The following is a 72,089-nucleotide window of genomic DNA, read 5'->3' as shown; positions in this document are numbered from 1 at the left end:
AACATTAAGGGGTCAGGGCGCACCATGATACATTAAAGTTCATGCGTCAATACACGTGATACACCGTCGCAGTCTTAATTCATCACGCGTGCTAGGTATAATGCGTTGTATTTTGAAGATTATGACCGTTGTATGTGATGATGACCGTTGGGGAGGAGTTTTTTGTAAAAAAAAAAAAAAAAAACCTTCTGTTCTATGCTATATATATATATATATATATATATATATATATATATATATATATATATATATATATATATATATATAATCCTCAAACTCAAAAATAAAATACAATCCTTTTAACCAATAAAAATATTATCTTTCCACCTACAAAAATACAATCTTTCAACCCAAAATGAAAGGTTCAAGCAAACGCGGTTCGGGTTCGAAGAAAAAACTCATACGGCCAAAGGTCCGAGCTAATCATATATACATAACCGCACTAGTGATGGGCACTCCTAGTAAACTCAATCACTAGTGATGGGCACCCTTAGTAATTTAGTGTAATTTAGGATTTATTTAATGTAATTTTTATTTAAATGAAATTATTATTGTTAATTTATAATTTAAAAATAGAACATCACTAGTGATTGGCACCCCTACTAAAATCCATCACTAGTGATGGAATCAAACTCAATGACATGGCGGATAATAATTGTGTGTGGCGAGTGATGGAAAGTGAAGCACCCCTACCCCTAATAAAACATCACATTTATGTAAAATCATTAAAATTTTAAAAATGAATGTGTAGCATCGAAAACAAGGTTGTTTTGTACAATTTGTCCGATAACAATTTGTTGACACTAGATAGATTACAAATAGGAATATGATTTATGAATATACGATCACAAAAACCACAAAAATTGGAAGTGGAAATTTGTTAGCTAAAGTTATAGAGTTAATTACTGTTTTCGTCCCTGTGGTTTATCAAAAAATACTATTTCAGACCATTAGTTTAAAAATTGCGATTTCAGTCCCTGTGGTTTCACTTTCGTAACCATTTCAGTCCACCTCATACCCATTTCAGTCCTTGTACATAACAGAATAATGAATTGAAATGGTTACGAAAGTGAAACCACATGGACTGAAATGGTTACGGAAGTGAAACCACATGGACTAAAATTGCAATTTTTAAACTAATGGACTGAAATAGTGATTTTTGACAAACCACATGGACGAAAACAGTTATTAACTCAAAGTTATAACTTCTGTATCTTGATATTTGATAATTACAATTTCTACTTTAACATCTTCAAAAATAAACATAAAAAAGTAGGATACTTCTCAAAAAGCACACACACATAAGTTTATAGCTCTAACTCCAAATAAACGCTATAACTCATGACAGTTCCAACTATATTTACTGAACATACCAAATGCATTGAAATATATACTCTCAAAATTCAAAGTTTGTCTTCAATGCTATCAGATCGTTCGATGTTGACCGCATGGGACAACCTACATTCTGAAGAAGAAAAACTCCGATGAACACGACAACAGATTAAGTAGTAGAAAAAGTTTAGCAAACTCAAGAAACTAAGCAACCAATAGTAGTAATCCACGTGACCCTCGTTGATATCACTCGATAGCCAACTTATGTTGCCTCATTGGCCCGTTACCGAATCCAAAATGTTAGTTAAAAGACTTGCGACAAGCGAACCACCCGCCACGCTCACCTTAAGCACAGCCATTGAAAAACTTGCCATGCTTTTTGGGAGCTCAGAATAATAAAATTCTATCTGTCCAGTATCACTAAACGCCACTGACAACCCTAGTAACACATATTGTGGGACCAGCCACATTGCTGACATGTCAACTAACGTGTTTTGATTTGCCAAATCATGCCTTATGGTTTCTACTATTGCGGATACTACCATAGTTATGACTGACAATATTAACCCGATTCTCATTCGGATTTTTAGGTTAAGCCCATGTGGCTCATTTGTAAATTTTGCTAGAAACTTGACCAAAATACAGTCGTAAAACTGGATCCATATTGTGATTGTCAAAAGTTCAAACAAGATAAAAGACACAGCCGGGATCTCAAGCCATGAGGTGATTTTCGGTTCATTTTCTCGGCTTGAAGTGTCGAAAAATTTTGTACCGTGTTTGTGAATATTAGAATGCCCGATGACCAAATAGGTATTATCCGAATTAGGGTTTTTAGTGATTCCACCTTTTTGACTGTGGGGACACCACACGAGTTCGAGCCAGTAGATCGAATGTTCACATCTCTAACAACACATGCTTTGTTAAGAAACCTAACGTAAAATACACGCAAGAAAGATAATTACGAAAAACCCAGAGGTGACAAAATAGACAAGTTAGATAAAAGGTAAAAGCAAGTTTCTTTTTAACACTTGGCAAAACCGGTTGGATTGTCCCACTATATTGTTATTTTTGACCCATTTAATGTGACCCGTTTAACTTGTTCTAATATAACCCGGATCGATTCGTTTTCACATTGTCGAACCTTAAGCACATCGTCCCACCCTAGATGGTGAGGACGGGCACTAAATGACAAAATTTTTGACCATTTGATCGAGCTCGCGGCAACTCCAGTCACTTTCATTTTTTCTCTGTATCTACTCTTGTCACTTCGCAAGAAAATATAAACCTCGGCCAAGTTGTTCATCGTTCATACCAAGCTCAATTAGGTAAGTTCTTTACACGATTATATTCGTTTACATCCGTCGAACAAATGCCCTAATACAATTTCTGTTAAACTTGCATGTTTCTGTTCAATTCGGGGAATCAAAGGTAGGGCTTGTTTGAGATTTATTTGGGGTAGATGGTATAAATGTACACTCAAATGGAATGGGTTTTTTAAATGTAAATAAATTTGGGGAATCAAAGGTGGGGTAGGCATCCTCTAAGAACTATGACGTGTGGCGCTGAGGTAGAGGGTCATCCTCCAAGGATGAGTCTCACCCATACCGAATAGCCTTATTAGTAGACATGGTTATACTAAAAAGTGTAAAAGTGACTTTCACGTTATTGCCATACACAGGGGCAGACCTAGAGTTATCCGTGGGTGGGCGGGCGCCCTCCTTGATTTTTTTTTAATGTTATGCGTGAATGAAAATCTCAAGCGCACCCCTTGAAATTTTTGTAATCGCACCCCTTGAACTCGGCAAATCTGTAATAAAAGTTAAAAGAGAAGATTTCTGATGTAATTTTTAAGAGTTTTACCACCGGAGGTATCATTGTGCTCCGGTGAGTCTGAAACTTAGAAAGAAAAAATATGGAAGATGATGATGGATAAAGAAAATAATAACCGTCGTGACATGACAACCACATTTCTGACATGACAACCGTCGTGTTTGAGTTTGCTAAATCATGCCTTATGGTTTCCACGATTGCGGATACTACCATGGTTATGATTGACAATATTATCCCAACTCCCATTCGGGTTTTCAGGTTGAGCCCACGTGGTTCGTGTGTAAATTTTGCTAGAAACGAGACCATAACACGGTCATAAAACGGGATCCATATTGTGATTGTCAAAAGCATGAACAAGTTGAAAGATGCTGCCGGATCTCGAACCTTGAAGTGATCTTTCGGTTCATTTTTTCGGCTTCAAGTGTTGGGAACTTTTGCAACACGTTTACAAATAGTAGAATGCCCGATGACCAAATAGGTATTATCCGAATTAGGGATTTGAGGGATTCCACAGTTTCGACTGTGGTGATACCACATGGGTTCGAGCCCGAAGAACCAATGTCCACATCTCTAACAACACACGCTTTGTTAAGAAACCTAAAATACAAATTTAGATAATAACGAAAAAATTAGAGGTGACAAAATAGACAAGTTAGATAACGGTCTTGTTCAAGCCGACCAGATACACTAGCAGGCAACGATGATAATACCATGGAGGGCTTCGCTTGCAGTCTTGTTCAAGCCAGCATGTTCATGAATAAGGAGCAGGTCTTGGATAGAGAAAGCAAAAATTGGACTGATCTTGCACCAACGACTAATCATACACCAAATATTTGAGGAACAATGCACGAGCAAAAGAGATGAGCAGCCGACTCCTCATCGTCTTCGCATAGGGGACATAACGAGTCGCCATTGAAGCAGTTCCTTTTAATAAGGGTGTCGGTCGTCGCGATCCTTCCCATCTCGGCTCTCCAAATTAAGATGTTACACTTCTTTGGCACCCACTTAGACCATTTAAAAATGAAGTTCCCGCTATAATCGATCTCACTTCTATGAAAAGATTTAACATCTTTAACCGAAAAATCCTTGTTCTTACCACCGGTCCATTCCCATTTGTCAAGAGACTCGCATAAGAGCTTGTCGGACAGCAAAGCTTCCTACGAGTGCAGGTCTTCATTCTCGAGCCCAGAAGTGAGTGGTCTCAACCAAGACCAGTTACCGGAAAAAGAATTGGATTCAGCGTTATATCTATCAGCGACCTTGCAGCTTTTCTCAGATATACAGGAGGAATAAAGCAGGGAACTTATCCTTGAGAGTTAAGCTATCGGCCCACCGGTCCAGTGAAAAATTAATGGAAGTTCCATTGCCGATCTTTCCGGTAAAATTCTGTGATAAACTAACATCCCCGATCTTCGTTTTTTCCATCAAAGCAATGACGTTTTTCCAAATGCCGTTTATATTTTTATTGTACGGAATCGAACTCCAACAGTTTCTTCTAGAATGAATAGAAACAATAACTTTCCTTCATAAACCATTAAGGTCGGTTTTGAATCTCCAAAACCATTTGGATAAAAGCGCTAAGTTTACATCCGAGAGATTAGAGATACCGATCCCACCCATCTCGATGGGTAGAGACGACTCCAAGCTTTAAAAGCTTCACTGCTACCACCCCAAAGGAATCTCCTCATTATCTTTTCCAAACCTTTAACCACACCGACCGGGGCTTTGAAAAGCGTGAGGAAATAGTTAGGAATACTTTTGATGACAGACTTAATAAGGGTTAACCTACCACCAATGGAGAGAACCGAGGTTTTCCACAAAGCGAGCCTAGACTTGAAGATATCGAACACTGCTTTCCAACTATCAATTTTATGCATCTTTGCACCTACTAAGGTCCCGAGGTGGGTAAACGACATCTCTCCAGCTTTACAGCAAAAAGAATCCGCCACCCTTTTTACTTCAGAAGATACAACACCAACACCAAAGAGGAGAGATTTGTTCAAGTTGATTCTAAGGCCAGCGCAAAAATAAAAACACCTCAGAAGCTTCAGCGAATCAGCAATGCATTACTGTAATCAGCATCATCATTAGCACCGTAATCAGCATCATCGTCAACACCGTAATCAACACATCATCAACATCAACACGGTAACATCATCGTTAGTACATCCGACGGTAACACCCCACACCACCACCGTCAGCACCTCCTGTAATCAGCATAATACTGTAATCAACACCGTAATAAGCACAATTTCATGTTTTTTAGTTTTGTAAACAATATATATTATTATATAACTAGCACGATTTCATGTTTTTTTATTTTATAAACAAGTTTAGTTACAAATAGGCTCAAAAACAACAATAACAACACAAAAGGAAAAAATGCAGCACATAAAAATGCTTAACTTGTTATCCGACATTAGTTCCTAACGTGTCTGTCTTGTTGGGTATGTATACATCGCTAGTCTACACAAACCATAATATTTAATTTTTTTTATCTGATTATTTAATAATAAATTACTTATCAATAAAAAAAACATAAGACTAAGGATACTTCTATAAAAAAAAAAAAAAAAACACATACAAAAGTTTATAGCTCCAAATAAACGCTATAACTTATCCCTCTATATCAACAGCATGGGACAACCTACGTTCCGATGAAGAAAAGCTCCGATGAATACGACAACAGATCAAGTAGTACAAAAGGTTGAGCAAATTTAAGAAACTAAGCAACCAATAGTAGTAATCCACGTGGCCCGCGTTAATATCACTCGAGAGCCAACTTACGTCACCTCCTTGGCCGGTAACCGAGTCTACGCTATTAGTTAAAAGGCTAGCAATAAGCGAAGCAACCGCCATGCTCACTGTAAACATAACCATCACTAGACTTGCCATACTATTTGGGAGCTCAGAATAATAAAACTCCAATTGTCCAATTCCATTAAACGCTTTGGTTAAACCTAGTAACACAAATTGTGGGACCAACCACGTTGCTGACATATCAACTGGCGTGTTTGAGTTTGCTAAATCACGCCTTATGGTTTCCATGATTGCGGATACTACCATGGCTATGATCGACAATATCATCCCAGCTCCCATTCGGATTTTCGGGTTAAGCCCACGCGGCTCGTGTGTAAATTTTGCTAGAAATGGGACTAAAATACGGTCATAAAATGGGATCCATATAGTGATTGACAAAAGCATGAACAAGGTGAAGGGTGCTTCCGGAAAAATCACAAAGGTTCGAGCTCGAAGAACCAATGTTCACACATGCTTTGTTAAGAAACCTAAAATACAAGATAACACAAGTTAGATAATCAGCTAATTACGGAAAAATCAATAAGAGGTCGCAAAATAGACAAGTAAGATAACATCTCAAAACAAGATTTCTTTTTAAACACTCAGCTAAATGGGTTGGTTTGTACCACTAAGTTATCATTTTTAACCTGATTAATAATCATCATGTCCATATTTTGGACCAGTTTGACTTGTAGTATAAACCTTGGTTTTAAATGTGCGCATCACATGATGCAATGATGAGATCGGATCGCGTGATTTGATTCCATAATGTGCGCATCACATGATGTGTTGTGTTGTGCTGTGCTACGGCGCCTTATGTATTTGAACATATTGGACCGCAATTGCAATGGGTCTGACTTTTTAAATTTATCCGAACAAACATGACCATCGATTGAGTACTAGGTTTGAGTATATGAACAAATTAGACCATCGATTGAACAAATCTAACTAAAGATTATGAAAATATCTTATATATTAGTGTATAAAAGTTAACAATTAGAGATTTTATCTATAAATACGTTTTAGTGTTTTTAAAAAAATAATAATAATAATGAACCCTTTTTAGGGTTTTTAATAATGAACGCGTCGCATACACGATATCATGCAGCGGCTTTTCGGATCATAACGCATTGGATCACCGCACTTTTTAAACAGTAATTGTCAAACCTCAAGCTGTCGGTCAGGTCAGCTCAACTCGATCCATTTCATTGCTATTGCTATGATTATAGCAGTCATCGGGAAGAAGATGGATCTTACGGTTCCTAAACGCGACGATTAAGACTTGAATCAAACCCGAAAATGGGCTCTTGAATGTAGACCACAACAGTAGAAGCAATACCACTGGAAATCGTCGTCGAAACATAGTACCAGTTAAAGTAGCTATGGAACAAGGTCCGATGCAGGCTGACCCGATCGACATTAGACCAAAAGATGCGTAGAGGAAACCGAGTTGGGTTCGTGTTGGCGGGTTGCAACCCGTGTCCGGTTCTTGGCAAGATGAAGGTGTTAGTTGTGGAACAATGGATGTCAACCAGAGAAATGTCACCCCCTGTTGTAAAAAAAAGTTAAAACCGATTTAACCGAATCGAAACCATATATTAACTGTAACTAGTTAAATTTCCGCCCGCGCGTTGTGGCGGGGACCCAATAACTGCAAAACGCGTGTCAGTAACGGCAAGCAGATACCAAATATCAAAACATAAATAAAAAAGTCGTGAAAAGGATAGTCAATCCGTCCTAAAAAAAGCGATTTTAAATAACCTAATATATAATAATAGGACCCACACGTCCTACACGTTGAAAATCCGGTTGTTTTCAGTTCAGTTATTACGGTGCTAACACGTTAAAATATGGATGAGCTCGGTACCTGTAACGACACCGAAAGTGCCAATCCGGAAAATCATCGAAATTAGGTACCGGCACCGAAAATGCTCGGTACAATACGGTATGGTATTTGAAGGTAAAAATCAATAAATATAGGTATGGTGCTAGACCGGTGTCGAACCGAAAGTAACGATTCTGAAAAGGTCAAAAGGTGGGTACCAAATTGGTATCGAAAATGATTTTGTATAGTAAATTTGGTACTGATACGATACCGGTTTGATTACAGAATTTGATACGATTTGCTCATAAATAATCTAAATATCCAAGTTAATTTTACATGCTACAATTCATTCATTACGTAAAAAGACAAAAAAATAAAGCAAAATAAGTTGTTGTGTATATAAAACCTCATTCAAACGAAATACAGTTTACTTACTGTGTGTATGAAAAGTAATCTAAACTGTGCAATTACTTGCATTGGTACGTTGCTACAGGATTTGATGAGCTCGGTACCAACCGGTATCGAAAATATCTTTACCGAAATCCCCAAAAATGGGTACCGGTACCGAATATATCTGGTACAGTACGGCTTGATATGGTCGGTACTGGTACGACACCGGTATTTGAGGGTAAAACCCGATAAATACCGGTGCCGAACGGATACCGAAAATACACCCAGTTTGATAAATTTGATACCGGTACCGATACCCGATACTATTCATCTATTTCTTTTTTTATTACTTTTCATTCAATACTCTTTTAATATTTATTTATAATTACTCTTCATCTACTATTCATCTCATTCAGAAATTAATATATAGGAGAATTACTAATGACTGAACCATACAAAAAAACTAACGGGGTGGTTTGGTATTTTTTTAAACCGAATTTTGTGGTTCAGTCGGGCGGACTGAAGTTATGCCCAAGGTGGGCGGGTGCACCCCCGGGAAAAAAAAAATTTAGTGTTAAGTTCCGTCAAAAATCCCGTCCGCACCCCTTGAAATTTTCCGTCCGCACCCCTTGGAATTTTTTTTGTCCGCACCCCTTAGATAAAAAGTGTTATCTATTTATATTTTAAAATTTTTTTTAGTAAACTCTTATTTTTTAAAAAACACTCCCTAAATTATATAACTTTTAATACCTAAATAACTAACTCAAATACCCAATACCTTTAACTAGCCCACTACTAAGTCTTAGCCCAATAAACAAACCCAACAAATCAACAATATTTCATACTAAAATAAAATAAACAAGCCCAAAACCCTTACATATTCTCTCCCGCTCTCTATCATCCCTGCACGCACGCCAGCGATCAGAACATCAACGACAACAGCAGCCGCATACCGCCGTAATCAGCCATCATACCACCGCCGATCGAACACGGGTAATTTTCTTTGTTATTTTTGATGATTTTTGGTTGATTTTTTGGTGGGGTGGGACGGAACCGGTAGCCACCGGAAGTGATTTTTTGATAGCAGGAGACATGTGCTTCTTGTTAGTGATGATATTTTATTTTGTGGTGGGTTATATATTTATATTTTGTTAGTGATGATGGTGATATTTTGTCTTTTAATGGTGTATATGATGTTTAGATGATTTTTAGTGTGATTTACATTATGATTTCTGGGTAAAGTTCTTGTACAAATAATCTTAACATACTAAACATACAAATTGAAGGAAAACTCAAAAAGACAAGTTGGCATTTTTGTAATTATCAATAACTATCAAAGTTACTCTACAAATATACCTAAAAAAACCTAACCACTCCCCCCACCCCCAAAAAAAACCTAAACCCCCCCCCCACCCCCCAAAAACCTAAAAAAACCTAACCCCCCTCCCCCTCCCCCCCCCTGCCACCCCCCAAAAACCTAAAAAAAAACCTAACCCCCCCCCCACCCCCCACCCAAGCTAAAATGCTAAAAACTAAACCCCCCAAAAAACCTAAAAAAAACCTAACCCCCCCCCCCCAAGCTAAAATGCTAAAAACTAAACCCCCAAAAAACCTAAAAAATCTAAAAAAATAAAAAAAAACACACAAATTATTTTATTTTATTTTTTTAACATTTTTTATTAAAAAATCGCTACTTTTAGTAGCAGCAAAAAAAAAAAAAAAAAAAAAAAATTTGGCTAACGAAATGTAGCGATTTTTTAATAAAAAATGTTAAAAAAAATTGTGTTTTTTTAGGTATTTTTGGTTGTAACTTTGATGGTTGGTGGTAATTACAAAAATGCCACCTTGTCTTTTTGGGTTTTCCTTCAATTTGTATGTTTAGTATGTTAAGATTATTTGTATTTGATCTTTTGCCTATGATTTCTAGTGTTTGAATACTTGATACATTATGTAACATGTTATGGAGCCATGAACTTATAGATCAATTTGTTTGTGATCGCTGATAGGAACCATGAGTAGGGACGTTATGGCGCGATTTCTCAAGAGGAAAGTTGATACATCTTCCGAATTCGTGATGTGGATACTCTTCCTTCGGATGCTTATAATCGCAAGCCGATTGAATCATATAACGTGAATCAACGAGATGAGATTAGAAGGGCATATCTACTAAGAGGACCATATCAACCATTTAGTTTGATGTTCTTTTGTTTTACATGACCCGACCCGACCCGACTCGAACCGACCCGACACGAACCAATTTTTTTACTTATATACCTCGAGGCCTAAAATTTTTAAAAATGTTCCGCACCCCCATGAAAAAAATCCTGGGTCCGCCTTCAGATTCAGTTTTTTATTTTCTAAAAACCAAAAAAAGTAGAATTAAAAACCAACAAAAAAAACATTTATATTTTAATGTTTATTATTGAACTTTGGATTTAAAATTTTTATTTTTAAAAGTTAAGAAGTTAACAAATGGTGTAATAATCAATTAATCATTAACTAACAAAAATGAAAACTCGAATTTTTGGTTTTGTATTCAGTTTGAGCCCAAACCCGACCCATATAGGAATATGGATGATATGGACTTACAACAAGACTAAACAGAGACCCGGTTGCAATGACCCGAAACCGACCCAAATAAGAGTCGGATATGAAACCCCCAACAATGGAGAGACCACTCGAAAGCGAGTTCCAGATGGAGAGTATGATGGCTCCGGTTGCAACTTCCATGTGATAAACTTCCATTAGATAGAAGATCATGTTCGACGTCAATCCTTGACCCGTAATACCCTCAAATGCTTCATTAGCTACAAAATAAAAGACAACGTTAAACCAAAACCAAAAACCAAAGTGATGAACAAATAATGTACTTATGATGAAGGGCATGGTTCTTAGACCACCCTTTTGAACATGATGATCGTCATGGAGTAATTTCGATCGTAATTTGGCTTCAATGCTCGATGTCTCTTGATTCAAGTGTGTTCCCATGGTGGATCGATGGTTTGATTGATTAAAATTTGGATGATATTGTTTTTTTATATGAAATTTGGAGCGAAAGTGACAATGAGAGAGTGAGGATTCCACATAAAGGAGTGATATATGGCCATTGGCCAAAAAAAGGCCTGCACGAATATAATGTGTACACTAATAAAAACGTGTACCACTAAGGCTGAACGGTGTGGGGACAGCAACGGGCCGTCGAGGCTCGGCTAGGGCCGTCCACACCGCCCCCCTTCAGCCCCGTCTTGTCCTCCCCGTCTCTTCCTTGCCGATAGGGACGGAACTCGTTTTCAAAATATAACCATTATTAAACGGCGAGTTTATTAAAAAAAAATTAACTATTATCTATATAAATAACATCAATCTCAACCATATTTAATACAATCTCAACCAAACTCTCTCCTACTTTTATACAATCTCAACCGTTTTTTTTAACCCCTCGAACTTTTATACACTCTCAAACTCTCTTCAAAAAAATACACAACATCTTCATCTTCGTGGTATTCGTCATCTTCTTCGGGTGATTAGTTTTTTGTAAACGCCATAATGCAGGCGGCTCGGATGATCATTGCGGAGGAAGAAGAAGAAACCACGTTACAACCTCGAACTAGGCAAGCGGCCATAAACATAGACCGAGAGTTAGTTTATATTTGTATATTTGTATATTTTTATCGCTATTATATTTTGAATTAATAATTTATTTCTACGCTCAATTGTTATGTCGTTATTGTATTTTTATGTCGTTATTATATTTTTATTTGTAATATACGTGTAGGAGCCTACGATAGATTAGTGGCCGATTACTTTGCCGACGAACCGTTGTACACGGCCGCAATGTCAGTGGCGGTTCTAGACCAAAATTTCAAGGGTAACGTTCAAAATGTTTTTACTATACTTCATACAATGTAAACGAAATAAAATAAAAACACGATAAGAAAAAACTCGAAAACGGGTGCAAACAAGTCCGAGCCGAGCTTAAGCCTAAAATAAACGAGCTCGAGCCTTGCATGTGAAGCTCGTCAGGCTCGTCAAGCCCTAGTGTAATATTAGTTTTTATTAATATTCATAACATTTATCCTTTATTTAAAGTTGTCTAGTAAACGAGTCCAGCCGAGCTTATTTAAACTCGTTTACGAGCCAAGCCCGAACCAAAAAATAAGCTTGTTTAGTAAATGAGTCCGAGCCCGAGTTTCACTTATCGAGCTCGAGAGGCTAAACAAGTCTATTATTAGTACTAAATATATTAATTAACAGATGATAAACGAGCCGAACAACAAAGCTCGAACCGAGCTAAGCTCGAGCTTGAGCTCTCATAAGCCTAGTTGAGCTCGGGCTCGACTCGCCTCGTTTGCACCCCTAATGACAGTGGAGGTGCATGGTCTTGCTTGTTGTGGTTGCTATGTTCACATTTAGTTCCTTTTCCCCATCAAAAATCGATTCTAACTAGTATTTGAGCTTTAATCGATCATTTTAATTGGGCTTTTAACTTATAAATTAAGTAGTGGACTTTTAATAAAACTTTGAGATGATAAGGGTGATGGACTTTTTAAATTTTGAGGAGTAACATAATTTAATTTCCGGGGTAACATAATACAAAAAACGTAAAAAAATGGGAAGAAAACACTTTGCCGGATCTCTATTTAACGCATCACTCCTAGTTATTGGTTCTGAAGTTCTCTCATCTCCTTCCATCTCCAAAATAATTTCCGTCATCTCTCCATCATCGCGCTAACGTTTAAGTTTACAACGTTTTCCTAGACGATGATGAACTCATGGCTACTAACAAAAATTTAACAAGATTATATAAGAAGTTTGTAGAGATATTTATGTAATTTGATGAAGAGGAATGTATGATGTTGGAGAGGGTTGTGAGTTTTAGATTTAAATGTGCGAGTATATAAAGGTTAAAAAATGATTTTTTTTTTTAAATTTATAGCCATTATTCAAACGGTCAAAATGTTTTGAAATTCAAAAAGTTCATCGGGGAACGGGGTATCTCGCCGAGCTCACCGATAATGGGTTGTTGGGGGGGGGGGTAGTGTTCCCCGAGATCACTGATGCCATGTCAGCTTCACCGAACTCACCCCGTTCCTCACACCCTTTAGCCTAATAATTATATATAATCATGGTGAGTTGGCTAAATGAACGTGAAATAAAAGAGAATAAAAATAAAAGAAAATGATAGTGATATGAATGAGGGGTTGTACAATGCTTGTAAGTCGCCCCATAATAAATCCACTTACACCCTGGTCACACCCATTAAATGGACTTAATATGGACAAAGGAGCTAACCATTAAAGATGCTGTTATAAATAGTTGAAACATAACATTAAGAGGTAACACTTAGGCTACTTGGTATGGTTGAGGCTTATATTTGGAGGATGATCCGCCACGTAAGCGTTACGTCATAATCCTTGGAGGGGCAGCGTTACGTCATAGTTCTTGGAGGATGCCCCTCCAAGGATTAAACCAAATAAATAGAGGATAAGCCTACCCCACCAACTTAATTTATTTATTTTTTTTTTATTTTGGCAAATTAAATATGCAATATATATATATATAATATATATATATAACTAAAATTAAAATAAACTCTAAAATAAATATTAATTCCAATATTACATTAAAAAAACCAACATATTCTTAAAAAAAATTATAAAACTACTAGTCTTCATCCGGCATGTAGTCGTTAGGTTCGTTTTGTGCGTTGTTCCAAATGTACTTCACCAAGTCCGCTTGTAGGTTTGATGTGTGTACTCGTTACGTAGCGACAATCCGTTTATATCTTGTTGTTCCAAACTCACTAGAACAGAATTCCCGTTAGACGCGTTTTCATCGTAATCACAAATCGCTCTACCTTCGTCTTCGATGATCATGTTATGCAGCAAGATAAAAGCATACATAATGTATCGCAGCAACCTCTGTGGTGTAAAAGAACGTGCTGGATCTTCAATGATATGCCTTTTTTTTGTAGAACCCCAAAACACCGTTCAATATCTTTTTTTTTTACCAACGGCTAGTGCATCCCAACGGTCAAAAAATTTGTCTTCTTCTGCCCGTCTCGTCCGTCCCACCCTCGACGTTTTGGACGATGCCGTCCTACCCGGTACGGTATTTGGGGCGTCATCGGGCGTCGTCGAGCCTGGACGACCCCCGCCGAGTACCCTTAGAAGAAAAATATGACAGCAATTAATTAAGGAATTTAAATAGTATTACTCTAAGGGGCTGTTTGGCAATATCTGAATGGTTAAGTGCTGAACCAGTAAGAGGTCTGAACCATTAAGTGTTGAACCAGTAAGAGGTCTGAACCATTAAGAGCTTGTATAATGCTTAGCCGTTCAGAGGCAGAGGCAAATGTCTGAGCAATTCAGATTAGAGGTCTTAACCATTCAGAGGCAAAACCATTCAAATATCTGCTCGTGAAACAAACGGTCTGAACCATTAAGTGATGAACCAGTAAGAGGTCTGAACCATTAAGAGCCTCATTAAGAGGTAAACAAACCGCCCCTAAAACAATTATATGTTTATGATGATATGACTGTGTAACAACTCTTTTATAATTGGTAGATTTACAAACGACTAAATGTGTCCTACAACTTTCATTTATCCAATATCAAGCTACAAGTACAACATTATCCTATAATAATTTTTTTTAACAGCAAATTTGGATCACTGACGAACCACTGAAGTATCATAATGTCACCAGCGGAACCACCCGATCATATCAATCTCCACGAGGCATAATGCCTATACACCAATTCAGGAGAAAACCTAATAAATATGGGAAAACCCCCCTTTGTGAGAATCGAACCCAGAACTTATTGGTCCCAAAGTCTTATCTCATCCCCAAGATACCACCAGGCTATAAAGCTAGGGATGAGATTGGTACGATACCGGTACCGGATACCGTAAATACCGTTACCGAAATTGAGGAAATATGGATACCGATTACCGTACCGTATTTATAGATTCGGTACCGGTACGGTATCGGTATTTCGGTACTTTACCACATTGGTACCGCTTTGGTGTCATCCATTGTTTTACCTAAAAAATATCATGTGCAACCCATCCATCTATTATTAACTAAACTAGAGTAATATATAGAGGAATGTAAAAAAAGGCAAACATATTAAACATCCATGGATTCGACTTTTATCCAATTTCGAGTCACCACCAAGTTCGACAAAATGGGTTTCTTCAACAATAGTATCGTCTCCTTACACAAACAACCACAAAGATATTAAAAAATCTAAAAATAAGAAAAGATATATTGATAATTTATAACCAAACCATTAAAAAATTAATTTACTTCAATGGTTTCCATGCTTTTTACCGATGATTATTAATTCGGTATTAATACCGGTATTTACCGAAAAATACCGGTACCGATACCGAATTTAGAAAAATCTATTACCGATACCGATACCGTTTATGATCGGTACGGTACGGTACCGGTATTTCGGTAAAAAATCTTATCCCTATATAAAGCCATGGGCTATCCTCCAATAATTTAACATCACATTCTACATAATCTTAAAGCACAAAGTCGGTGGCTTTTACGTCATCCACCAATTACAATAATGCCATTTTCATATAATTACGATACTGCCATTTTTTCCATAAAAGTCAAATGCCATCGGTATTGAGTGTGTCGCTACAGCTATCTTCTAAATTACAACGTTGTAGCCAAGAGAGAGCCAAAGTTTGGAGCCATGATGGAGAAAAACTGTCGGGATTATGAATAACCGGCGTCAAAGCTAATTTGCTCAAAAGGAAAACATGCATGTTGAAGAGCTTAACCGGATCTAAAGCCTCATTGAGACATTGGTGGCCGGAATGTCAATCCCATAGCTGCAAACCACCATGATCCGGCATTGTGAACAACTGCACGGGGGTGATGGAAATTTGATGAAGATGGTGGTTGTCTCCAGTCACCGGAGAAGGTGGGGGAGGGTGCTGGTAATGTAGAGAGAGAAGAGAAAACGTCGCGGGATGAATAGCAATGGCAGCGGCAGTGGTATGATCGAGGCGATGGTTCAATGTGAAACTTGGGTTGGAAATGGTCGGAAATCCCGAATAATTATGGGGTAAAGTTGTTGTGGTGGTGGTGACGGTGGCATTTTGATATTTTTTTATTGACAGATTTTGTTTACATTATCAAATTTGGTTATCAATATACTTTGACGTCCGTCTTAGAACCATGCATAATTATGGACTGAATTTGCTTTATCGGGCTACCAAATTTCTAATAAATAATACAATTAATTTTTTTTCTTCTTAGGATTTCTAAACTAAAAAATGATTGTACGATATTTAAATTTCCTTTTTGATGTTGATTTTATAATTGTAAGATTTTGGGGCTGTTTGGTAGGCTCTTAATGGTCATTAAGAGGCTACCTCTTAATGGAACCATTAAGAATTTTATCAATGAGAAGGTAGAAGAATGTGACATATGATAATTTACCATTCAGAGGTTACCTCTTAACCATTCAGACTTGCGGTTACCTCTTATTCATTCAGAGGTTTTAAATCATTAAGAGGTAGCATCTGAATGGTCATTAAGAGGCTACCAAACAGCCCCTTTATCTCCTACTTTAACAAAGAGTGAATATTCATGTCTGCAAACAATTGTTGTCATATAAATATAAATGACATGAAGATTAACAACCTGTATTATCTGTATAATTAGGTTTAGCAATATGCAAATTATTAATAGTAATATGTTATAATTATAGGTATAAAGGTTTTATTTTATAAAGTTTCAAGAACACTAATTTTCTAACAATTTAGCACGTTGTATTGTGCGCGAGCTTATTATTAGTATATACTTAAAAACCATGAACGATGAACCATGAACTTTTTTTTGACCCTTAGGTTTATAGACTTTACACATTCAAAGGCAAAATCCTATTCTTCAAAGTAAAGCCAAATAACTAGCAACACATGATATTAGTGATTTTGAGTTTTTGGTACCAATTGTTATTTGGTATCAGATACTAAACCTCGATTAATGTGGTCAGCAAAAAGTTACAATCCAAGGATATGGCTTTTACGCCACCGACTCTTCCATTTTCATTAAAATACAAGGCCACCTCTTCCACTTTTCAATAAAATACAAGGCCACCTCAATATTCAGAAATAATATTTTTAGCCCTTACTCAATACAATATAATAAATCTAACTCCCGACTTTGCAAAAGTTACTGGCACCCCTTATACTTTCAAAGTTTACATTTTTTACTCTTTTCCTCTTAGTTTTACGTTTTTTCCCCAAAGTTTCACCACATTGCAATTTTAGTCCCTTGGCCTTACAAACGTCAATGTTTAATCCCTCAAGTTTCTAATATTATAGCTTTACCCATGTACCATATATAGTATGCGTTTTTAACATGTTATTTTCTTTAATGATTTTCGTTCGCTAATTTCTTTTTGAAGAATTAATTTGTTGTTAATCTCCTTGAATTTCAAAAGTTTCGACTTTACACTTTTTCATTCCTTTACTTAAAAAAAAAGTTTTTAAGTACGGATTTTTATATATGTACGTGTCGGTATAAATTCGAGTTGATCTGCGTTTAGATGTAACTTTTTAATGATTTTTGTTTGCCAATTTTTCTTTAAAGAACTAATTTGTCGTTAACCTCTTTGAGTTTCAAAAGTTTCGACTTTGCCCCTTTTGTTCTTTTACTTGAAAAATTAACTTTTTACATGCGGATTTTTATGTATGTATCATTATAAATTCGAGTTGATCTCTTTTTAGACGAAAACTTATCTTGGGAAATGAGTCAGTGCAAGTATAATACGTTTTTTACATACCATACCGAGTGTCGTTAAATATAATATATTTTCATTCGATGGTATAAATTCGAGTTACTCTTCGTTTCGTGTGTTTTCTATTTTTTAAAGCAAAAATAAGCCCCTTTTGATTGTTGCGCATTGGTTGCGTTACATAGCACTTGCGCTAATTCATTCGATATTTGCAATATATCTGCGCCGCAACGCGCGCGGGTCTATTTACTAGATTTAGACTGAAAGGTAAACATTTTAAATTAGTTTTTTTTATCAATATACTGAAACGTAGACATTTTAAATTAGTTTTTTTATCAATAAAAAGCAATATATTAATATAAAAAGTTATATTACAAGTTAAAATTTGTTATATGTAATTGTAAAATGAATTTATATATCCTTTCAATAATACACAATTCTTTATTTTATTATATTCTTTGTTATCTTTATTCATTTTTCATTACATCTTACAAACTCTAGTGGTTCTATGATTAAAGAGATGATATTTGTGTTTCAGTTGATTGATCTCATGGGGTGATATGAGGATCTCCATTTATGTATTTATGTATATTAACCTCATATTCATTCACAAAAATTATGTTTTTTTATCTGATTATTTGGGGTTTGTTTGGTAAAAGTAGCTGATGGTTGGAAGCTGGTGGCGGGAGGCTAAAAGCTGGTAGCTGTAGCAGGGGCGGATGTATGTGTGAACAAGGGGTAGCCTCCGCTACCGCTTGGTCGGAAAATTTTTAACGTTTTTAGTGTAAATTTTGGAAAATTTGACGTTTTTTCGATTTCGTTACCGCCTATTTATAAAACGTTACCGCTTGGTGGGAATCCTAGATCCGCCACTGAGCTGTAGTTGTAGTCTTTTAGATATATTTAGGTGTTTGGCAAAGTAGCTAGAGCTTTTAATAAAATGCATAAATGACCAAAATAGACATAACTAAAAAGTCCATTATCTTTAGAAGTTAAAATAGTCATTGTTTTCCTAAAAGCTTGTAGCTCCTTTTAAATGCTACTAGTATGTGCGTTCAACCAAAAGCTTTAAGCTCCTAAGCTAAAAGCTTCAAACTCCTTTAACCAAACAAGACTTTATATTGAATAGCAGTTTTTTCTTAAAAGCCTAAAGCTAAAAGCTCCAAAAAGCTCCATGTCAAACATACCCTTGATAAACATCCCAAAAAAATAAACATAAACAACAAAAATTTACAGCTCCAAATAAACGCTATAACTTATAACAATCCCAACTATTATTTACCCAACATACAAATTATATTTAGATATTTATAGTTATAACTCAAGGTATGCCTTCAATGCCATCAAATCTTGCTTTGTCGACGGCATGGGACAACCTACTTTCCGACCAAGAAAAACTTCGATGAACACGACAACCTATGTAGCACAGAAACGGGTACAGGACTGGGGTACGGTGACGATACGGGTACGGGGAATGGCAAAACTCAAAAATCCAAGATACGGGTACGGTGAAGGTACGGCAAAAAAAATATAAAAACAAATTATATTTTTTACACATTTTTATGTAAATTTTACAAGTTTTAGGAATAAATGAAAACTAGTGAAACATAGATGGGCTAAATGTCAAAATACATAAAGTTATATAACCTAAAACATGTTGAAAACTAGTGAAAGATAGAGGGGCTAAATGCCAAAATACATAAAGTTATATAACCGTAAAACCTAAAACATGTTGAAACCTGCCGCTATCTTCATTTTCTTCTTCTATTATCTTCTTCATGTTTTCCGGCAGCAAGCATCACTGGAGTCGGATTTTTTCGCCAGATATAATAGGAAACGTCCCCGAAACGTCATACTGTCGTCCCCACTTTCCCGGAAACATTTGAGGAACGTCCCCATGGCGTTTCCGCCCCCAAAACATCCTCGGGACGGATACTCGATGATACTTGGCGTCCCCGTGCTTCATAGACGACAACAAATTAAGTAGTAGACAAAGTTGAGCAAAGTCAAGAAACTAAGCAACCAATAATAGTAATCCACATGTCCCTCATCAATATCACTCGACAGCCAACTTACGCCACCTCCTTGGCCAGTAACCGAGTCCACAATATTAGTTAAAAGGCTTGCAATAAGCGAAGCAACCGCCATGCTCACCTTAAACATAACCATTGCTAAACTCGGCATGCTATTTGGGAGCTCGGAATAATAAAACTCCAATTGTCCAATTCCATTAAACGCTTCGGTTAAACCTAGTAATACGAACTGTGGGACCAACCACATCGCTGACATGACAACCCTCATGTTTGAGTTTGCTAAATCACGCCTTATGGTTTCCACGATTGCGGATACTACCATGGTTACGATTGACAATATTATCCCAACTCCCATTCGGGTTTTCAGGTTGAGCCCTCGAGGCTCGTGTGTAAATTTTGCTAGAAACGGGACCATAACACGGTCATAAAACGGGATCCATATTGTGATTGTCAAAAGCATAAACAAGTTGAAAGACGCTGCCGGGATCTCGAAACTTGAGGTGATCCTTCGGTTCATTTTTTCGGCTTCAAGTGTTGGGAACTTTTGCAACAAGTTTACGAATACTAGAATGCCCGATGACCAAATAGGTACTATCCGAATTAGGGATTTGAGGGATTCCACATTTTCGACTGTGGGGATACCACACAAGTTTGAGCCCGAAAAACCAATGTCCACATCTCTAACAACACACGCTTTGTTAAGAAACCTAAAATACAAATTTAGATAATAACGAAAAAAATTAGAGGTGACAAAATAGACAAGTTAGATAACAGGTCATGTAATGAGTAATTTTCGAACCTTAAACCGTCGGTTAACTCAACTTGATCCATATCATTGCTATAGTTATAGCAGTCATCAGGAAGAAGACGGATCTTACGGTTCCTAAACGCAACGATTAAGACTTGAATCAAACCCGAAAACGGGCTCTTGTCAACTTTGACTTTGACATAAAGAGGTGACCCGAGTAAAAACATGAGAACAGAACAAAACATTGCCAAAACTGGAACCGCAAACCCGACCCGCCAACCAAACCGGTCTTGAATGTAGACCACAACAGTAGAAGCAATAGCAATGGAAATAGTGGCAGAAGCATAATACCAGTTGAAGTAGCTATCAATAAGCCTTTGGTTTTTATGGTGTTTGAGTTGGTCAGCACCAAAGGCTATGGAACAGGGTCTGATGCAGGCCGACCCGATAGACATTATACCAAAGGATGTGTAAAGGAAACCGAACTGGGCCCGTGTTGGCGGGCTGCAACCTGTGCCGGGTTCTTGGCATGATGAAGGTGTTAATTGTGGAACAATGGATGTCAACCAGAGAAGAGTCACCCCCTGTTGCAACAACAATATGCTATAATGATGAAACTAAAAATCAAGTAGTGGTGAGTTGAAAACCGATTTAACCGAAACGAAAACATATTAACAGAACCATACAAAACGATGGTTCGGTTTCAGTTTTGCATTTTCTAATACCCAAAAAAACACATAAGACCATGTGTAATGAGGCTTGAAGATCAAACACCTCCCTTAGGCGTTATATGACACGTGACGTCCCAGTCAACAAGAGGCATGATGAGACTTAAAGTTAAAAAGTGGCTTAGTGGTATAATGCCCCTTGCAATAATTACCCAAATAACTTAATTATTATTTTTAATTTCTTATTGGCCGGTTCAACAATCTACCAGCGTTTTAATGATCACGCCTTTCATTTATTTGATCACTTCACGTCGGGGGGGGGGGGGGGGGGAGGGTTGGGACTTTACTCCCCAGTACACATGGTCTAACCGAAAAAACCATTTATATAATAATGTTTGTTATTGAATGATTGGATTTTTACTTTTTATTTTTAAGGTTAAGAAATTAATTGATGTTATAAAGGTATAAACTTGAATTCGGAATAAAAATTGGGAAAAATTACAAGTTTTGTCCTTTATCTTAATACCACTTATCAGGCAGTATCCTTTTTAACGAATTTTGACAAGTTTTGCCCTTTACAAGGAATTTTGTTGCACGTTTTGTTCTTTAGGCTTAACTCATTTAGATTTTCTTGTTAAATCTTGTCACCCAAGGGTATTTTAGTCTTTTTACTCATTTATTTCAAGAGTCAATCCTAAAATATTTTGTTTTATTCTTTTAAATGGGTAAAAAGACTGAAATACCCTTGGGTGACAAGATTTAACAAGAAAATCTAACTGGATTAAGCCTAAAGGACAAAACGTGCAACAAAATTCCTTGTAAAGGACAAAACTTGTCAAAATTCGTTAAAAAAGACATTGATATTAAGATTTAAGATAAAGGACAAAACTTGTAATTTTTCAGAAAATACTCCTTTTGATCAAAGCCTTTGATCGACCTTTTTTATTATTATTAAGCTAAAAGCATATACAATAGAATAACTCTAATTATCTATTTATTCTAAACTAGAAAACAAAACTCCTAAACCACCTAAAGAGAAAACTAAATAAAAACTCCATAATTTTACCTAATATACTACTCCATAAATAAAACCTACTAATTAATCCAATAGACTATTAGACTAATGACAAAATTAGTCCAACACGGTAACCCAAAAAAATTTAGGACAAAATGTGTCATAATCAATTAATCATTAACTAACAAAATATTTGGTCCCAAAAAAAATTCAACCCAAAAAATACAAGTCCAAATGACAAAATTTGGTCCCAAAAAAAAAAAAAATTCAACCCAAAAAATACAAGTTCAAATGACAAAACCCATCGTTAAAACCGAAAAACCAACTTTGTGGTTTGAGCCCCAAACCGAACCATGCCCACCCTAAAACTAATGATAAAATATGAAGATGGGATGATTCGGACTTACAATAAGACTAAAGAGAGACCCGATGGCAATGACCCGAAACCGACCCAAATAAGAGTCGGATATCAAACCCCCAAAGATGGAGAGACCATTCGAAAGCGCGGACCAGACATAGAGTACGCTGGTTCCGGTCGCAGCTTCCATGTGATAAACTTCCATTAGATAGAAGATCATGTTCATTGTCAATCCATGACTCGCAATACTCTCAAATGCTTCGTTAACTACAAAATAAAAGACAACGCTAAGTCAAAACCAAAACCGAAACCCAAAGTGATGAATAAATCATGTACCTATGATGAAGGGCATGGTCCTGAGACCACCCTTTTGAACATGATGATCGTCATGAAGTAATTTCGATTGTAACTCGGCATCCATGCTCGATGTCTCTTGATTCAAGTGTGTTTCCATGGTGGATCGATGGTTTGATTGATTGAAATTTGGATACTATTGTTTTCTTTTTTGTAAAAAGTGACAATGAGACTGAGGATTCCACTTGAAGTGACAATAAAATTGGTTGATAAACTAATAGCATATGGCCGAAACGAGGCCTCCAACGTGCACCCTTAATAATTATATAATAATGCATAGAGTGTGAATTTTTTTTAATGAAATTTTTTTTTCATTCAAATGTGAGAAGACGATTACAGAATAATATGGTAGGTAGACGAGTAAAAAGTTGTGCCGCTATCTTCTTCTGAATAGCAAACTCTACCCTGCTAAACACAAAATTCTGCCCCACAACATGCGCGGTGTTACTGCTTACCACATGCTGAACCCGCTTGAGGAACCGCACCGCGTCAGGGGCGAGAGCGCCAAAGGTATCGAAAGCGAACGGGACGAACACGTGTTGATTCTCGATGCAAGCTACTTTGTCCGCCTCTGCCTTGGTTATCGTCTGGCCTGCCACAAACCCGTGGTCCCTTAGCCCAATGAGGGGGACACACCTATCAAATCGACGCACGTGTGTTTCCCTCCATCAAAAAACAAGAATGTCAACGGGTCGTATGGTAGATCTCCCTTCTAATGGATCGGTCAAGAAATTTACCGGATTTCAGGCGGTGTCATTTGTCTTTAAAATTGATGAGTTTTGTACTTAATGTTTTAAAATTCTTCATGCTATGTCCTTTAGCCTTGACACAGTTAGATTTATCTGTTAAATCTGGTCATGTGAGTTACACATGAGGGCATATTTGTCTTTTCATCGTTAGAGGGACTATTGTACATATATTTAAGTGCGTAGCTTATTAAGTGCCCGGGGGTGCACCCGTCCCCACCAATGTTTCGGTTAGAAGTGTATAATTTCCGATTTTTCGTCCGAAAATTTTAAAATTATATAGGATCGCACCTCCAATTATTTTGCCTAAATATTTATACAATATATAAATCAAAATAAAGTTTGTTACCACTTTAAATCTTAAAGGTCGTCGAGCTAAGTTGTAATTTTTCGTCCAGATTTAATTTATCTCGTACCATTATATATATATATATATATAGGTACGGGATCAGGAGAAAACGCCCTAAAGTGTGAGAACGGATCCTGGTTGAACACGTGGCACGCGATATAATTAGGGCGGAGGGGCTTTTTTGTCATTTTATCTTCCGCTTTTCCAATTCGTTGTCACAATACTGCTTCATTTTTAGCGTTTAAGATTTTTTTTGCATTAACCAAATTCAATAATTACCTGGCGTTTTACTGGTCTTTTTTTTAGATCTGTCTCATTGTATTAATCTTTTTGTTTCACATAGATAATATTTTGACGTTTATGGCGTTTCCAAATCGTCGGCCATTGGAACCCCAAGGGCCAGAATATCTCTCTGAATGACTTCATCCAAACTAAGTATGGCCAGGCTTTTTAGGATGAAACGTCTCTCCGACCTCTCAAACCTCCATACAATGTGTGGCGTTTTAGATAATGTGTGGAGTTTTAAGTTTTGTTTACCTCTTCTACTTATATAATGACTTTTTCCCCCGCCATGTAGGATGCAGTCCTATAACGTGACAGTTAATTATGGCGTTTTTGAATAGATAAATAAATTAAAGTACCCCCAGGAGTGGCTTTTTAATATAATAAATTTTAGTAATAAAGTTTCCGTCGTTTCAGTTTTACTGCTTGTAGTTACTGTTTGTTCTTAGATTCAATGGCGTTTAGACAAGATGGCCCATTGTTCCATTATTGTTTATAGATTTTTGGCGTTTGTGGTATCTTGGCGTTTTACAAGCATTTTTTTAAGAGAAATAATGTATTTTTTTCATAGTGGAAAATTATATTACAACCACAGGGAAAAAAATGGAAGCGAAAAAAATAAATTAAAAATCCTAATCGGATCTCTCTTCCCAATCTTCATTGTCATCAGTCTCTTCTTCTTTAAAACTACAAGAATTGTTTTGGTGTGATTTATTGTTTGTTCGTTTTGTTGAAGTGGCTTTGTGGATGTTGGGGACAGATCGATGCCGTGTGAGTGGGTTTTTCGCTTTGCTCTTCATCTTTATCTTCATCTTTATAATCATCCCACTCTTTAGTGTCATTGATCTCTTCTCCTCATCCAAGCCTTCTTCAAGAACAAAGAACACGAAATGACATATGACTGTCATCAGTCTCTTTTTCTTGAAGATTTATCCATCTCATGCAGCAAAGTCTTACTGAGTTACTCCCTTCACCTAACAATCCATTCAGCGAAACTTCACAAAGAACAATACTGAATATCCAAGAAAGCATGTTAGCCATCTTTGATTTTTTTAAAATTTTGGCGTTTTACAGTGTTATTTAGGAACACTGGCGTTTGTTTTTTTGATGTGATCAAATGGAAGTTGCTGATAGGTTTCATTTTATAGGATGTCTTTGGCGCGTAGTTTAGGTTGGGTATTATTATAATAAAGTATTCGTCGTTTCAATTATTGTTTGTTATTGCTGTTTTTTGCTAAACTTTATCTCTGAAGTCTATAACACGTCCCATCTTTCAAGTTTGGCGTTTTATATTTTAATATAGTAAATGTTATTAATAAAGTTTCCATTACTTCAGTTTACTGTTTGTAGTTACAGTTTGCGTCAACTTCATCTGTTTATCCTTTCAGTTTACTCTTTGTAGTTACTGTTTGTATTTACCTTTTCGAGTTTTTGGCGTTTTGTATTTTTAATGAGGTTTAGATAAAGATGGCACTTTGTTCTATTCTCCTGTACCTTGTTTTTATACTTTTTTTTGAGTCTTTTTATAATACTTGTCCAAAGTAATTTTATTATAGTTTGGGAGTTTTGGGCATTTTATGGCATATTGGCGTTTTTCACAAGCATTTGTCTGTGTGGCGTTTTTATTATATAACAACTGAAAAAGAAAGTTAAAAAATAGAAACAATTGATCTTCCAAATCTTCACTGTCACAAGTCTCTTTCTTCTTTTGAAACATCTCCCTGACGGTTTGACTTTGGTATGATTCATTTTGTTTTTTTGTTGTTGAAGTAGCTTTTTTGTCACTGTTTGGAAGCACAAATGTCATGAGTTTTTTGTTTGAAGTTCCTCATTATCTTCATCTTTATCACTTATCAGTGTCATCCGTCTCTTCATGCCATTCAAACATTCATCAAGAACAAAGCAAAGAAAATGACATAAGTTTGACATCATCCTCTTTTTCTTGAAGATTTGTCCATATCATGCAGCAAAATGTTATTGAGTTACACCCCTCAGCTAACAATCCATTCGGCGAAACTTCGTGTAGAACAATATTTGAATATCCAAGGAACGATGTTTGCCATTTTTTATTTTTTAACTTTTTGGCGTTTTACCGAGAAAAAGAACGCCACTAAAAAAGTACTTAAACCTCTAATTTTGGTCATACTAAACTCAATAATGTTTTGCAGTATGAGATGGACAACATTGTTAATCCTCAGTTAAGAAAGATGTCTAACAATTTTGTCCACTCAATTCAGCTAAACTTTTATTGAGAACAAAACTGTATCTCCAAGAAATGACGTTTTTGCAATTTTGTGGTTTTTGTATGTTTTGTCGTTCCTAAATTGGATGGAAGTTGAGGATAAACTCAATAAGATTTTACTCAATGAAATGGACAATATCCTCACTTAAGGATTTTGTCCATCACATTGAGCAAAACCTTACTGACAACCAAGCTGAATTTCAAAGAAACGTTTGTTTTTGAAATCTTTGATGTTTGGGTTTTTTTGGCGTTTCTAAGATGAATGGTATATATGAAATATGACGTTTTGGGTTTGGTATGTTTAATGGAAGGTCTGAGAGGTTGTATATATAGGATGTTTTTGGCGGTTGTTTTAGGCGCGATTTTATTATAATATGCCACGACCCCCGACCCGGTTTTACCCGTTTCCGGAGCCGCGGGACAGAAACCCATGGTATTGTTTATTTTGGCAGCGGAAATTTTAACAGGATCTTTTTAAACTGAAACACTCAATTATTTTATTTCACACTTTTGGGATAAAACCTCATATTTTACAATAAAGGAATTTCACGGGGAAATTCCCTGTTATTACAAAACATGTTTATTTATTTTATTGAGCCACTTCTTCAAGTTTGTAGTGTTACACAACACTTTTCCTTTATTCACAGTAACTCACCTGAAACATGTTTAAAAGATTTATATCAGCGGGGAAATACTGGCGAGTCATTCAAGTTGCACAAAATGACACATTGTTATAATTTACAGCATTAAGGGTGATTACATTGTTACACAGCACTTTTCCTTTATTCACAGTAAGTCACCTGAAACATGTTTAAAAGATTTTTATCAGCGGGGAAATACTGGCGAGTCATTCAAGTTGCACAAAATGACACATTGTTATAATTTACAGCATTAAGGGTGATTACATTGTTTCTATCAACCAATTACCCCAAATCGGTATTTATCACATGACTATGCCTGTGACTATGGTCAGATCACCCATTGGCTAACCCGTTGTCCAATGGTGACGGGTATCAAGTAATGTATACAAAACCCCACATACCGGCAGTAATTGTAGATTACAAATACTTAATCCCTGTAATTATAACTTTGAAACAAATAGGGTTTTGGAAACAATTTGGTAAAAAGAGAATGACTCATATTGCAAATTTAGACGGGCAGAGTTTTGCCTACTGATTTTAGCCTGGTTACCTAGTTAAATAACAATGCACATGAGACTAGGTCAGTAACTTAATACAACATTTACGATAAACTTACGAAATCAAAACCCTCACGACGAATGACAAAGTATAGCCCAAATATGGGCAGCACTTAAACATCCATCGGATTGGTTTCAATCGATCGGACATTGTATCGTAGCAGTGATTGATTTAATACCCTGTACTCGTAGCAGCGTTTCCCTACTTAAAATTTCGAATTTGAGCAGTAAACTTCGTTTTTGAATGAAATTTTCGAACACAGATGAAAGCCCATGCCCTGCTCAATTTATAGCAACTTTTTGGGTTTTACGCGGCCCGCGTAAACCCTTACTTAAACCTTACGCGGCCCGTGAGGGCCCCCTAGTCTACGTGTAGGGCTAGCGTGTCACATGTAGGTCCGCCATGTGTTCGACACGTGGCTTGAATGCTTATCCGGAGAATTTTAAGTTGTCGCGGCCCGCGTAGCCTTACCTTATGGCTTACGCGGCCCGCGTGAAAACCAAATTTCTTAATTTCTTGGTTTTTCATGAACATTAGGGTTTCAGATATCCCGGTTTTCACTTACAGGTTGTTTATGGACATTTTTGCAGGTCCTTACATCCTCCCCGCCTTATTTAAAATCTCGTCCTTGAGATTTACTGAAATAAGTGAGGATACTTTCGCTTCATTTCCGATTCCAGTTCCCAGGTGTATGCAGCTCCTCTTTTTGAATCCCACTTGACCTTGACCAGTACTAGTCTTTTGTGCTTGAGAAACTTGACCTTTCTGTCTTCTATTTGGAGTGGTTTCTCAACAAATTTTAGCTTTTCATTTACCTCTTGCAGAGGTACTACCAGTGATTCGTCAGATAGGCATTTCTTGAGGTTAGATACATGAAATACGTCATGTACTCCGGCTAATTCTTCTGGTAGTTGTAAGCGGTAGGCAACTGGTCCTATGCGTTGGATTACTGGGAATGGTCCTATGTACCTTGGACTTAGCTTTCCTTTCTTACCAAATCGAACTACTCCTTTCCAAGGAGAAACTTTCAAGAGTACCTAGTCTCCAACTTGAAATTCCAGCGGCTTGCGTCGATTGTCTGCATAACTTTTCTGACGATCTCGAGCTGTCTTCAGTCTATCTTTGATTTGAGTTATTTTGTCGGTGGTTTCCTGCACAATCTCGGGACCTGATAATTGGCTTTCTCCTATTTCTGCCCAGCACACTGGAGTTCTACACTTCCGTCCATACAGTGCTTCGAATGGGGCAGCTTCAATGCTTGCATGATAACTGTTGTTATAGGAGAATTAAATTAAGGATAGGTGGTTATCCCAGTTTCCACCAAAATCTATTACACATGCCCTGAGCATGTCTTCCAGGGCTTAGATCGTCCTTTCACTTTGTCCGTCTGTTTGGGGATGGTATGCAGTGCTCAAGTTCAGTCTAGTCCCCATGGCTTCTTGGAAGCTTGTCCAGAAATGTGAAGTAAAATGACTATCTCTATCTGATACAATAGAGAGTGGAACTCCATGTAAGGATACTACTTTGTTTACGTATAACTTGGCTAATCTTTCCATGCTGAAAGTTTCCTTCATGGGTAGAAAATGAGCTGATTTGGTTAATCGATCCACAATTACCCAAATCGCGTCATTACCTTTCCTAGTTTTAGGCAACTTAGTAACAAAATCCATTGTTATTAGTTCCCATTTCCATACAGACATTTCTAATTGTTGGAGTAACCCTGAAGGTTTCTGGTGCTCTACCTTAACTTGTGAACAGGTCAGACACTTAGATACATATCTAGCTATGTCCTTTTTCATTCCTATCCACCAGAAATTATTTGTTAAATCTTGATACATCTTGTTGTTTCCAGGGTGCATGGTATATCTAGATTTATGGGCCTCCTCTAAAATTTTATTTCTTAAGTTTCCTTGCTTAGGTACCCAAATCCTTTTCTTGTGGAATCTCCAAATTCCATCAGTTCCTTGTTCTAATTCTTTTATCCTTCCTTTCATTCCTTCAGCGTCATCCTTGATTGCTGTTGTTTGAACATTCTTCAGTTGTTCCATTAAATCCAATGGTAGATTTAATCTAAGAGCACAAACTCGCTTTTGCTTTTCATGATACTTACGACTTAGAGCATCGGCGACTACGTTTGCTTTTCCTTCGTGATATTGAATATCACAGTCGTAGTCACTTAATATTTCCATCCATCTTCGTTGTCTCATGTTTAATTCTTTTTGCCCAAATATATATCTTAAACTCTTATAATCCGTATAGACAGTAAACTTACTTCCATACAGATAATGTCTCCAAATTTTAAGGGCAAAAATAATCGCTCCTAATTCTAAGTCGTGAGTTGTATAATTTTCTTCGTGCTTTTTTCAAATGTCTTGAGGCATATGCAATTACCTTTTTGCGTTGCATCAGCACACATCCTAATCCCAGTTTAGAAGCGTCACAGTATACTTCAAAATCTTCTGTCCCTTCTGGTAAGGCAAGAATTGGGACATTTGTTAATCTTTGCTTTAAAATCCTAAAGGCCTCTTCTTGCCTAGGTCCCCATTCAAACTTAACTGCTTTACAGGTTAGCTTAGTTAAGGGCACTGCTATCTTAGAAAAATCTTTAATGAAGCGTCTGCTAACCCTAGGAAACTTCTAACTTCCATGGCTGATTACGGGACCTTCCATTTGGTGATTGCTTCTATTTTGGAGAGATCTACATGAATACCTTCGTGATTCACCATGTGTCCTAAAAATTGTACTTCCTGAAGCCAAAATTCACACTTTGAGAATTTGGCGTAAAGCTTTTCCTTTCTTAACAGGGTTAAGAGTGCATGTAAATGCTCGCAATGCTCATCCTGACTTTTGGAATAAATAAGTATATCGTCAATGAAAACAATTACTAATTGATCCAAATACGGTTTTACAGATCCTATTCATCATATCCATAAATGCTGTAGGAGCATTTGTTAACTCAAAGGGCATAACTGTAAACTCGTAGTGACCATACCTAGTTCTGAAAGCGGTTTTAGGTATGTCTTCTTCTTGTACCTTCAACTGATGATATCCGGAGCGTAAATCTATCTTAGAAAAATATCTAGCTCCCTGAAGTTGATCAAAAAGATCATCAATCCTAGGTAATGGGTATCGATTCTTAATTGTAACCTTATTCAATTCCCTGTAATCAATACACATTCGCATTGAACCATCTTTCCTATTTACAAACAGCACCGGTGCTCCCCAAGGGGATGAACTAGGTTGTATGAATCCTTTGTTGAGTAATTCATCTAATTACTTTTTCAATTCTAACATTTCGGTGGGTGCTAACCGATCGGGTGCCTTGGCTATTGGTGTAGTTCCAGGAATTAAATAAATTCTAAACACTACTTCCCTATCTGCTGGTAATCCTGGTAGTTCCTCTGGGAATACATCCGAGTATTCTGAGACTACAGGAATTTCCTTAAGTTCCTTACCCTTAGTGTTAATGATTACCGAAATCATATACACTATTCCTTGTTTTCGCTCATAACTAGCAACTTTCATTACTGAAATGAACTTTAATGGTTTACGTGGCTTATCTCCTGTAATCATAATTACTTCTCCTGTAGGTGAATGAATTTCTATAGAATTCTTATCACAGAGGATTCGAGCATGGTTGGCTACTAACCAATCCATTCCTAACACAAAATCAAATCCAGCTAAATTAATAGGTAACAGGTATGCAGAAAATTTATGACCTAAGAGTTCTATCTTTCGTTCTTGCAATACCTTATCTATGTTAACAGAACTCCCATTTGCCATTTCGACCTTAAAAACTTGTCTAAGTTTAGTTAAAGGTTGCTTAAGAGCTTGGCAGAATGAAGTATTTATAAAACTTTGGTTTCCACCAGAGTCAAATAATACTTTGGCATAAACGTCGTGTACCAGAAACGTACCAGCTATTACGTCGGGAATTAGTTCGGCTTCCTGCGTGGTCAATTGGAAGGCTCTTGCATTCTTCTTATTAGTTCCTTCAGCAGGTTTGGCCTTGTTATCTGCTGGTTTGACCAATTAGGGCATTCTGGTCTGCAATGCCCAGCTTCGCCGCAGTTGTAGCAGATCCTTGTTTTCTTTCTGCACTCCTCTTCTAGATGCCCTAGAACTTTGTAGAAGTTGCAAGTTTCATTGCATTTTCCAAAATACTTCTTTTTACAATTTCTGCAGAATGGAGGGGTGGAAGATTGCCCGATTCCCTTTCTTTTGAAATTACTATTATTACCCACACGAAATCCTTGGGTAATCTGTTGGGCTAACTCCTTTTTCTTGTTTTCTTCCCGCGTTCGTACCAGCCCGTCAGTCAAGGCATTGGCTAATTCCACTGCATCGTCAATGGTGCGAGGTCTTGCAGCTTTGACGATATCACGAATCTCGCTAATCAAACCCCAAATATAGCGAGAAATAAGTACCGGTTCTGGCGAAGCCAGGGTTGGTACAATTCTAGCATATTCGAAGAATTTCGATGTATACCCTCGACAATCAACATCCACCAATCGATGGCTCAGGAACTTATTTGCCATTTGTTCCTTTTCATATTCGGGACAGAATTTCCTTTCCACTAAACGCTTAAATTCTTCCCAACTCATGGCATATGCCAGGTCGCTTCCCTTGGCTTGCAACACCGTATTCCACCATTCCAATGCCTCTTCCTTGAAAAGGTGAGAAGCATACATGACCTTATCCTCCTCAGCACATTTACTTATTTTAATTACTGCCTCGGTCTTTTCCAACCAACGTAGTGCAGCAGTCGCCCTTTCATTGCCTGCAAATTCAATAGGTTTATAAGCAAGAAATTCTTTATAAGTGCAACCAGGTGTTGCAACTTTCATTTTCTTAAGTATTGGGGCTTGAATCACATTATTATCATTGTTGTTGCCTCCATTTACACTGTTACTGAGATTATCGTCGCGCATACGTTTACTGGGGTTGGCTTGCGAAGGCTCAACAGGACTTTTAACAGCAGCGACGATTGCCAGGATAGCATTAGCTATACCCTGGGCAACGATATTTTCTATATCTTGCCGATTTAGAAAGTGATCCTCATTATTTTGTTCAGATTGACTAACTTCGTTGACTGGTTGGTTTTCCGCGTTTTCCTTCTGAATAACTAACAATATAAATTTATTTCCACAAAATAAATAACAACCAAACATAATAAAGCAATCACACACATAAACACGTATAGCCAAAATTGTCGACCTTGCGACGTTGATATTTCATATATTAGTAGGCATCCGTACACACCAGTTATATTACAAAAGTTTTATTTTAAGTTATTTTACATGATTATATTTTTATTATTTATTATAATTTTATTATTATTAAACACACAACCACACAACCCCAGTCAGCTGGCATTTTAGTAACGACGCTCCCTCTCGTCGTATTCCCATGTGATTCTCTCTCCCACATCCCTAATTCTATTTCCTGCCTCCACCAGCTCCTCGCCATATTGACGGAGTTCAGCCAAGTGTTCTGTGCTCATAGGTGGGTTTGGTGCAGGCTCAGGGTCAAACTGGGGGAAATAGGTGTTAGGGTTGTTCAAGAGATTCTGAAATTGCCAGTCAGTTGTCCACCATTCTTTCCGCTCTCCTTGTAGAGGTCAGGGGTTAACAATAGGATCTGGGATAGCAGGTTCTAAATTAACTGGAAGTTGTGATTCAACTGGGTAATTGTAGGGATTTTCATCGGCAGGTCCGATGAGGTCGCTATTTGCCAGTTTGCCATCCAACTCCTCCCACGGTGGCATTTCCTGGTCTTGCCCGGAACTTTCCCCAATATATTTTCCTTTCCCTTTATCCTTCGAATCCTCAGTCTTTTTAACCTTCTGTGTAGCTGGTTTCTTCCTACGCCCACGTTTCCAGTCCAAGATTCTCCTCCTCTTTTTCGGTTTTGGTTTCTCCTGCGGTTGGGCCTGGAACACCATTGGCTCTTTAGTATTAGCGTGGTAGCCAGTGAAGGTGCTGGTGGTATCCATATCAGTGCTATGGATAGTAAAGTTTCGGAGAGCCTCCGACAGTTCATTCATGCTGTTAGCACACATGAAGACACACACAAAATTTTAAGTTAAAATTTTATTTCTTGTAAACTAAGTTTTCACAAAATCACAGAATGGCAATCGGAAAAATTAAGTATTTCTAAATACTTAATTGGCTTAAATCAGTGGCTCTGATACCACCTTTTTTCTGTCACGGCCCCCGACCCGGTTTTACCCGTTTCTGGAGCCGCGGGACAGAAACCCGTGGTATTGTTTATTTTGGCAGCGGAAATTTTAACAGGATCTTTTTAAACTGAAACACTCAATTATTTTATTTCACACTTTTGGGATAAAACCCCATATTTTACAATAAGGGGAATTTCACGGGGAAATTCCCCGTTCTTACAAAATATGTTTATTTATTTTATTGAGCCACTTCTTCAAGCTTGTAGTGTTACACAACACTTTTCCTTTATTCATAGTAAGTCACCTGAAACATGTTTAAAAGATTTTTATCAGTGGGGAAATACTGGCAAGTCATTCAGGTTGCACAAAATGACACATTGTTATAATTTACAGCATTAAGGGTGATTACATTGTTTCTATCAACCAATTACCCCAAATCGGTATTTGTCACTTGACTATGCCTGTGACTATGGTCAGATCACCCATTGGCTAACCCGTTGTCCAATGGTGACGGGTATCAAGTAATGTATACAAAACCCCACATACCGGCAGTAATTGTAGATTACAAAGACTTAATCCCTGTAATTATAACTTTGAAACAAATAGGGTTTTGGAAACAATTTGGTAAAAAGAGAATGACTCACATTGCAAATTTAGACGGGCAGAGTTTTGCCTACTGATTTTAGCCTGGTTACCTTGTTAAATAACAATGCACACGAAACTAGGTCAGTAACTTAATACAACATTTACGATAAACTCACGAAATCAAAACCCTCACAACGAATGACAAAGTATAGCCCAAATACGGGCAGCACTTAAACATCCATCGGATCGGTTTCAATCGATTGGACATTGTATCGTAGCAGTGATCAAGTTAATACCCTGTACTCGTAGCAGCGTTGCCCTACTTAAAATTTCGAATTTGAGCAGTAAACTTCGTTTTTGAATGAAATTTTCGAACACAGATGAAAGCCCATGCCCTGCTCAATTTATAGCAACTTTTTGGGTTTTACGCGGCTCGCGTAAACCCTTACTTAAACCTTACGTGGCCCGCGAGGGCCCCCTATTCTACGTGTAGGGCTAGCGTGTCACGTGTAGGTCCGCCACGTGTGCGACACGCGGCTTGAACGCTTATCCGAAGAATTTTAATTTGTCGCGGCCCGCGTAGCCTTACCTTATGGCTTACGCGGCCCGCGTGAAAACCAAAGTTCTTAATTTCTTGGTTTTTCATGAACATTAGGGTTTCAGGGGTCCGGGTTTTCACTTACGGGTTGTTTATGGACATTTTTGCAGGTCCTTACATAATAAATGCTAGTAGTTAAGTCCCGTCGTTTCAGTTACTGTTTGTTCAGCTTTATCGTTTAAAAACAAAGTTTGGCGTTTTATATTTAATGGCGTTTAGATTAGGAATGATGTTTGCTTTGTATTTTAAGGCGGGAAGTTAATGGCGTTTTATTCATGGCTTGGCGTTTTCGATAGAGAAGTCAAAAGACCCTTTTACCCTTAATGAAGCGCGTCCCACATAATAAAATTGATGTTATTTACGAAAACACCACTGCACAATCTAGTCCATGGATTGTTTTGATCTGACGATCCATAACCATTCTCACTGTTCTCACATTTTTCACCGTTTTCCCTAAATCCTGACCCTATATATATATATATATATATATATATATATATATATATATATATATATATATATATATATATATATATATATATATATATATATATATATATATGGAGCCGCTAAAATAAGAACCACCTCCAGTTGTAAGAACCGCAAGAACCACTCTCAGCCAACCAGATTATGCCAACATAAAGGGTATTTTGGTCTTTTACCCCAAATGTCATATCTTCCCTATCTCTTCATTTAATATACCTCTCTCCTCTTTATATACCTCTCTCCTCTCTCCTCTTTCATCTTTCAATTTCATCTCTTCTTGTTCAAAATCTCTCTGCATATATGAAGAAACCCCAAATCAAAAATCAAACCAACCCCAAATCATTATCATAATCAACAATCTCCAAAAACTAAGAGGAACAGGGGATTTTACCTTGACATTCATCGGAACAGCCAACATTGCCGCCGCCTGAACCTCTACTGCCGCCGCCACCGTCGTAATCTCCGGCGGCTACAGTTGTCGTCGTCTTCTTCTATGAATCTCTCTCTCTCTCTCTTCTGCGACACTCTCTCTCACTTTCTCCATTTTCTGTGTTCGTCGCTCACCACCACCCGATGGTGGTGGTTGTCTTCTGAACTGTCGAAGGGAGGTGGTTGTCAGCTGGTTACCAGTGCCGGAAAGGTCTCACCGAAGAGGGAGCCGCAGCTAGGACGTCGTCGGCTCCGTCGGTATGTAAACAGGGGGTTGTCGGCTGCACTTGAGGGAGGAACGAGGGAGTGGAGTCTAATTGTAGTCGAGTATGTGTGTTTGTAGGGGAAATCGGGATGGATGGAGTGTGAAGATGTAGGATCAGTGGGTGTTTAAGGGTTTTTCTAAGAAAGAATGAAGAAGAAAGAGCAGAGGGAAATCAGTTGGGGTGTGTTTGGTATCTGTGCTTTCAAAATGGGAAGGTTAGGGTTAATACTACAATTATATAAATGTAAAACGTAAAACGTAAAACGTTAAACGTAAAAAGTTAAACGTAAAAAGTAAAAAAATTTTAACGTAAAACTTAAAAAGTTTTACGTAAAACCTAAAAATTTTAACGTAAAACGTAAATTTTTTTACGAAAAACATAAAACGTAAAAAGTTTAACGTAAAACTTAAAACGTAAAAAGTTTAAAAAGTTTAACGTAAAACGTAAAAAGTGTAAAAAACGGCGCGTTAAAAAAAGTGAAAAAAACGGCGCGGTAAAACGAAGTGTAAAAAAACGTGTAAAAAACGGCGTGTAAAAAAACGTGTAAAAAACGGCGCGCTAAAAAAACGCGTAAAAACGACGCTTGAAAAAACGGCAACGTAAAAAAATGACGCTTGAAAAAGCCCGGCGTAAAAACGGCACGGTAAAAAAACGACGCTTGAAAAAGCCCGGCGTGCAAAAACCGGCGCCTCAAAAGGACGATCCTGCTAAAAATTTTGAATTTAAAAATTCTTTTAATAAAAAAATTATTTTTAAAAAACAAAAAATAATATAATAAAACAAAAAAGTAATAAAAAAATAATAAAAACAAAAAGACGAAGTAGAGTAATTTTACTAAACTACCCTTTTGGATTAAATTATTATAGACATAATAAGATAAAATGTATTTAATATTCATTTTAGTTACTTTTAATCTCATACATCCATCTTTTTGATCTAATGGTTAGAAACTGGTTCTCACGGTTCTTATATATATATATATATATATATATATATATATATATATATATATATATATATATATATATATATATATATATATATATATATATATAGGGGGCCGCTAAAATGAATACCACCCTCCGTTGTGAGAACCGAGAGAACCACTTTACAACCATTAGATCTTCAAGATGGATGGACGAGATTAAAAGTAGTTAAAAATAATATTAAATATTTTTTGTCTTATTATGTTTTTAATATTTTAATGCAAAAGGGCAATTTAGTAAAATTACTCTTTTTGGTCTTTTTGTCTTTATTATTTTTTATTACTTTTTTTGTATTATTGTATTAGTTGTTTTTTTAACAGAATTTTTTTTATTAAAAACCATTTTAAATTCAGCTTTTTTTAACAAAACAAAGTTTACGTTTTACGTTAAAAAATTTACATTTTACGTTTTACGTTTTACGTTAAAAAGTTTACGATTTTAACTTTTTTTTTTTACAAAAACTTTTTTACACAAAACGAACGCACCCAGAAATCGCAACTCGGTAGGTGTCTCAGATAGATTGCTATCATCATCGACTGGGAAAAAAATTATAAAAACCCAACTACAAAAATCAAAACAATGAGTTGATTCTTGAAAAAAAAAACGGGGTTTGGCTCAGATTTTCCAATAATCAAAGGCTGCAAAGTGGGGTTGCAGGTTTAAAAACCTACCCTCCACCATCCTTGCAGCGCCATCGTCATCAAAATATGTGTTTTTTTTTTTTTGCATCATCACCGCCCAATCCAACACATCAAACCCACATAGTTCACTGTTCAATCTTCCAAAAAGGACACCCAAAATCCTTCGAATCCATACCAAACACAAAAAATCATAAAAAAATCAAGAAACCCCCATCACACAAAATGTGCTTATGCCGTCGCTCAACCAAGACCATTATCCTACACGTTATTGGTCAATTACATGAAAAGATCAAGAAAGTCAAAACCACAAGTATGCAACGAAAACAACAATCAAGAATTTTCATGTCTATCTAGAAATTGGAAGATGAACACATGAAGACACCAAGATCAAACATATTTTGTGTAAACATGAAAAAAGGGACATTAAATCAAGAAACTATGTGCTACAAATCAAACAATAAACAAAAGAACCTTCATATAACAACTCTCCCGAAACCCTTAAACATATCCTATACGTCCTAAAATACACCCCGTATACAAAAAACGGCCCTAAATACCTTTAATTTAATAAAAATTAAATAAAAACAAATTTCCTTACTCGCTCGCAGGGCGCAACGAAGACAGCAAGGGCTGTCGCGGGCCGCGACCCCCTTGGCACCAGGCCGCACCCTAGGCCGCCACGTGTCCCCACTCGTGTCGAAGCTAACTTGTGACTGGTCAAGGCTAGGGCCTACTCTACCTAGCTCGTGGGCCGCGAAAGAGGACCCTTAGTTGGTCGCGGGGCGCGAGGAAGTCCCTGATCTGCACTATAAATAGGATCGATCGGCTTCAGTTGTCAATCGTTCAAAATTCGATCTCTCTCTTTCTTATGTAAATAGTAAAAGTAATTTCCGGGTGTTATACCCACTAAAATAGCGAAGCTCTGCCTTGATTTAAGCATCATAACCCCCGGTTACGTATTAGATACGTTGCCCGATTGATCTAGTGCTCCGTAACGCATGTCAAGACTCTGCCTGACTCAGTCGTTGGAGTTCTATCTCGGGGAGGGTATAACTAATGTAAATTGGGTTATTATACTAACGTGTGTGCATTGTTTATTTAACTAGATTATAACCAGGAAGTCACAAGGAAATACCTAAAATATCAATGCGAGTGATTCCTCTTTTCACAAAGTGTTTTTACAAAACCTTAATTGTTTTAAATTTATATTTAACAGTGATTGAGTATTTGTATTTCTACAATTATCGTCGGTATATTGGGGTTTTGTATACAAAATTTATTACTACACTGTGAGTAGTAACATTACCACCAGTCAGGATTGACAGTACAGTGGGTGGTAATTAAAGTAGATATAAACAAATGTAATTGTTGGATTGCCTCAAGGTTGTAACATGATAAAACCTGTTTTGATTAAACTGGGATTTACTCGCCAGTATTTCTTGCTGATAAAATGTTTTTAAACGCATTTCAGGTAACAAAATGTGAAAGCCAAATAGAAGCCAGCTGGAGAGCACTGAAGGCTTGGAAAAGTGGCTATAAGAGTTACCTAAATAAAGAAGAAATTTTATTTCAATAAATTAGGGTTTATCCCTATAAACATGTTTGTAATGAAAACTTCGGTTTATCCCAATATATTTATTATTAAAAAAATCTGGTGTTTTACTCTGATAAAATATTTCCTAACTACAGTCCTGATGAAAACTCCGTTGCCAAATTGATAAACACCGATACCACCAGCTCTGAGTAGGCCGTGGCCGCCCGCCTCCCGGTGCCGGGGTCGGGGGTTGCGACACTTCACAACCTCCATTAATGGAAGCCCTTTCTTCAAAGTCACCAAAGACCATAATCCAAGCACAAATCTTGAACCGATACAAGCAAAAATCTGAACCTGTCCAGGCACAAATTTTGAATCTGAACCTCTACCCACCATTCACCGCCACCACAGCCTTCGACACACCGGCTCCCCTAACCCACCACAACAACCACCCTCTTCACCCACCCCTTCACCCATCTTTCACCGCCACCACTGCCTCCGAGAAACGTCGAAAAACCCAAATCCGGCACCACCTCTACTCACCACCGGTTGTACTACCGGCACCGCCTCTGCCCACCACCCACCACCTGGTTTGCCCATTCTAACAGATCAAACAAACCCCAGATGGAACATCAAACCACACAAGATCCAGAACTCAAACAAGATTAAAAAAATCAAGACATGACCGGACCCGGAAACTGAGGGTCGCCGGAGATGGGTTGCAGATCTGAGGGTTTGGAGGAGATGAGAGATGGGTTGCAGATCTGAGGGTCGCCGGAGATGGGTTACAGATCTAAGGGTTGCCGAAGAAACGAGGGGGCGTCGGAGAAACGAGGGGGCCGCCGGAGTGGGTGCGGTGTTTGGGGGTCGCCGGTGTGGGGATATGGTGGCGGCAACTTGAACTCTAGAAATCAGATGAAGATTTGGTGATTTCTTCATGTGAAGAAAGAGAGAGATGAGAGACTTATAAGGACAAGACTTTTAAAAAGAGACAGGGGACAGAGATGAATGACATATGGAGTAAACGACCAAACTACCCTTTAGGGTGGCAGATTCTGATTGGTGGAGAGTGGTTCTCATGATTCTCGCAACTGGAGATGGTTTTCATTTTAGCGGCTCCCTATATATATAGGTCATTTGTTTGTTTAACAATATTTAGTTTTTTTATATGTAAGAACGAGTCCTTTGAATAAATGAAGTTTTTTTAGTTTTATTTGGAACTATTATTATTTGACCCGACCGAATCGAATAGTCGGCCCGACCCAAAACATAACAATAGGAAAAAAAATTTGGGTCTCATGACTTTACTCCCCCTCGAAACTTTTACTCAAGCTCCGTCATTAGTAAAAATATGTCTCTCTCCTTTCTCTCTCTCACCTACTGATCACCAGCACCACCACTCTCTTACCTCCACCCCTCGACTACCACCACCCGGTTACCGCCACTACACCTTCCTCATTTGGTTATCTGGATTCGTCTTGATCTTGGTCGTCGTGAAAAGTAGAGTTCAGATGGGAATTGACATTATGTATTCAACTTTTTTTTTCCTTTTTTGTATTTGAATTTAATTTTGAATGAAAGTTGAACTCGTTGTTCACATGTGAAATAGTATTTATGTACAAGTTCAATCAATATTGATTCATATACATTAGTTCACATATGAATTAGTTTTATTCGTATATGAACCAATGTTCTTTTACATGTGAAACATTAATGCTGTGTTCCAGAGATCCACTTAACAGGGGGAGGGGAGGGAAAATGGGGTTTTTTTTGCCTGATAATAGTCTTTCCAATTTGGAAAGACATGGAGGGGAGGGGAGGGATGGGGAGAGATTTTTAACTCGGGAACACACCCTAAGGGGTCAGGGCGCACCATGATACATTAAAGTTCATGCGTCAATACACGTGATACACCGTCGCAGCCTTAATTCATCACGCGTGCTAGGTATAATGCGTTGTATTTTGAAGATTATGACCGTTGTATGTGATGATGACCGTTGGGGAGGAGTTTTTTGTAAAAAAAAAAGAAAAAAAGAAAACTAGTGATTGGCACCCCTATTAAAATCCATCACTAGTGATGGAATCAAACTTAATGACACGGCGGATAATGATTGGGTGTGGTGAGTGATAGAAAGTGAAGTACCCCTACCCTAATAAAACATCACATTTATGTAAAATCATTAAAATTTTAAAAATGAATATGTGTAGCATCAATAAGACCATGTGTAGTGGTTAAGAAAAATAATGCCCCCATCATGGGGCATTATCTGACATGTGGCATCCCAGTCAGCATGGGGCATTATTGCAAAAGTGGTGTAGTGGGCATAATGCCTAATAATACCCCTACCAATCATTAAACAAAAAAAAAAAAGCAAACTCACACTCCCATTGGCTAGTCAAACCTTGGCAGACTGAAGAACACTCCCATTGGCCACATGCACTTGCTCATTTGACCACTTCAGCGTTTTATTTAAAACGCCAACATGCAAACCTTTCAAAAAAAAACGCCTTATAACGCCCGGTGTAGTGGGGGGAGGGGCGTTTTGGGGCGTTTTTTTTCAATTTTTTTTAAAAACCACGCCCCACTACGGGTGATCTAACAAGGTTGTTTTGTACAATTTGTCCGATAACAACTTGTTGACACTAGATAGATTACAAATAGGAATATGATTTATGAATATACGATCACAAAAACCACAAAAATTGGAAGTGGAAATTTGTTAGCTAAAGTTATAGAGTTAATTACTGTTTTCGTCCCTGTGGTTTATCAAAAATTACTATTTCAGTCCATTAGTTTGAAAATTGCGATTTCAGTCCCTGTGGTTTCACTTTCGTAACCATTTCAGTCCACCTCGTAACCATTTCAGTCCCTGTACATAACAGAATAACGAATTGAAATGGTTACGAAAGTGAAACCACATGGACTGAAATGATTACGGAAGTGAAACCACAGGGACTGAAATCGCAATTTTTAAACTAATTGACTGAAATAGTAATTTTTGACAAACCACATGAACGAAAACAGTAATTAACTCAAAGTTATAACTTCTGTATCTTGATATTTGATAATTACAATTTCTGCTTTAACATCTTCAAAAAATAAACTTAAAAAACTAGGATACTTCTCAAAAAACACACACACATAAGTTTATAGCTCTAACTCCAAATAAACGCTATAACTCATGACAGTTCCAACTATATTTACTGAACATACCAAATACATTGAAATATATACTCTCAAAATTCAAAGTTTGTCTTCAATGCTATCAGATCGTTCGATGTTGACCGCATGGGACAACCTACATTCTGAAGAAGAAAAACTCCGATGAACACAACAACAGATTAAGTAGTAGAAAAAGTTTAGCAAACTCAAGAGACTAAGCAACCAATAGTAGTAATCCACGTGACCCTCGTCGATATCACTCGATAGCCAACTTATGTTGCCTCATTGGCCCGTTACCGAATCCACAATGTTAGTTAAAAGACTTGCGACAAGCGAACCACCCGCCGCGCTCACCTTAAGCACAACCATTGAAAAACTTGCCATGCTTTTTGGGAGCTCAGAATAATAAAATTCTATCTGCCAAGTATCACTAAACGCCACAGACAACCCTAGTAACACATATTGTGGGACCAGCCACATTGCTGACATGTCAACTAACGTGTTTTGATTTGCCAAATCACGCCTTATGGTTTCTACTATTGCGGATACTACCATAGTTATGACCGACAATATTAACCCGATTCTCTTTCGGATTTTTAGGTTAAGCCCCTGTGGCTCATTTGTAAATTTTGCTAGAAACTTGACCAAAATACAGTCGTAAAACTAGATCCATATTGTGATTGTCAAAAGTTCAAACAAGATAAAAGACACAGCCGGGATCTCAAGCCATGAGGTGATTTTCGGTTCATTTTCTCGGCTTGAAGTGTCGAAAAATTTTGTACCGTGTTTGTGAATATTAGAATGCCCGATGACCAAATAGGTATTATCCGAATTAGGGTTTTTAGTGATTCCACCTTTTCGACTGTGGGGACACCACACGAGTTCGAGCCAGTAGATCGAATGTTCACATCATCTCTAACGACACATGCTTTGTTAAGAAACCTAACGTAAAATACACGCAAGTAAGATAATTACGAAAAACTCAGAGGTGACAAAATAGACAAGTTAGATAAAAGGTAAAAGCAAGTTTCTTTTTAACACATGGCAAAACCGGTTGGGTTCTCCCACTATATTGTTATTTTTGACCCATTTAATGTGACCCGTTTAACTTTTTCTAATATAACCCGGATCGATTCGTTTTCACATTGTCGAACCTTAAGCACATCGTCCCACCCAGATGGTGAGGACGGGCACTAAATGACAAAATTTTTGACCATTTGATCGAGCTCGCGGCAACTCCAGTCACTTTCATTTTTTCTCTGTATCTACTCTTGTCACTTCGCAAGAAAATATAAACCTCGGCCAAGTTGTTCATCGTTCATACCAAGCTCAATTAGGTAAGTTCTTTACACGATTATATTTGTTTACATCCGTCGAACAAAAGCCCTAATACAATTTCTGTTAAACTTGCATGTTTCTGTTCAATTTGGGGAATCAAAGGTAGGGCTTGTTTGAGATTTATTTGGGGTAGATGGTACAAATTTACACTCAAATGGAATAGGTTTTTTTAATGTAAATAAATTTGGGGAATCAAAGGTGGGGTAGGCATCCTATAAGAACTATGACGTGGCACTGAGGTAGAGGGTCATCCTCCAAGGATGAGTCTCACCCATACCGAATAGCCTTATTAGTAGGCATGGTTATACTAAAAAGTGCAAAAGTGACTTTCACGTTATTGCCATACACAGGGGCGGACCTAGAGTTATCCGTGGGTGGGCGGGCGCCCCCTTGATTTTTTTTTAATGTTATGCGTGAATGAAAATCTCAAGTGCATCCCTTGAAATTTTATAATCGCACCCCTTGAACTCGGCAAATCTGTAATAAAAGTTAAAAGAGAAGATTTCTGATGTATTTTTTAAGAGTTTTACCAGAATGCCGGAGGTATCATTGTGCTCCGGTGAGTCTGAAACTTAGAAAGAAAAAATATGGAAGATGATGATGGATAAAGAAAATGATAATGGTTTAGGTGAATATGGGATTCTCTCTCTTAAAACTATACGCCCCCTACTACTTTTTTATATTATATTTATTTCTTGGCAAATTGGAAATAAATAATCACAACCCACTGTTATTGGCCAATAATAATCCCAACTCATTTAATCACCAATAATAATCCGAATTATTCACTTTTGTTTGTAAAATACTCCCACGTTAAAAAAAGACTAACTAGGTTAAAATATTGCTGATGTGGCTTAACATGTGTGGACTGACGTGGCTGGTTAACATCTTACCTGTGTATAAAATGATTATCAGCCTCATTTGCACACCCAATCGCACTCTCCTTCAAAACCCTAATTCTACAAATTGGGCAAATTCAGTCGATTGTGTGTGCAAATGAGGCTGACAATCATTTTATACATAGGAAAGATGTTAACCAGCCACGTCAGTCCACACATGTTAAGCCACATCAGCAATATTTTAACCTAGTTAGTCTTTTTTTTAACGTGGGAGTATTTTACAAACAAAAGTGAATAGTTCGGATTATTATTGGTGATTAAATGAGTTGGGATTATTATTGGCCAATAACAGTGAGTTGGGATTATTTATTTCCATTTTGCCTTATTTCTTTATTACTTCTTTATCTACATGGTTGTGTCTTTTTACTATTTGCCGCAATCCATATTTAACCGTGAAGCAACTATTTCAACTAAAATAATTCATTTATCAAATATAGCCCTTATGTTAACTACAATTTTTAGTTTTAACTTTAGTATTTTACGTATCTCTGTTTCGATAATTATATATTGAATTAGGCTTAGATAACATAATATTTTATTAATTTATTTTATCACGTTATTATTTGATATATTTTTGTCGCTCTTTTTTGTTTTTCTTATGTAGGAAATTCTCTTATGAAGATGTACTTTTATTTGAAAAAATAAGCTAATACACATTAAGACTTAATGAAATGATGTTTTGAATATATTTCAAAAAGTATAACCCGTAGGGTGACTTTCTAAATATGTTTGTAACGACGTTTGACGTGTTTTTGTTGATTATATAAATTTTAACTTGATGTTCTTTTGTTTTACATGACCCGACCCAACCCGATATGAACCGATTTTTTTTATATACCTCGGTGCCTAAAATTTTAAAAATATTTCGCACACCCATGAAAAAATTTCTAGGTCCGCCAGTGGCCATACAGACATGAGGGCTTTCTAATGTTTTTAAAGTGTGTAATAGTTTTCACAGAATAAAAATGTAAGACCCTAATACGTATTTGACTAAAAGTCGCAGCGGAAATTCGTGTTATAAAATTTCTTTCATTATGAGTACCTTAACTTACTTAAAATTTAACCTTAACATAACTCTTTCACATAAATCCATCAGTCGACTTATTTACTAGGCAAAAACATAGCTTATGATTGCTACATTATATACATCAACGTTCCCGTACAATCTCACTTGTGACTCGGTCTTCGATCTCAACTTCTTTAATGATCCTTCGTGACTCGTACTACCTGCACTCACCACAAAATTCACAACATTAGTACACATTGTAACACACAAGATTCATTCTTGTTTACTTTTCATTTCGTTATTTTCTTTACATTCCAGCCTTCCATCTGATTTTGTAACCTGTGGTGAGACTTCCTTATCGTACCTGCGTTACACTTCATTCCCAAGGTACATTAATAATAATATCGATATTCAAGCATACTGAAACCCTGCGTACATACATACATACATGCATATTTACATACCTACTTACCTACATACAATCATATATATACATACATACATACATACATACATACATACATACATACATACATACATACATACATACGTTGCTGCATACGTGCATAAATTCGTACATGTCTACCTACATATACATGAACATCCATACATGCATACATACATTTCTACATACGTGTATAGATACATACAAACATACGTACATACCCGTCTACATATGTATCCACTTTCCCTAAATCAAGGAATAAACTAATCATTCTTAGCTTATACGCGTTTAAAAACGGTCCGGACGGGTTCGCAGTGCATCAACGGTTAAAATAAACGATTTTCGCGAAATTGACACACGCTCGCGTAGCGCGACGGCCTGGGGCCTTCCCCGTCGGGCTACGCTACGTCCTGATTTTGACAGAATGTTGCAGCTGGTGCTGTATAATTCTCAGCACGACTCGATTTCACGGAAACGAGCATAACTTTCTCGTTTTTGATCCGTTTTACTCGATTCTTTTTCCTACGCGACCGTAATTTAATTCTCCATCACAAGGAGTGAAAATCCAATATTTGGACTACCGAATTTTATGACTTTTAAGCCTTCGGCTTATTACCCTTTTACCAAATTTTGACCCGTTCATGCATTTATCAACCCACTTATTTGTTCTAACCCGAATCATACACAAACATTATAACCATAATACTTTCACCTTATCTGGAGTTCCGCACTTGGGGTTTACGCACCCGACACCCAATATTCATTAAACTCATACGTTTCATTCAAATCTACGAACCTAACTTTGTTACTAAAATTTCTACTTACATATTTGTTTATCTATTAAACCAAACACACATCCAACTCTGTTGACTACTAAACCGCATCTCCGATTCTCGGATTGTGTACTTACAAGAAATTCTACCCATTAACCGGTTATAGTACAGTAGCCATTTCTTATGCAACATTTCAATATAATCATAAGACCTTCTTTTGACCCATTGGTCTACTTAGCGAAATTTACCGATTTCATACAACCTATTCCACATTTGACTTTAAAATCATGTTTAATTAATTAAAACGCTACATCACTTAAACAACTAAGAAGTGATTACGAAAATCACTTACCTCGTGCATCCGGGTTCGTATCTGATTCCTTGCCTCCTCTTGACCCGTTAGCCTTTCATGCTTGAGTCCGTCTTGACATGATTCCTATACTTTCATGTCACCAAATTACATTTTCATTAGCATACATCATTGTACATGTTAATGATCATATCAACCGCATATTTCACATTTGACTTCCTTTAGTCACAACTAACAAGCATAAGACATATAATCAATTTCATATCCTTTCAAACTAATGTAATTCATCATGTCATCACAAATAACGCGTATTAACATAACACGTACCATACGACTTCCTATGATCCTACCTTTACGACAACAAATCAAATCATGCTTCTTATGCGTAGACGCGTAGTTGACTTCCAGAAGTCAACGGTTTAACATATAACTTACGACATAACCTTATATATCCGTGTTATTATTTTAGGCTATACAAGCATCACTATATATATATATATATATATATATATATATAACAATCATGTCCGAAAGGCTAACCACGCTATACATTCATTGTTGACTTTCAGAAAGTCAAATGTCCTATTTACACGCTTTTAACTTATGAACATGTATCCATCTTAATAGGTTAGACCATAATATTAACATTATACACATTACACCCTCGTATTGTATGACATCTACAACTACATGATCACTTACTTATATACATATACACATATACATACATAATCCATTCCATCCACACTAGCATTCTCATATTTTCACAACTAACACTTTAACCCATACTAAGCTAACCCAACATCATTTCAGCATAATATCCACACGAACTATATCCAAACACACTTCTCATGTTAGTTTAGTATCAAATACATCATTTTCACATCCCACATATATTCATCTTTTACTTACATACAATTTCATCTATTAAGCTCACCTAGGCATTTCATCAAACACTTGGTGCGCGTACCACTATCTTAGCAAAATGTACAACCCATTCATGCATGATCCTCCATGTTCTTATTTTCATTCATCAAATTCAACTAAACATCCATTTAATTCATGTCCTAATCAACTTATCTAAAATAATTCATCACATACAACATACTACATCACAAATTACACAATTATTGAACATGGTGATTCACTCCCTTCATCATCCCAAATGGGTTTTACTTCTAAACATGAAATTAATCAAAATCATGCATAACACATGTTCCATATGATGATTCTAACACATATTCATGCTCAATCTCATACAAATTCGTGGATTGATCATAACCCACTTCATAGCAAGATCATTAAATCATAAATTACAACTTACCACATGTTTGCTAGGGCTAGATTATCAAGAAAACGAGTTCATGCATCGGATTTGAGCCTACTCTCCTTGTCAATTTGAAGCTTGCTTGTGAACTAGGGTTTACACCCATTCCCTCCTCATCGATCTCACGCATACACACCTAGTGTGTGTGAGATTTTTGTTTAAATTAAACTCAGATTCAAGTTTGGCAATCTTAGTCCCTCATGTTCTCTCTTATTCATAATTGGCACAACTCTCATCCTTTAATTGCTTCTACCATACTTTTAACTAGGTTAAATAGCCTAGTTATTTATTTCTTGATGTGCCATATCATAACATTTAACGAATATAAACATTCGGGTTTTGGGGTGTTACAAAAAATGAAAGTAAAAGATTGTTTGCAATAAAAAACAATATTAATATAAAAAATTATATTACACGTTAAAATTTGTTTTATGTAATTGTAAATGAATTTATATATCTTTTCAATAATACATAAGTATTTATTTTATCAAATTTTTTGTTATCTTTATTCATTTTTCATTACATCGATCTTACAAACTCTTTGTAAGATCGATGCATTTGATGTATGGAATACTTGGGAACTTGCTTTAATTTGAATTGAACTCTATGCTCAAGCTCGTATTAGATTCATGTATGCAAACCTCATATTCATTCACAAAAATTATGTTTTCTGTATCTGATTATTTGATAAACATCCCGAAAAAATAAACATAAACAACAAAAGTTTATAGCTCCAAATAAACGTTATAACTTATAACGATCCCAACTATTATTTACCCAACACACAAATTATATTTAGATATTTATAGTTATAACTCAAGGTTTGCCTTCAATGCCATCATATCTTTCTTCATCGACGGCATGGGACAACCTACTTTCCGACGAAGAAAAACTCCGATGAACACGACAGCAAATTAAGTAGTAGACAAAGTTGAGCAAAGTCAAGAAACTAAGCAACCAATAATAGTAATCCACGTGTCCCTCGTCAATATCACTCGACAGCCAACTTACGCCACCTCCTTGGCCAGTAACCGAGTCCACAATATTAGTTAAAAGGCTTGCAACAAGCGAAGCAACCGCCATGCTCACCATAAACATAACCATTGCCAAACTCGACATACTATTTGGGAGCTCGGAATAACAAAACTTCAATTATCCAATTGCATTAAACGCTTCGGTTAAACCTAGTAATACAAACTGTGGGACCAACCACATTTCTGACATGACAACCGTCGTGCTTGAGTTTGCTAAATCACGCCTTATGGTTTCCACGATTGCGGATACTACCATGGTTATGATTGACAATATTATCCCAACTCCCATTCGGGTTTTCAGGTTGAGCCCACGTGGTTCGTGTGTAAATTTTGCTAGAAACGGGACCATAACATGGTCATAAAACGGGATCGATATTGTGATTGTCAAAAGCATGAACAAGCTGAAAGATGCTGCCGGGATCTCGAACCTTGAAGTGATCTTTCGGTTCATTTTTTCGGCTTCAAGTGTTGGGAACTTTTGCAACACGTTTACAAATAGTAGAATGCCCGATGACCAAATAGGTATTATCCGAATTAGGGATTTGAGGGATTCCACATTTTCGACTGTGGTGATACCACATGGGTTCGAGCCCGAAGAACCAATGTCCACATCTCTAACAACACACGCTTTGTTAAGAAACCTAAAATACAAATTTAGATAATAACGAAAAAAAATTAGAGGTGACAAAATAGACAAGTTAGATAACGGTCTTGTTCAAGCCGACCAGATACACCAGCATGCAACGATGATAATACCATGGAGGGCTTCGCTTGCAGCCTTGTTCAAGCCAGCATGTTCATGAATAAGGAGCAGGTCTTGGATAGAGAAAGCAAAAATTGGACTGATCTTGCACCAACGACTAATCATACACCAAATATTTGAGGCAACAATGCACGAGCAAAAGAGATGAGTAGCCGACTCCTCACCGTCTTCGCATAGGGGACATAACGAGTCGCCATTGAAGCAGTTCCTTTTAATAAGGGCGTCGGTCGTCGCGATCCTTCCCATCTCGGCTCTCCAAATTAAGATGTTACACTTCTTTGGCACCCACTTAGACCATTTAAAAATAAAGTTCCCGCTATAATCGATCTCACTTCTAAGAAAAGATTTAACATCTTTAACCGAAAAATCCTTGTTCTTACCACCGGTCCATTCCCATTTGTCAAGAGACTCGCATAAGAGCTTGTCGGACAGCAGAGCTTCCTACGAGTGCAGGTCTTCAGTCTCGAGCCCAGAAGCGAGTGGTCTCAACCAAGACCAGTTACCGGAAAAAGAATTGGATTCAGTGTTATATCTACCACCGGGGCTTTGAAAAGCGTGAGGAAATAGTTAGGAATACTTTTGATGACAGACTTAATAAGGGTTAACCTACCACCAATGGAGAGAACCGAGGTTTTCCACAAAGCGAGCCTAGACTCGAAGATATCGAACACCGCTTTCCAACTATCAATTTTATGCATCTTTGCACCTACTAAGGTCCCGAGGTGGGTAAACGACATCTCTCCAGCTTTACAGCAAAAAGAATCCGCCACCCTTTTTACTTCAAAAGATACAACACCAACACCAAAGAGGAGAGATTTGTTTAAGTTGATTCTGTGGCCAGCGCAAAAATAAAAACACCTCAGAAGCTTCAGCGAATCAGCACTGCACTACCGTAATCAGCATCATCATTAGCACCGTAATCAGCGTCATCGTCAACACCGTAATCAACACATCATCAACATCAGCACGGTAACATCATCGTTAGTACATCCGACGGTAACGCCCCACACCACCACCGTCAGCACATCCTGTAATCAGCATAATACTGTAATCAACACCGTAATAAGCACAATTTCATGTTTTTTAGTTTTGTAAACAATATATATAATTATATAACTAGCACGATTTCATGTTTTTTTTTATTTTATAAACAAGTTTAGTTACAAATAGGCTCAAAAACAACAATAACAACACAAAAGGAAAAAATGCAGCACATAAAAATGCTTAACTTGTTATCCGGCATTAGTTCCTAACGTGTCTGTCTTGTTGGATATGTATACATCGCTAGTCTACACAAACCATAATATTTAATTTTTTTATCTGATTATTTAATAATAAATTACTTATCAATAAAAAAAAACATAAGACTAAGGATACTTCTATAAAAAAAACACATACAAAAGTTTATAGCTCCAAATAAACGCTATAACTTATCCCTCTATATCAACAACATGGGACAACAGGGGCGGACCCACATTGAGTGGGTCGGGGTCTACGGACCCCAATCTTTTTTAAAAAATTAACAGATTCGGTATATTAATTTTTGTAAGGACCCCATAAAAATATTTAGTTGGACCCCATAGAATCAAAAGCAAAGCTGTTGTGGTGGTTAATCCCTTGTTTGCTAACAAAGAGGTCATGGGTTCAAGTCTAATACCAGCTGATTTTTTGTTAAAATACACTTTTAAAATGTTAAAATGAATGAAATTTTACTCAATTTATGCCTTGGTGCTTAGACATGTGTTGTTTTGTTATTTATTTATCTTTTTTTAAAGGTTCCAAGCTCAATAAATCACCCCGACCCGACCCAAACGACGACCGACCCGAAAATTCTATCTTTTGGGTGTAAAAAATCCAAGTATCGAAAAAACTGGACCCCATTGGAAAAAAATTTCTGGGTCCGCCACTGTGGGACAACCTACGTTCCGATGAAGAAAAGCTCCGATGAATACGACAACAGATCAAGTAGTACAAAAAGTTGAGCAAATTTAAGAAACTAAGCAACCAATAGTAGTAATCCACGTGGCCCGCGTTAATATCACTCGAGAGACAACTTACGTCACCTCCTTGGCCAGTAACCGAGTCTACGCTATTAGTTAAAAGGCTAGCAACAAGCGAAGCAACCGCCATGCTCACCGTAAACATAACCATCACTAGACTTGCCATACTATTTGGGAGCTCAGAATAATAAAACTCCAATTGTCCAATTCCATTAAACACTTCGGTTAAACCTAGTAACACAAATTGTGGGACCAACCACGTTGCTGACATATCAACTGGCGTGTTTGAGTTTGCTAAATCACGCCTAATGATATTATACATCTTTTCAATAATATATAATTATTTATTTTATTATATTTTTTGTTATCTTTATTCATTTTTCATTACAACGATCTTACGAACTCTTTGTAAGATCGATGCATTTGATGTATGGAATACTTGGGAACTTGCTTTAATTTGAATCGAACTCTATGCTCAAGCTCGTGTTAGATTCATGTATGTGAACCTCATATTCATTCACAAAAATTATGTTTTCTGTATCTGATTATTTGATAAACATCCCGAAAAATAAACATAAACAACAAAAGTTTATAGCTCCAAATAAACGCTATAACTTATAACGATCCCAACTATTATTTACCCAACATACAAATTATATGTAGATATTTATAGTTATAACTCAAGGTTTGCCTTCAATGCCATTAAATCTTTCTTTATCAACGACATGGGACAACCTACTTTCCGACGAAGAAAAATTGTGATGAACACGACAGCAAATTAAGTAGTAGACAAAGTTGAGCAAAGTCAAGAAACTAAGCAACCAATAATAGTAATCCACGTGTCCCTCGTCGATATCACTCGACAGCCAACTTACGCCACCTCCTTGGCCAGTAACCGAGTCCACAATATTAGTTAAAAGGCTTGCAACAAGCGAAGCAACCGCCATGCTCACCATAAACATAACCATTGCTAAACTCGACATACTATTTGGGAGCTCGGAATAATAAAACTCCAATTGTCCAATTGCATTAAACGCTTCGGTTAAACCTAGCAATACAAATTGTGGGACCAACCACATTGCTGACATGACAACCGTCGTGTTTGAGTTTGCTAAATCACGCCTTATGGTTTCCACGATTGCGGATACTACCATGGTTATGATTGACAATATTATCCCAACTCCCATTCGGGTTTTCAGGTTGAGCCCACGTGGCTCGTGTGTAAATTTGGCTAGAAACGGGACCATAACACGGTCATAAAATGGGATCCATATTGTGATTGTCAAAAGCATGAACAAGCTGAAAGATGCTGCCGGGATCTCGAACCTTGAAGTGATCTTTCGGTTCATTTTTTCGGCTTCAAGTGTTGGGAACTTTTGCAACACGTTTACGAATAGTAGAATGCCCGATGACCAAATAGGTATTATCCGAATTAGGGATTTGAGGGATTCCACATTTTCGACTGTGGTGATACCACACGGGTTCGAGCCCGAAGAACCAATGTCCACATCTCTAACAACACACGCTTTGTTAAGAAACCTAAAATACAAATTTAGATAATAACGAAAAAAATTAGAGGTGACAAAATAGACAAGTTAGATAACAGGTCATGTAATGAGTAATTTTCGAACCTCAAACTGTCGGTTAACTCAACTTGATCCATATCATTGCTATAGTTATAGCAGTCATCAGGAAGAAGACGGATCTTACGGTTCCTAAACGCAACGATTAAGACTTGAATCAAACCCGAAAATGGGCTCTTGTCGACTTTGACTTTGACATAAAGAGGTGACCCGAGTAAAAACATGAGAACAGAACAAAACATTGCCAAAACTGGAACCGCAAACCCGACCCGCCAACCAAACCGGTCTTGAATGTAGACCACAACAGTAGAAGCAATAGCAGTGGAAATAGTGGCAGAAGCATAATACCAGTTGAAGTAGCTATCAATGAGCCTTTGGTTTTTATGGTGTTTGAGTTGGTCAGCACCAAAGGCTATGGAACAGGGTCTGATGCAGGCCGACCCGAAAGACATTATACCAAAGGATGCGTAAAGGAAACCGAACTGGGCCCGTGTTGGCGGGCTGCAACCCGTGCCGGGTTCTTGGCATGATGAAGGTGTTAATTGTGGAATAATGGATGTCAACCAGAGAAAAGTCACCCCCTGTTGCAACAACAATTTTAACAGAATTAACCGACTTAACCGAACCGAAACCATATTAACAGAACCATACAAAAACCAACGGTTCGATTTCAGTTTTATTTTTTCTAAAAACCAAAATGATGAACCGAAAACCGAAAAACCATTTAATTTTTAATGTTTGTTATTGAATTTTGGATTTATAATTTTTTTATGTTTAAAAGTGAAGAAATTAACAAATGGTCTAACCCAAAAAATTTAGGCGAAAATGTGTAATAATCAATTAATCATTAACAGAACAAAAAATTTAGGCCAAAATGTGTAATAATCAATTTTCGAGCCGGGGGTCTTCACTGGAAGCAGTCTCTGTTACTACAGGGTATTGGTAAGGCTGTCTACATCTTACCCTTCTCAGACCCTACCTTAGCTTTGCTATTGGTGTGATTTACTGAGTATGACGATGATGATATTTTCAACCCAAAAACTTGAAGTCTAAATGACAAAATCGAAAAACGAAAAACCAAATTTTTGGTTTTTGATTCGGTTAAAACCGACCCATACCGACCTCTAAAACTAAGGATAAAATAGGAAGATGGGTTGATTTGGACTTACAACAAGACTAAAGAGAGAGCCGATGGCAATGACCCGAAACCGACCCAAATAAGAGTCGGATATGAAACCCCCAAAGATGGAGAGACCATTCGAAAGCGCGGACCAGACATAAAGTACGCTGGTCCCGGTTGCAGCTTCCATGTGATAAACTTCCATTAGATAAAAGATCATGTTCATCGTCAATCCTTGACTCGCGATACTCTCAAATGCTTCGTTCACTACAAAATAAAAGACAACGTTAAACCAAAACCATAACGATGGAAAAATTACATAAGAATGGCAGGTAAAACGGGCAACAAGCTGCGCCGCAACTCCCTTCATGTACCGATGATAAAGGGCATGGTCCTAAGACCACCCTTTTGAATATGATGATCATCGTGGAGTAATTTCGATTGTAACTCGGCATCGATGCTCGATGTCTCTTGATTCAAGTGTGTGTCCATGGTGGATCGATGGTTTGATTGATTGAAATTTGGAAACTATTGTTTTCTGTTTAAGAAATTTTAGTAGAAAGTGACAATGAGAGACTGAGGATTCCAAGTAAAGTGATAATAAAATTGGTTGATAAAGTTTAATATATGGCCAAAACGAGGCCTGCACTAGCACAACGTGTACCCAAATAATTATATAATAATAATGCATAGTGATCAGTTGGCTAAATGTCATGTACTCTTCATGTGAGACTGATATTATTTTTCAAATGGGTGAGAGGCCCGTCAAATATGTGAGAGAGAGTATGTTTAGCAACACATTATTTATGAAATGAATTTATGTACGTTTTAATCTGTGAGAGAGAGTATGTTTAGCAACACATTATTTATGAAATGAATTTATGTACGTTTTAATGTAAATTGGAAATGTTTGAATTATGTAACGTGACGGCTTGTACACCTAAGGGTTCGACAGTGTGTCAAAATCCTTGGTATGAACATGTTTGAATCCACAAATTTAGGCACAACTTTTAATCTTAGAATTCAGACCACGTATAATGGTTTCATCAAAAAGTGAAAAATTGAGTGTCAGTGTAACGTCACTATCACATAGACAGGGGTTAATAAACAGACTCGGTGATATGGTTTCACTAACTTTTTTTCTCTAATTAAAATTAAAGTGTGTAATGGTTTCACATAAAAATAAATAAAGAAAAAGATTGTGATATCGATATGGTTAATAAAAGATTGGGTGAATTTTCTTTTAAAAAAAAAGTGTTTGCGTGTTTGTTATGCCCAACACCTAGGAGTAGTCCCATAGCAAATCATCATCCCCCCCCCCCCTCCCGGTCATGCCCCGCCAGGACAATTTTTCACACAATTGGATTGATGTTGCTAAAGACGTTAAACCATTACAGATAGTCTTATAAATAGTTAAAAGTGTACTATTAAGAAGTAATACTTGTAGAAAATATAACATGGTTCATCAAACTAATACCGAAAATCAACCGAATAATATAAGTAACAACTTTAAGAAAAACTCATATTTCTTAGTCATGACTACCACTTTAACAAATTACTTTTGCTTCATCCATCTGTGAGCAGGGGCGAACCATTGAAGGGGCCGGAGGAGGTGCCTGACCCCCCCCCCCCCTCTCCTCCGAACTTTTCGCTTGGTAGTGTTATGTATGTACGTTTTGTATAGATTTTTTTATGTATATACGTTTTCGCCCCTCGGTTTTATAAAAAAAAATAGGTATATACTTTTAGGTTCAGTAACTTCCGACCCCCCTTTAGGAATTTTCAAGCTTCGCTACTGTTTGTGAGATATATGTGACTTAAGAGGTCACATCTAGGTTGGTTTCAAGTGAATAGACACATCTGAGGAATCCCATTTTAATGAAAGACTACGTATAATATCATCACTCAAACAATTATATGTTTGTGATGATATGACTGCTTAAAAACTCTTTGATGATAGATAAATTTACAAACTACTAAATATGTCCTTCAATTTTCGTTTATCCAATATCAGGCTACAAAGAGTACAAGTATAACATCATCCTTCAATCTTTTATCATCTCATTTTATACTGATAAAAAGTTAATGTACAAATAAAAAGTTATATACGTAAATCTGAAATGAATTCATGTATCCTTTTAAAATTGATTAAAAATATTTAAATTACATTACATTATATTACACTAGATTAAGGATCCTGTAAAAAAAAGTTTATAGTGTGAGAAGTGTAGAAAATAATATGGTGTTGACATGTGTTTAATTAAAAAGGGCAATAATGTAAATTACTTCAAAGTTCAATTATTTGATAAAATATACTTTGTAAACTCTAATGAGTTATTTTATGTTAGTGATATAATTTTATTTTTTTACAAAGTATTTAAGAATTCAGTTTTGTATACCAACTCAGAGACTTTATAAATATCGTCTGATTCATATAGATCGAAGAAAATTACAGTTCGTATTTTTTTGAATCATCAGTTCGTATAAAATACCATACGAATTCCAGAAAACACCACAACCTACATTCATGTTGTGTTAAACCTGTAGTCCAGTATGTGTTCTTTGTATGTTCTTCGTATGGTGTTATAAACCTGCATTCATGGTGTTTTAAACCTGCAGTCCAGTATGTGTTCTTCGTATGTTCTTCGTAAGGTATTTTAAACCTGCATTCATGGTGTTTTAAACCTGCATTTCGTATGTTCTTCGTATGGTGTTTTAAACCTGCATTCATGGTGTTTTAAACCTGCAGTCCAGTATGTGTTCTTCGTATGTTTTTCGTATGGTGTTTTAAACCTGCATTCCAGTATATGTTCTTCGTATGTTGTTTTAAAGCTGCATTCCATGATATGTTCTTCATATCATGCTATGCGTAATTTTTTTATCTATATAAATATAACAATATGGTACTCATATTAAAGATAAAAAAAGCTCATTGGTGTAATTTAAAAAAAAAAACATTACGTATAAAAAGTTATTGACGTTTAAAAAAATGGGTGGAACTTGCATGTGCATTAAAGTTGATGGCAGTTTCTTTATTTAAAAATACAATATAAAAAGACACTATTGCCTCTAATCTAGCTAAATTAGTCAAAAAAAGTTACAACATAATTACATTTTAAGTGCTTCTTGATCTCAATCATTAACTACAAGATCTAAGGGCTTAAAACATTTCTTACACTTCTCACAAAATCATCCATTTTTACACTAACCCCACCCTATTACATTATATTAATAAAAAAAGTTATGGACATTTATACTTATGTACAAATATTTAAACTCGATTTTATGGTATAATTTAAAAAAAACAAATGATGTATAAAATATGGACATTTGAAATTGAGGGAGAAATAGCATCTGATTTGCACGTACATAATCTTTTTTTATTTTATTTGACAAAATTACCCTTCACACTTGATTCCTTCTTAGACACTTGTCACTATATAATGGCTTCTTATACTTGTTTTGTATTATAACTCAACCCTAGTTTCCTAATGACCAAGTCTTTTCGATCTAGCGTTGCACAAATAACCCTCAAGTTTTGTAAAAAACTCGTAGAACTAGTTCTTGGACTTGATCAACAATGTATAACTTCTCATGTACGGAGTCGTCTCGGTGACAATGTTAAATTATTCTTCTTCCCACGTCAGATAGTGTTGTAAACACGAGAAATCCGTTAGAAGGTCCATAGGCCTAAGTCAGTCACATATTTCAAATTATAAACATGTGAATATAGAATAAGTAAAGTATATTGTTGGTTTATTGATATGGATGCTAAACAGGTCGGGTTCGCAGGTTCAACCTAAAACTAACCCGAAAGCGTTTCGACTAAACCTAAACCCGCAAATTGTAAGACCCTAAATGCTTAAACCGAAAAGGCGCAGCGGAAAAACGTACCATAAAATTTCTTTTATTAAAACATTCCAACATAACTGAAAATCCTTTCTATGGTGAGTCTTAACGATAATTACATTTTTCGTTTCATTTAATACATAAATTATATCATAAGTTTACTATCTACATGACCACACATTCCCGTACAACACACGAGATTTTAAAATATAAAAACTTAATGTACAAATAAAAAGTTATATACGTAAATCTGAAATGAATTCATGTATCCTTTTAAAATTGATTAAAAATATTTAAATTACATTACATTATATTACACTAGATTAAGGATCCTGTAAAAAAAAGTTTATAGTGTGAGAAGTGTAGAAAATAATATGGTGTTGACATGTGTTTAATTAAAAAGGGCAATAATGTAAATTACTTCAAAGTTCAATTATTTGATAAAATATACTTTGTAAACTCTAATGAGTTATTTTATGTTAGTGATATAATTTTATTTTTTTACAAAGTATTTAAGAATTCAGTTTTGTATACCAACTCAGAGACTTTATAAATATCGTCTGATTCATATAGATCGAAGAAAATTACAGTTCGTATTTTTTTGAATCATCAGTTTGTATAAAATACCATACGAATTCCAGAAAACACCACAACCTACATTCATGTTGTGTTAAACCTGTAGTCCAGTATGTGTTCTTTGTATGTTCTTCGTATGGTGTTATAAACCTGCATTCATGGTGTTTTAAACCTGTAGTCCAGTATGTGTTCTTCGTATGTTCTTCGTAAGGTATTTTAAACCTGCATTCATGGTGTTTTAAACCTGCATTTCGTATGTTCTTCGTATGGTGTTTTAAACCTGCATTCATGGTGTTTTAAACCTGCAGTCCAGTATGTGTTCTTCGTATGTTTTTCGTATGGTGTTTTAAACCTGCATTCCAGTATATGTTCTTCGTATGTTGTTTTAAAGCTGCATTCCATGATATGTTCTTCATATCATGCTATGCGTAATTTTTTTATCTATATAAATATAACAATATGGTACTCATATTAAAGATAAAAAAAGCTCATTGGTGTAATTTTAAAAAAAAAACATTACGTATAAAAAGTTATTGACGTTTAAAAAAATGGGTGGAACTTGCATGTGCATTAAAGTTGATGGCAGTTTCTTTATTTAAAAATACAATATAAAAAGACACTATTGCCTCTAATCTAGCTAAATTAGTCAAAAAAAGTTACAACATAATTACATTTTAAGTGCTTCTTGATCTCAATCATTAACTACAAGATCTAAGGGCTTAAAACATTTCTTACACTTCTCACAAAATCATCCATTTTTACACTAACCCCACCCTATTACATTATATTAATAAAAAAAGTTATGGACATTTATACTTATGTACAAATATTTAAACTCGATTTTATGGTATAATTTAAAAAAAACAAATGATGTATAAAATATGGACATTTGAAATTGAGGGAGAAATAGCATCTGATTTGCACGTACATAATTTTTTTTTATTTTATTTGACAAAATTACCCTTCACACTTGATTCCTTCTTAGACACTTGTCACTATATAATGGCTTCTTATACTTGTTTTGTATTATAACTCAACCCTAGTTTCCTAATGACCAAGTCTTTTCGATCTAGCGTTGCACAAATAACCCTCAAGTTTTGTAAAAAACTCGTAGAACTAGTTCTTGGACTTGATCAACAATGTATAACTTCTCATGTACGGAGTCGTCTCGGTGACAATGTTAAATTATTCTTCTTCCCACGTCAGATAGTGTTGTAAACACGAGAAATCCGTTAGAAGGTCCATAGGCCTAAGTCAGTCACATATTTCAAATTATAAACATGTGAATATAGAATAAGTAAAGTATATTGTTGGTTTATTGATATGGATGCTAAACAGGTCGGGTTCGCAGGTTCAACCTAAAACTAACCCGAAAGCGTTTCGACTAAACCTAAACCCGCAAATTGTAAGACCCTAAATGCTTAAACCGAAAAGGCGCAGCGGAAAAACGTACCATAAAATTTCTTTTATTAAAACATTCCAACATAACTGAAAATCCTTTCTATGGTGAGTCTTAACGATAATTACATTTTTCGTTTCATTTAATACATAAATTATATCATAAGTTTACTATCTACATGACCACACATTCCCGTACAATCCGTGTTTATGACTTGATCTTCAACCGCCTACGTCTCATGATAATCATGTTCCGTAATTCTGTGCAACCTGCAGTCACCACATACATTCACATAATTAGTACTTGGGACGTTATATAATCGTGTATAGCTAAAGGATAACATGGCGTTTTATCCTCATGTAGATTCCGTCTAGTTATCCTTCTGAATTCGAGCATTTCATCTCGAAGATTAACCTTCGAAAAGCCTATAATAATATACCTGCACTTCGATACATTATCAAAAACAATTCGGTTTGCATCATAAATTCTTATATAGATTAACACCATATTTATCTTCGTACGAATCTCATTCATTGAAACGTATGGTGTACTAACACATGTTCAAAACACCTAATCCAACTCTTTCGTGTATGAAGGACCTACTATGAACATGCATACCTCCCTACCCAAACTCTTACATACGTTTTACATGCTCACATAACCATTAAGCAAATCCTAAACTCAATATCAATGCGTAAAATTCTCTTACATAATAGTCTACATAGATATTCATGTCTCATCACGTTTAGCTATGGTTTCCATATTACACCATATCATGCACGTACATTAAAAATCTTACTTAGAAGACTTAGCCATATCATATCAAAACCATATTTACATACGTTAGTGTACATGCCACGTCTTCATACCTGTTCCCATAGGTAATTTGGTCTTTTTCACTTTATGCACGGGCATTTAGCATAATGTACAAGTATTCAGATGACTGAATTGCCATTTAAGTTAACAAAAAAGAGGGAAATGCCCCTGACCTAACGGAAAAAAAGTGGACGGAGCTAACGAGCAGGATGAAAATGGCAAGATTTCAAACCTTTTGGATCTAAATGCTGAAAAACAAACCTTTGAACGAAAGTCGCAAAACTGACCAAACCTCAGGGACGAAAACGGTTTTTTACTCTGATTAATATTTACATGTTTATTTGATTGATTTTGAGAAAAGTGCCCGTGTGGGTTGCTCTGATTTCACCTTTAGTCCCTACATTTTCAAAATTACAGCTATAGTCCCTAACTTTGGCAAATTCGTTCTCGGATGGTCCCTGGCATGAATGAAGTTAGTTTTCTCGGTTAAGTGAATGTGAAATGACCTTAATACCCCCACCCTTACCATTTTCTCTATTTCTTCTCCACTGCTTCTCTTTGTTTCTTCTCTACTGTTTCATCATCATTCCATACAATTTAGATTCATCTTCCTCAATCCAAACACGCCTCTTCTTCATAATTCTTGCTCAACCAAACCATCTGAATTAGATACGGACCATAACCACCTCCACCTCCACCACCGCCATACCACTAAGCCACCACCACCATCACCATCACCACTGCCATAACCACCCTCCGCCACAACCACCACCGCCGCACCCGCTTCATCTTCCCCACTCTAAACCACCCATCACTGATCACTCCGCCTTCATCCACATTGTTTTAAAACTAAATAATTAATATCTTTTCTATTAAGGGCACTATAGTCATTTCACACTAACTTAACTAAAAAACTAACCCTTATCCACGTCAAGGATCATCCGAGAACGAATTTGCCAAAGTTAGGAACTATAGCTGTAATTTTGAAAATGTAGGGACTAAAGGTGAAATCAGAGCAAACCACATGGACTATCCAGGCACTTTTCTCATTAATTTTTTTTTGTTTTTTTTTTCAGATTACTATTGTAAAAACTTGTAGGGACCTTGGGATCGGTGTCGGTGGTTTTTACCAGCCTGGGTACATTAGTGGAAGAAAACTACATTTACAGATGATGTGTCTCGGTAAAAACTGGGATCCCGACGCTCACATGTACACCGAGTTAAGGCCATATGATAATTCTAAGCCTCCTGGAATTCCTGAAAAGTTTAGTGATATGGTTAAAAAAGCAATACAAGATTCAAACGAGTTTATTCGGGGAAAAAATGATAGTACACGAATTCTCAGGGCTGGCCCTAGTTCAGATGAAGGTAAAGTTGTTCCTTCGATGTCACCCGATATATGCATCGTCAAATTTTATACAAAAACTGATAGACATGGTCTTCATCGGGTTAGAATAACTTCTTTCTGCACTGATAAATCTTTTTTTCAACTTTGAATTTGCAAGATTTATGTCGGTATGTTGTTCAGGACAAAGATGAAAGTGAAAAGAGCTTGGAGAAAGGATTACCAGTTGTGTCATTTTCGATTGGTGACTCGGCGGAGTTTTTATATGGTGAAACCCGAGCTGTTGGTGAAGCAGATAAAGTGATTTTAGAATCAGGGGATGTATTGATATATGGCGGGAAATCGAGATTAATATTACATGGTGTTACTAGTATTCTTCCTGATACTGCTCCAGCATCACTTATGGAAGCAACTAATATGTGTCTGGGCCGCTTAAATCTTAGTTTTAGAATGTATTGACCGGTTTCATGATCGTTTAGTGTTTCAAGTCGATTTTAAGATTTGGATTTGATTGTGGATTTTTGTTGGATTTTCATCACAAAATGTACCAAGTGGTCTCAATGATATTCTAAATGTTTCCTATGTTTCAATATGCACTTACTTTAGCTTATGTAGTTTCTAATAGCATGTGAAGACCATACATATCGAAGTTGACTATTACGACCAGGTAAAAGGCGGTTCTATTCATCGTTCATATTATTTTTTTAAAGGCAAACTAATCTACTCCTGAAACAGTGGCGAAGCTTGAGATTTCCAACCGTGTAACGCCCCAAAACTCGGGTCTAAATATTTTATTTGGACATTTATTAGGTTGGCATAAGTAAGTAGGATTTATTGGTTAAGTGGGTTGATTCACTAATAACCAAGTTATCTAACTTGGTTAGATAGTATTGGCTATAGAGTGAGAATGGAAAACAATGGGGCCAACTATGTTTAATTAACAATCATGAGGGACTAATGTGGGTTAAAATGAAAGTTGGGATATTATAAGAAAATAACAACACACACAAACACACATTCGTGTGTGTTCTAGATCGATCAGGAGCTCCCAAAGGAGCCAAACCCTAGCTCAAGCTTGTATGATCAAATTGAAAGGTAAATCGAAGCTCAAATTCATGAATAAACATGGATTAATGATCACCTTCACAAGAGGATCATAAGGTATGTCTCAAAACTAAGATTGGTGATCTTTTATGAAGTGGGTTATGTTTTAATCCATGAATTGGGATGAAATTGAGCATGAGAATGTATTAGTATCATGATATAGAGCATAGATTACACATGGTTTAGGTTAATTAGGTAATTAGAGATGAAACCCACTTGTAGTAGTGAAGATGATGATATGGATAATCATGCATGTTTAATTGTTGTGTAAAGTTTATGTATGATGTTGTATGTAATGAGTAATTGTTAGTTAAATTGGGTAGATTATGAGAATTATATGATTCTAGTGGAACTTGATGATCTTGACATGAACTTGTAAAATTATGCATGAATTAGTTGTACATTGTGCATTAAATGGAGTACGCACACCAAGTGTTTGATGAAATGCCTCGTATAAGCTAGTATGTGAAATTGTATGCTAAACACCGGATGAACATGTGTAGAGTTGTTAATGACATGATTGATAATAATTAATTATGAGAAGATAAATTGTAGAAGGATTTCATAAGAAGGTGTGGTTGATGGAATGATTGGGTGAAATTATGCATTAGAACTTGTATTCTAGGCTTGAATAATGAGGTGCACATCATACGACGGATAAGTGGCTTAATAGTAATTTGGATTTGGATGTGTACTAAATGGATAGCTTATGGACTTACTAGTAAAGAATGGTGTTGAGATTATGTCAAATTTCTAGCTTTGAATATGGTTGTCAACTATAGAATCATGAATATGTTAGTATATGTTGAATTGACGATACATGTGCATATATGTAATTTGTTGATCATGTGCTTATGTATGTGTGTGTCCAACACCATGATTATGAAATATAAACGGTATCATTGCTATGGTCGACTAGGTTTAGATGAGTATATGATCATATGATGGAAGTATGTAAGTAAGATGGTTGACTTTCTGAAAGTCAACAATGTATGAGCAGCACGACTAGGTCTTTGGATGCACTTACAAGGGTAGGGAGATCACGGGATACAAGTTAGATTATTTAATGTGCTATACATGATGGTGAATGAAATTAGCATGGATTAGAATAAGTAAAATTGCTAATGCGAGTCTTATGCATGCTAATAGTTATTTAACGAAAGTCAAGCAACCGTTTGGGTTGTAATTGAATGCTAGTGATGATGAATATATGTAATAACAATGTTTTGAATATGATGGCATGAATGGGTAGGAGTTTTCACTAGCATGGACCAAAGAATGGAAGACTAACGGGTCAAGCGGAGGCGAGGAAGCAAGCATGAACACTAACGCTTAAGGTAAGTGACTTTCGACTCACTTCTTAGTATACATAAGAACTTTCTTGATATTAAATGAAGGGAAGTCATGTATGGTATGAAATGATTGAAGGTATTAAGATAAGTATTGATCTAGATAGTCGAAGGTAGTTTGTGGGAACAAACGGGTCGAATAAATAAGAATAAGTGAGGTAACGGTAATAAATTTGGTAATGATTAAGGACCCGGGATAAGGATTCTTAGTCTAATATGTAAGGAATTGTTTTACGGATGTTTGGGAACAAGTTTCAAGTGAAACGGATGCAAAACGAGCAAGTTATGCAAATTTTAGTATTAAAATGGGAGGCTGATATGGGCTTCACCGTAGCTTACGGTGCCCACCGTAAGCTACGGTGGGAGCTGGGACTTTATTTCTGCCGTAAGGCAGTTTAAAGCTGTCGTAGGACTTTTGGGGGCCACCGTAAGCTACGGTAGCCACCGTAGCTTACGGTGGAGGTCTGATGCAAATGTATAGTTTATGAATTTCTTTGTTTTTCCTTCGATTTCGGACCCCGTGAACCCATTCCAAGCCTCGTTAAGCATACATAATGTTCCTCAACCCTACCAAATGGCTTGGTGAGCTACGGGTGAGCATGGAACTCATCCTTAAGATCCGAAACATACCCAAATGACACTTAAAAAGCGTTTATGTATGTGAGAGCGAAGGTATACACGTGAGTAGTTATGATTCGTTTTATGTATGCATGTAAGTATGTAGTTACGTATGCAGGTAGGTATATATGTAGGTATCGGTGTATGTATATACGCAAGTAGCTACGTATGTGCGTAAGCATTATGTATTTAAGTATGAAGGTATATACACGTGTAGGTATGAACGCATATATGTGGATGCAAGTATGTATGTATAACTGTATGCCAGTAGGTAAGTTCGTATGCTCGTATGTTTTCAATATGATTGAGTATTGATGCTAATGACAGTGTACCTTGAGAATGAAGAATAATGCAGGTACAATGTTGAAGTCTCATCAGGGAATGGATACTCAGATGGGAATGCCTAAATGCAAAGAATTAACGAATGGAAAGTGAAAGTGTATGAATAATGTTACATTGATAATGCATACTAACGTTTTAAATTGTATGGTAAGTGTAGGTTGTACGAATCACGGAGGATCACCGAGGAGTGGAGATCGAAGACCGAGTCACAAGTTAGATTGTACGGGAATGCTTGGATAACCAATTTAGTAAACATAGTTTATGTTTTTATTTTGTAAATGAGTTCGATTGTTGTATTTATTGTAAATGTGTCACCTTAAAAATGAACTTCAAGTATGTTAAGACATTCATAATGAAAGAAATTTTATGGTACGTATTTTCCGCTGCGCCTTTTCAGTTAAAGCGTTTTAGGGTGTTACAAGTTGGTATCAGAGCCCTGGTTTGAGAGAAATCAAGTATGAGGAGGTAAATACTTGAACTCAAGCATGTGTGCTCTTGTGACAAGGACCCGTACAATCCAAGACTCGATCAAGATCTAAGGATAGAAGCCAAGGTAAGTATGTACTTAAGTATGTATTTGAAGATAACTAACAATATGTTATGTGTAAGGTCAGCATGATTGTTTGGAAAGGATGATCTGTAAATGCGGTCTAACGCTGGCACCAAGGTATGTAATATGACATATTGACCGATGTACGTAGATTTAGCTTATGGGTGCATGAAATGGTATAACTAAGCAAGTGAAAGAAAATTTTAAATGAAATATAATAATGACAGAGTAAGGAAGTTTTGAAAATGTTACACGTGCCAAAACTTAATTCTGCGGACATAAGGTGGCGATTACGCGAAGACACGAAACTAGTATGTGGATTGTGTACCTGGCCAGTACACAAGAAACGTATGACGTTCGTGAGACCGTGATAATTGTTACAGGTATGTCCGTTAGAATTAGGTAGTAGGTGGACGTGGGGGTGAAGAGAAATGTAAGACTTTCAGGAATGAAGTTTGAATGATCTGTTGAATCCGCGAGACGGATTCAACACGTGTAAGGAATGAAAGATATGAATGGAATGTTTGAATCCACAAGACAAATTCAAGGAATGAAAGGCTCGAATGGAATGTTTGAATCCGCAAGACGGATTCAAGGAATGAAATGCAGGAATGACATGCTTGAATCTGCAAGACGGATTTAAAACATATAAAGGATAAAATTTACCCACATCAGAATTGTGTCAATAATTGACCGTAGTTATGTCAAACGAGTTCTATGAGTAAATGTAAATTAAATGAACAAAAGGATGATCGTAATGGGCACGCAAAGCTAAGTTTTAAAATGAAAGAAAGAAGTTTTAAACCCGTTAGGTGTTAGATGCGTTAGTAATCGATCCGTAGGAGTCGTAATGTAGGGCAGGCTACGACCCGGACAATAATTTAAGTATGAATGAGAAGAGTAAGCTTGGTCATGAGTACCGAAATAATGTAATGAATGTCTTTGCAAGTAAGCATGAATGGAAAGAAGTACGAACGTGTACCTCGATGCATATACGATAAATAAGAAATGTCAGTTAGCCTTGAAGGATCAAATTATGAAGGTTGACGAAATAAGTAACTAGAATGAAAGAGTTTCGTGTGAGAAATGAAAAGTACTAACTGTTAAATTTCTTGATGATAATGTTAGAATCCTTGATGTGATGAAACCAACCGAATTGGTGGAATGATGCGTACGAGTGGAGGCACATTACATGGATGAATGAAATCTAGCCTGGTACGGTTAGTACTCGTGAAGAATGTGGACAAATCTGAATTACGGATCGCTAAAGTATGGAATGAAATCGAGGTAAGTAAAATGTTTTAATTTATGATGGATAAGTATGAATTGGAAAATTGAAAACTGTCACACCCCAATTTTCCACGTGTCACCGGTGGGCCCGGTGGGGAGTATAGTGACGTAGTTGGCGTCATCATAGACAAACAACACAATATAATAATGCACAGCGGAAGCAAAAGATAAATATAATACGATCCGAATATAAGTAATGTCAAAGTATTACAACGGAAGGTAAAGGATCCACAGGCGGATCAATAAAAGATAACTGTTCAATAGACTTTAGGCATCTAGGACTTGCAAGATTCCCTAGCGACGCCCCGAGCTCCCAGCCAATTACGCATAGTACCTGTCACTTAACCTTTTGGAAAAATACGTCAGTTTACACTGGTAAATACAATTAACTAACTCATTTTGGAAAAAGAGTTTGAAAAGTGATTTAAGTGCAAACGGCACAAAATATCTTGACACATTGATTAAAATGCACAGAGGCAAAATTAATCTTTATACTTGGGACAATTTTATTAATAAAAATCTTGTATCCGATTTACATGGTTGTCCAACATTTAGGGCCGGTGATTATACAATACAAGCCGGACAAGATTAATCGACACACCACAAATATAATCTCACAAGAAGATAATCTCACGAGTGAGTATACGTTATACATATGCAACAGCAGGTGTTCTGTCTACACCTTGTGCTTACGTCGTGGCCATTCACTTTTTAAAATGAGCCAAGGATATCCAGGACACGGTCATTAACCCCCAATGTTATTTGTTATCAATCAATACAGATTAAAACGGGATTATGCAATTTAATCATCTTCGATTAAAAGGTTTCTACACCCGACCAAGCGGTATTTTTATAATACCGTATCCCAAGCCCGTATAAGGGAAAATAAGTTAAAAGTATTTACCTGAGCTAGCTCCTGTCTTAAATAGCAAGAATAATAACCCAGCCGTATTCCTAAGTAAGCGTAGGTACAATTTACCGGAAAGCTCTAGTCTGGAACGATGGTATATATAACCAATTAGAATACTAACGGGTCTTTAATTAAGCCTAAGCTTTGACCGGTTAGTTTTAAGGATGATACGGTTAAACGCACGATTAAGCGAAAGACCGGATGGAATGTGATTTAGACCCGACAAGCTTGAATACTTGTATAATATGGGTATACTAAATACATCCTGGATTTTGAGATAAAAATGATAACGTTTGACCCGTTTCGGTCAATTTACTCAAACTAGTTACGTAAACCGAACCGAACGCAAAAAGGGCGTTACGGGTAGCCAAAAGAGTCAAATGCAAGTTCCCTGATATAATATGCTTTAAATATGATATAATATCAGTAAGTTATGTTCCATATTGCCCGGAATAATTTTAAACTCAATTTATGCCTTAGAAGGGCATTTTGGTCATTTAAAAGATTATGAAAGAGTCAAATTAGAAATCTGAGGTTCGGGTCTGGTTCATACAGAAAATGTACTTAATTTAACATGTTATAACAGTAGGGTATGACCCATATACCAAACTTAACATTTAAAATCAAACTATGCACCGTAGGGGTATTTTAGTAATTTCACAAGGGCTAAAAATGCCAAAACTGGAAATCTGAGTTCATATACTTATACTTACTGTTATTATATGAAAATATACTAATTACATCAGTTGGTATAAGTCTTATATGTTTAAAACGAGTATAACGCTTACTATGCGCTTAAAACGCTAAAAATGCGATTTAAGGGCGTTTTTGGGTTTTCAAAGAAAAGCTGAGATTTTTATATTTCCAGAATACTTAAAATACTTTATTCAACAAATAAAAACAGTAGGAAAAGGTTTCGGGTCAAAAGAATGTATAAAACTCATTTTATGGCTTTAACGGTCAAAACCGACATAAACCGAATCGACTAAGCGATCTAAGATACGTTCAGCCAAAAATTAATTAAAAATCATCAAAAATCCCAAAATATTATAATACATCAGTGGGTAAAAAGTTTTATATCAAAACGTGGCCTAAAATAGGTTATACGCGAAAAGGGCCGTTTATGTAACTTTAAGATATAGTTTTACGCTAATGGCCATAACTCGAAATCTGGACCACCAACTGATCCGAAATTTTCGGTGCAAGTTTATATATTAGAAATAAAGATTTCTACTCTTTCACTTTTTCAAAAATCACGTTTTATCTCAAAAAGGGCAAAATAGTCAACTTTATGTATAAATCGGAAACATGCATTTGAATCGGCTAAGAATAGACTCAATCAACAAAAATTCCAGAAAGTTTTACCAAAATAAAAATGGTTCAAAATACTCTCCAATACAGATCTCAAACATGCATGTACGAATCCGAATCGATAGTCTACGAAATAGCCGTTTTATAAGACTTTCGGTTCCGATTCGTATTTATACTATAGATTGTCGAGTTGATGATGATAAAACACATTCTTATGTGTATAATAAGTTATTTATGATGATCAAACAGATTGCATGCTATCTACATTACCATTTAAGCTTATTTTTGCAAAAACAACTTCTGTTGACTTTTTAGAAACAAGTTTGACTCGACAATTAGCATGCATAAAGTGGGAATCAGAGAATACCCTTTTGAGGGTTTGTTTCCCACATAAATACCAACATATATGTGGTTTCAATTTGAGAAATGACAGAGTAGGACTCGTTTAATCAGAAAGTCAAAGTATAAGAATAATCAGTTTGACTTTTACTAATAATCGATGCAAGAACGAGTTAGAGATCGAATTGGAAGCTTACAAGGGTCCTATTGAAGCTTAGTTAACACTAGGATGTTGCCTTGATGATCAGAAATGCTCCAGAAATGCTTGAGAGAGTTTTGCAAGTTGAGAGTGTTCTTGATCACAAAAGGAAATGCCAAGAAATGGGGTTTTGATCTGATTTAAAGAGGAAATCAGAGGTTGAGGATAGGTTACTGTTGCCATAGGCATGCAAGGATGTTTATTGGAGCTTTTGGAGGTGCCATGAGTTGTTATGCACTTCAAATTCGGACCAGAATTGCAATTTTCGCGAAATTTTGCTTCTGATAGTCTCACGCGGCCCGCCTAAGGATTCCCAGGCGGGTCGCCTGGGGTCTGCAGGCCCAAAAACTTTCAAACATTGGCAGATTTGGTCCCTGTCCTTGCACGCGATGTTTCGGCTACTTATTTTGACTCGTAAACCCCCAAACTTGGTTTTTAAGAACCTTGGGACATTTACCAACATGGAAATGTCCTCGGATAACTTTGCGCTCAACCGAAAAGCCATGAAATTCGACGTTGACGCTTTTAGTCCCTCAAGTACGGTTTTGGCCATAACTTTCTCATACGTTGACGAAACTTCACGAAATTTTTACCACATATTCTAGTGAGTATATTTTAGCTTCTCAAAGCTTCGGGTCTGCCAAAAGTTCACTCAGAGGTATAAATTCAACATGTTGACACTTTTGGCCCC

General features: G+C 36.6%; 5 protein-coding genes across 5 annotated transcripts; 1 reads left to right on the top strand and 4 right to left on the bottom strand.

Annotated features, from left to right (window-relative positions):
• Positions 1-7,141: 7,141 nt before the first annotated feature.
• LOC118491690 (protein NRT1/ PTR FAMILY 1.2-like) lies at positions 7,142-14,079 on the bottom strand. Its single transcript, XM_035989662.1, has 3 exons — positions 13,941-14,079; positions 10,766-10,983; positions 7,142-7,510 (listed from the first exon to the last, which is right to left on the bottom strand). Exons 1-3 carry the CDS (start codon positions 14,077-14,079, stop codon positions 7,142-7,144), a joined length of 726 nt encoding a protein of 241 aa, XP_035845555.1.
• Positions 14,080-19,540: 5,461 nt separating this feature from the next.
• On the bottom strand, positions 19,541-23,264 carry LOC110923524 (protein NRT1/ PTR FAMILY 1.2). Its single transcript, XM_022167605.2, has 4 exons — positions 23,099-23,264; positions 22,812-23,029; positions 20,773-21,305; positions 19,541-20,680 (listed from the first exon to the last, which is right to left on the bottom strand). Exons 1-4 carry the CDS (start codon positions 23,214-23,216, stop codon positions 19,903-19,905), a joined length of 1,647 nt encoding a protein of 548 aa, XP_022023297.1. The 5' UTR covers positions 23,217-23,264; the 3' UTR covers positions 19,541-19,902.
• A 26,789-nt stretch (positions 23,265-50,053) lies between these two features.
• LOC110921143 (protein NRT1/ PTR FAMILY 1.2) lies at positions 50,054-53,020 on the bottom strand. The gene is made up of 3 exons (XM_022165411.1): positions 52,757-53,020; positions 51,659-51,726; positions 50,054-50,576 (listed from the first exon to the last, which is right to left on the bottom strand). Exons 1-3 carry the CDS (start codon positions 53,018-53,020, stop codon positions 50,054-50,056), a joined length of 855 nt encoding a protein of 284 aa, XP_022021103.1.
• Positions 53,021-53,267: 247 nt separating this feature from the next.
• On the bottom strand, positions 53,268-56,014 carry LOC110922475 (protein NRT1/ PTR FAMILY 1.2). The gene is made up of 4 exons (XM_022166770.2): positions 55,776-56,014; positions 55,451-55,668; positions 54,330-54,862; positions 53,268-54,237 (listed from the first exon to the last, which is right to left on the bottom strand). The coding sequence occupies exons 1-4, from the start codon at positions 55,891-55,893 to the stop codon at positions 53,379-53,381; spliced, it is 1,728 nt and encodes a 575-aa protein (XP_022022462.1). The 5' UTR covers positions 55,894-56,014; the 3' UTR covers positions 53,268-53,378.
• Positions 56,015-62,492: 6,478 nt separating this feature from the next.
• LOC118491687 (alpha-ketoglutarate-dependent dioxygenase AlkB-like) lies at positions 62,493-63,845 on the top strand. Its single transcript, XM_035989660.1, has 3 exons — positions 62,493-62,513; positions 63,118-63,489; positions 63,570-63,845. Exons 1-3 carry the CDS (start codon positions 62,493-62,495, stop codon positions 63,843-63,845), a joined length of 669 nt encoding a protein of 222 aa, XP_035845553.1.
• Positions 63,846-72,089: the final 8,244 nt, after the last annotated feature.

This window comes from Helianthus annuus, chromosome 1, assembly GCF_002127325.2.
Source record: "Helianthus annuus cultivar XRQ/B chromosome 1, HanXRQr2.0-SUNRISE, whole genome shotgun sequence".
Taxonomy (NCBI): domain Eukaryota; kingdom Viridiplantae; phylum Streptophyta; class Magnoliopsida; order Asterales; family Asteraceae; genus Helianthus; species Helianthus annuus.
The sequence above is the reverse complement of the archived record's forward strand: the minus strand, read 5'-3'. Positions and strand labels throughout refer to the sequence as shown.

Excerpts from the sequence above, each read along its gene's own strand:
- LOC118491690 (XM_035989662.1), bottom strand. The coding sequence starts at position 14,079 with ATGTATGCTTTTATCTTGCTGCATAACATGATCATCGAAGACGAAGGT. Across the intron at positions 10,984-13,940 it reads TATAAACGGATTGTCGCTAC|CTAATGAAGCATTTGAGGGT; the intron begins GTAACGAGTACA and ends TTTATTTTGTAG. Across the intron at positions 7,511-10,765 it reads GGTCTCTGTTTAGTCTTGTT|GGGGTGACATTTCTCTGGTT; the intron begins GTAAGTCCATAT and ends TTTTTACAACAG.
- LOC110923524 (XM_022167605.2), bottom strand. The coding sequence starts at position 23,216 with ATGGAAACACACTTGAATCAAGAGACATCGAGCATGGATGCCGAGTTA. Across the intron at positions 23,030-23,098 it reads GACCATGCCCTTCATCATAG|TTAACGAAGCATTTGAGAGT; the intron begins GTACATGATTTA and ends TTTATTTTGTAG. Across the intron at positions 20,681-20,772 it reads GAGTTAACCGACGGTTTAAG|GTTTCTTAACAAAGCGTGTG; the intron begins GTTCGAAAATTA and ends TTTGTATTTTAG.
- LOC110921143 (XM_022165411.1), bottom strand. The coding sequence starts at position 53,020 with ATGTATAATATCATTAGGCGTGATTTAGCAAACTCAAACACGCCAGTT. Across the intron at positions 51,727-52,756 it reads TTACTGGCCAAGGAGGTGAC|GATGTGCTGACGGTGGTGGT; the intron begins GTAAGTTGTCTC and ends TGCTGATTACAG. Across the intron at positions 50,577-51,658 it reads GATGATGTTACCGTGCTGAT|GTTTCTTAACAAAGCGTGTG; the intron begins GTTGATGATGTG and ends TTTGTATTTTAG.
- LOC110922475 (XM_022166770.2), bottom strand. The coding sequence starts at position 55,893 with ATGGACACACACTTGAATCAAGAGACATCGAGCATCGATGCCGAGTTA. Across the intron at positions 54,863-55,450 it reads GCTCTCTCTTTAGTCTTGTT|GGGGTGACTTTTCTCTGGTT; the intron begins GTAAGTCCAAAT and ends TTGTTGCAACAG. Across the intron at positions 54,238-54,329 it reads GAGTTAACCGACAGTTTGAG|GTTTCTTAACAAAGCGTGTG; the intron begins GTTCGAAAATTA and ends TTTGTATTTTAG.
- LOC118491687 (XM_035989660.1), top strand. The coding sequence starts at position 62,493 with ATGGTCCCTGGCATGAATGAA. Across the intron at positions 62,514-63,117 it reads TGGTCCCTGGCATGAATGAA|ATTACTATTGTAAAAACTTG; the intron begins GTTAGTTTTCTC and ends TTTTTTTTTCAG. Across the intron at positions 63,490-63,569 it reads ATAGACATGGTCTTCATCGG|GACAAAGATGAAAGTGAAAA; the intron begins GTTAGAATAACT and ends TATGTTGTTCAG.